Consider the following 72,089-nt stretch of genomic DNA (forward strand, 5'->3'; position numbering starts at 1 on the left):
GAATACCGTAATACCCAAGTCAATTAGCAGGCCACTTATTTTATTAAAAGAGGAATTGTTCTTGTTATTTGCATTGTAGGAGAGCTTATAATATGCAAGGTGATTTTCAAACACATAAGAAAAGAATTCCTGGCTTTGTTTAAGTGAATGGGAATTTTTCTATTAACGTCAATGGGGCCAGGTCACAGGCTGCCCAGAAGAGCACAAGGCAGGCAAATAATAAGTGACAAACAATTTACAAGCAAAATCTCAATGGTACACAACTTGGTCGTTACCTTTTCTAAAAGTGATTACCCAAATCTCCTTTAGGAGATAGTAGCTGTTCAAAGCCACAGTCCTGGAAGTGAGTCTCTGTGAGCAGTCCCCCGCACCCATGCAAGTCTCCTGGAGTCAGTGGTGAGTTATGTGGGTCTAAGGAGGGGTCCACCCATAGTGCTCTGATTGCAGGATCAAGTTCAAAGGTTAAAAATGTAGGTCTATTTTGTAGTAGCAGCTGTTTGATCAATGTGCATGATTTGGTGTTCTTTTTGTTTTGACTCCTTTAATTGTGGTGGCCTGTGGACTAGCCTCCAAACTCCCTTGCTAAAATAACACGCATAGTCCAGTATTGCAATTAGCTTTTCCTTGTTTTGTTTTGTTTTTGTTTTTAACAAGTAAAACTAATCTTAAAGTTGTTCAAAATACATTTGTCCTCTTATCAACTGTCAAGGACAAGTGGGAATGCATATAACCCCTGCAAGTACCATAAGGGGGAAAAGAAATAAATATTTAAGACTAATTGTCACAATTTAATAGCAGATATTTCACACAACTTTACTAATATACCAGCTGAGCCTTCACTGAAAAGAATGAAATTGAGGATTTTTTTTAGATGTTATTGTTTTTCACTCCCCATTTTTGCCTGTTTTAGATACTTGAAAATATATATTTTCAAAATCCCCCTTTTTTGGGGGGAGGGGTCCCTTTCTATTTGGCAAACATTTGTTTGTTTGTTTTCGCTTCCCCATGCTTTGAAAAGATCTGAAATCAACATGCTTGTTTTCCTATAGCAATTTCAATTTAGCTAGAACCTTATCCTAACAAAACACCTTTGTTTGTACAACAGCATCAATGGCCATCATAACAGTGCTAAAAAGTATTCAGATTGCCAGGTACACCAAAGCTGGCATTTTCAGGTAATATAAACACTGCAAAACATCTGTTTCTAGCACTTTACTTATAGTCTTTCAAACTAAGCCAAGGTGTGGCAGCTTTTTTTTCCGCCTGAATAAATGTAAAAAGCCTTAAAAGTAAATTTTACTTTATTTATTCAGCCTGAAAACAGTGAAATAATGTGATTGGTCATCTGAACAATCTGAGATTACTACCAATTACAGAAACATTAAGTAGGACTGTTTCTTTATACCCAAAGGCACCCATTTAGAATTAGGGGAGAATTATTATACAGTATATTAGTATGCATTTGAATGATCATAAGGCTAGGAGTGCAGTGTTCTGGGAATAATTCTCTTTTATTAATTTATCCTGCAAAACTTGCAAAGGGAACACAAAACTTTTTGTCAAAAAGAGCAGCTATTGGTTTATATCTGTCAGCAACGAACTGGACATTTTAAAATATATGCAGGGGATACATTATTTAGATATGGAGACACTTCCTCTTTAAATTCTACCCATTTAAAGTAGGTTACATTTGGGTTCTCAAAGCCTAGATACTTTCCTTTTAAATGAAAAAAAATATCAAATTTCATTCTAAAACAGGAAATATGGCTTGTATACACAAAATAGGGCTGAACATAAAAGTTTTAATAAGGAAACTCTCTAAAAGTAGCTAGCCCCTGAGTATGAACACATTGCAGAGACTTTTACCTACAAGCATTAATTTAGGTTATCCATACCACAGTTGTTTAAAGGTATACTTCTAAGGGTCCAAATCTGATATTCTTACTCAAGCAAACTCTAACTAAAGGCTATGGGAGTTCTGCATGGTCCCAGATCTTGCAGGGAAATGGAGGGGAAAGAATTCCTCGTAGGCAGGGGTGCTGGAACAATTTGTACAGGGGGGTGCTGAGCACCACTGAACCAAACTGTAAACCCTTTATAGGATGGAAAACACTTCAAGCCAGGGGGTGCAGCAACACCCCTAGTTCCAGCACCTCTGCTTCTAGGCAGTGGTATAGCAATGGAGCCTCAGGAATATAGTACTGCATAGTTTCTAACTCCTACAGAGGAAGAAAGGGCCTGGTGAATCCTTGTAGTAGTGGAACCACAGGCCTCAAACCCCCAAATGCCTCTGTATTGGAACACAGGGACCACACCTCATTCAGTCCAGATCATATTCATTACACCTTTGGCTCTCTTTACAGTTAGCACATTGTTCACAAGCCAGTTGTGATTTTTCTGAGTATATGTTTGTACAGCCATGGAAGAATGAGGCTGTATTTTTGCTAATGGTGTTTATTTCCATATAGCGATGATTATATTATAAAGTGAAAATGTACCATGTCTTTAGTAATGAGAAAGGGTACACATAAGAGGTACTTACCAGATGGAAGCGAAGATATAGTAGTGACTGCCAATTGTAAAATGGCCACTTTAGACCTGGTGCTGCTTAGCTCTCTCAAACATAAAAGGCCAATTCCAGAGAGGCATGCTGGGGGAAAAAACTTCCCTTGGAGAAAGTAAGTAAGGGCTAGGAAATCATCAGAAAGGCTGCTTTGGTGTTGTGCCAATCACACATATTGTAAAAACATGTTTAAGTCAATGTTAAGCAGAGTGTTGTGTTCCAAGGGATGTCAAGGTTCCAACCTGGAACAGGCTGGCAGGGAACTGCTCATTGTGAGTCCCGTATGGCAGGCCAGTTGCACCTCCCTAGGAAGCAAACATTGTGGGCACTTAGGCAGGAAAAAAAGGTAATGAGATGCAGGTGCTATTGAGGACTGGGTTCCTCAAAATCACTGGGATACTTTTTTTCCTTTCTGGGGTACACTGGCCATCAAAGAAGTGCAGTCCAAAGAAGGTTCAAGGCAAAGCAATCTGTAGAAGAAAGAAGAGATCTAAACAGGGATGTTAAGGAAGCATCAGGAGGAGATAATGTAAATGACTATTTTACTCTCTTTGCTCTAGTGTTCTGGTCAGTTTCTCAAGCAAGTGATTCTGTGCATCTATATTCCCTTCTGCTCAAAATCCAACATAGCTGTTTTTTGTAAGTATTTTTCTGAAGCAGTTGGATGAATAATTTTCAGACTCTGGGCTGCTCACCACCTGCTTGCTTTCATTATTTCATGTCCATGTTCTGTGAGTGGTTTCCTTAGTCACAGTTCTTTAACATATACAGCATACTCCCCTTTCCTTCACCAGATGGCCAGCTGTACTAGCTAATACAGAGGTGGGCAAACTACTGCCCGCAGGCTACATCCAGCCCGTGGGATTGTCCTGCCTGGCCCCTGAGCTCCTGGCCCGGGAGGCTAGCCCCCAGCCCTTCCCCCGCTCTTCCCCCTCCCCCGCAGCCTCCGCTCACTGTGCCGCCGGCGCCATGCTCTGGGCGGCAGGGCGGCGAGCTCCAGAGCCCGGTGCTCTGTGCTGCACGGCGCGGCTGCCTGTCCTGGTTAGGGGCAGGGAGCCCAGGGCTGGTCAGGGGACAGAGAGCAGGAGGGGTGGATGGGGTAGGGGTCCCTGGGGAGCCATCAGGGAACAGGGTGGGTCGGATGGGGCAGGAGTCCCGGCGGGGCTGTCAAGGGGCGAGAAGCAGGGGAGGTCAGATTGAGGGTGGGGGCCAGGCCATGCCTGGCTGTTTGTGGGGCACAGCCTCCCCTAACCGGCCCTCCGTACAATTTCAGAAACTCGATGCAGCCCTCAGGCTAAAAAGTTTGCCCGCCCCTGAGGTAGTATGTAGGGTGGAGGGATGAAGCTATGGTTCTGCTCAACCTCTGCCCTTAGTCTTCATTCCAATGAGTTTCGCCCAGAGGAGCAGCATGGAAGTAGCCCCTGTGGCCCTCCTAATACAGGGGCCGTGATTGTGGGCAGCCTTTACATGTCCATAAAAGGGGGAAAGCTCATTACTCCCTCCCTTGTGGGGCCACACAATCCAGCCTGAAATTATTAATCTGCAAATCAGGTTAATACTGACAACTATTGTTATAGTCCACACAATACTTCACAATTAGTGGACATTTCATATGTATCCTAATCTCTGCGTGTTAACTGCACTGCCAAAGCTCAGTTACTTAATGTCAGATAACTTGCTTGGTGGAATGGCACACTAAGAGTTGTATTTTAGGGTAACCAATAATAGCTGTAACAGAGATGCTTGCTAGTGTGAGTAAGATAGCAATTAAGTTTATGAAATGTGTAAAGTACTCAATACATTTTATCACAAAAGGCATGGAGAAAGATAACTTTTATTACTCTGCAGTTCTCTAACTGGTCCATCAATTATACTTTTTGAATATTGTTGAGGGATAAATCACCATGTACCAGGGAAAGCCTTCATGGCATTTTTATTGTGAATTTATTATCATGAATGATTAAACATGGAAAAGTATTTTGGCTTTATCTCCTGCCTGTACTTTCTCAGGTTCCGTACCACTCTGCATTCAGTGAAATGCTGGGCCAGATCCTGGCCCCATCCCTTTTCTGCTACTCTGGTAATGATGGACAGATGCCCTAACAGGGCAGCCAGGGATTCCTCTAATGTAGGGGGAATCCCCAGCTGGAATAACACCAGTGTAGTTGGCTCTATGCCTCATCTTGGATATAGCTGGGTTGGCTCTTGCGTCCCTGAAGGACTGTTCTCTGTGCCATAACTTAGAACAGCATCTACAAGCACTCCTGAGTTACATCAGTGGCTGAATCAGCCCCTAGTCTGGCCAACGATGAGAAGAGTGGAAAGTTGGTTTAGAGCCACACCAGGTTTTTTGCCAAGCACAGCTCAGTTGAATCAAGGGAGCTGGTCCACTGTGTATAGACTGGTTGTGAGGGAACAGTGTACTCCATAATAAACTGAAGTACTACTGAACGGGGAAGTGCATGCATATAAGATGCAGTTATTTACCTTTCTTCCTCTACTTTGTGTAGAGGGGATATGTGTTACTCTGCTGGCAACCAACAGTGAATTTATCAAAAAGGTAATGCAACTCATGTGGGCTCTTAACAGAGTTTCGCCATAAAATACCAGGTCAAACTTCAGGACTAGACCCTCATTTTCCAAACTGTACAAGGGACAGGCCCAAATTACTTGAGGTACGATTGTCCTCTTTTCGATCATGAGCTCCAATGACTGAAAGCATAGAATTGTCACCCTGAAGGATAAGATTTTTAAGTGTAAGAGACAGAGCTTTGTAGTGACTGGTCCATCAGTCTGGAACTCACCCCAGGAAGAGCTCAACCCTTCCCCCTACCCCCTTAATTCCTTTGGATTGAACGGAGTTTCTGAAGTTGTGAACCAATCCAGACCAGACCACTAAGTAGTTTCAGGTTCTGATCAGGCTATAGGCTAATATTGGGACCAGTGCTTCCTTATCTTCCCCAATCAATTCACTCCTCCCTAACTGTAACCTCAACTGTTGTTTCGGTTCAGGTCCTATGTATGTGTAAAATTACCTGTCACTCACATGTATACAATGTATTCATCCTCAGAAGCACCTGTGCTGTTATGCCAAAGAAATGAGCTATCGAATGTGTCCTATAGACTAAGTGTGGGAAAGGCTCTGCCCAGCCCTTGCACAAGTGTGCAAGGAGGAGGCGCTGCCTGGCAGTTAGTCACAAAAGGCATTCTCTGTGTTTCTCTAAGCAACATCTGAACTCCCGTTTAGTGCTGAAGTGCTGTATCTTCACCATCACGCTATCCGGGCAAGTAGTGAGGCATGCATGCAGCACCTAGTGCATGCATAGCACTCTGGGAGCAGAGCGTGTGTAATTCATGGACATACAATGCCTCTTGCATCTCCATTACAGCAGTTCTCAGCCCTCTGCACCGCTCAGCTCTACCTCCTACTGCTGCCTCCTTTTGTATTGACACAATTTAATCCTATACAAACTAAACCTGTCCAGTGATGTCTTATTTTTCTTGTATATTTTAATTTAACTGTGAGTAAAATTATGTATTTTATTTATTTAGAGGCTGATCGCAGTTACACAGCCATAAAGCTGGAGTTCTCCACAAGGGGTAAGTTGATTTCCCACCAAGATCAGAATATGGCTCACTTTTAAAAAGTCATTGTCAATCCAATACCGTAGGACTCCCAATTATCTGCACAGTACTGGGGACATGAATTTTACTTGAATAAACCGGAGCTTAGGTAATCAAGAGGGCAGCAGTCATTCAGCAGCCGGGTGGCCTGCCCCATGGCCAGGGGCTTCTCCTCCTCTCTGCAGTCCTGGCTAGGCATCTCTGCTGTGCTCCACTCACTCACTCCGTTGACAGTGAGGCTGCTTCTTGTGCTGCTGCAGGAGCCACACAGTAGCAGGGTGTCTTCTCCTCTGCCTGGGGCTTGTCCTTCTCCTCACAGCCCGGCTGAGATCTCTGCTAGACTATCCAAACCGCCACATTATCTGAATCCCTTACACGTCCTCTGCACCTTATAGCTCACACTGGGGGACAAGGCAGGGATTTGGCTAGCCCGGCAGTACGGATAGGAGAGTATCAGATAAATGGAAGTATATTCCACACCAAAATAAAAATACAAATAATGTTTAGCTGGTAGGTGAGCAGAGAATGGGACAAATGTTAATTGTATACATAGGTCCCAGTTTAGGTTTTCTTCTAACATGTGGGTTTTGACAGTCTTGCTAAGGGCAATAGCCTGCTTTTATTAAACGGGTTTGACAGTTGTCAAAACAGGATTTGAGATATCAGTGCTTCATGATGACTAAACCATGTGAAATGCAGAGCGACTTTGTCAGGTACAAAAGCAAATTGCTCTTTTTGAACTTCTTTATTACTATGAACTTCAGAAGACAGTGACAAGAATTTGTAATTAATACCATGTCAGCCTATGCACCCTTTGGAAAGGGAGGAGTGTGAGCAACTAACACCCACCGATTCTGAACCAAAGATGTTTCTGGAAAAGAGAGGCTTTGCTGAAAAACACGATTCACAGTGACATGGCAACACATGGTACTCATACTGAGTACCCCAATTAAGGACTAAATTGCAATATTCATCCACAGTTGTGAAGGGGGGGAGGGGCTCGGTATTAACACTTCTGACAAAGCTAGGTGCCTCAGAAGTGATGATGAGCCATAGCACCCCTCCTGGCTGCTGGCAGAACTATTTGCTATTGTAATTAAAGAGGTGTTGGAGAGGGAATCTCCCCTTCACTTGCCCGCACCGTGGAGATATTATGCATTTTAAAGGGTTAGAGCTCCAGCGGTGCAAGTCTTTCCCCTCCTCAGGAAGGCTTAGTGGTAGGAGAGGTATAATTGAGCCCTCACCATATTGCAAGCAAAATTTCATCTGGAATCTAATCCAAAGCCCACTGCAGTCAATAGAAAGAATCCCACTGATTTCAATGACACTTTAATCAGGGCGTCAGTGTCTTGAAAATTCTGCTGAAAAAACACTGAAAACCTTGTTTCTTTGCAATAAAAGAGTGGAAGAAGAGATAAATTGTAGGCAGAGATGTTTGGGGGGTCACAGTGTTGGCCCAGTTGTAATACCACCCGTGGCTGGTTTCCTAGTATCTCGGACAGCATGAGTAACAAGCCCTTGGAACTGAGGGACTCAACACACCAGGGAGTGGGGGCGGGGTGGAGGGAGCATATCTCAGTCATGTAGCAATAATTTCTCAGATTGATTAGAAAGCAGTTGAGTGACTTAAAACATAGAGACGGATGGAGCATTCATTTGTCAGAGCTTGGCAAAGGAAGAAGAGGATCTCACGTAAGGCAGGGAGGAAAAAAGAGAAGGTGGAATATTAGTAGACATGCATACATGAGCTTCAGTAAGAGGTAAATCAGTGTAATTTGAGATGAAATTGGTAAGGAGGAAGTAGTCTGGAGAATAATTTAATTCAGACCAAGAAAGAAAGGGTAGTCTCTGGCTGCATTGTAATTCTTTGGTCTAAGTTTGGTTGTGGGTTTAGTGTGTGGGTATTGGATGGTATTGGCATCCTGTGACATACAGGAGGGCGGACTAGGTGATCGGATGGTCCCTTCTGGCCTTAAACTCTAGACCGAAAGAAAAATATTACAGAAACAAAAAAGGAAGGTGTGCCTGATAGGGTAAAGAGAATCATAGAATCATAGAATATCAGGGTTGGAAGGGACCCCAGAAGGTCATCTAGTCCAACCCCCTGCTCGAAGCAGGACCAATTCCCAGTTAAATCATCCCAGCCAGGGCTTTGTCAAGCCTGACCTTAAAAACCTCTAAGGAAGGAGATTCTACCACCTCCCTAGGTAACGCATTCCAGTGTTTCACCACCCTCTTAGTGAAAAAGTTTTTCCTAATATCCAATCTAAACCTTCCCCACTGCAACTTGAGACTATTACTCCTCGTTCTGTCATCTGCTACCATTGAGAACAGTCTAGAGCCATCCTCTTTGGAACCCCCTTTCAGGTAGTTGAAAGCAGCTATCAAATCCCCCCTCATTCTTCTCTTCTGCAGGCTAAACAATCCCAGCTCCCTCAGCCTCTCCTCACAACTCATGTGTTCCAGACCCCTAATCATTGTTGTTGCCCTTCGCTGGACTCTCTCCAATTTATCCACATCCTTCTTGAAGTGTGGGGCCCAAAACTGGACACAGTACTCCAGATGAGGCCTCACCAATGTCGAATAGAGCGGAACGATCACGTCCCCTCACGAAGAGGATTGGGAATTGCATTTACAGTCAACATACAGTGATGAAAAACCACACCATTGTGATCTCATCAGTCTGCCCTTCCTAACAGGAAGGTCACTGAATGTTAAACCATCCGTTGTTTCTGGGTGGCATTCCAGGTGAACCGAAAGTGGAATGCATTGCAGTTGTCTAGTATGAAGTAGCATGCACGGTTCACTGTTGCTAGGTCTACATCCCATAGATATAGGTAACTAAGGATGAAAGCTGACATGTCTGTCTACTGCTGCATCCTGGGCATCCATCAAAAAGGCTCCATTTCTTTCAATACCCCTTGCTCTCCTCTTTTCCATAGCTTTAATGACATATTGATAAGTTCTAATGCATCTTTCTGGACCAGGATTCCTCCATCTACCAATTCTTGCCTACTCTAGTATAAACATATAGCATTATTCCATGCTCTAGATGATATGCCGGTGTGTCAGATTAAAGCCCAAGGCCATATATGATATTTCCTGTGGAAGCACTAGAGTTGTCATAGGCTAAAAAGCTGGGGATCTAAAAGAAGAAATTAACACAAGGAGCCAGGCACCAGCCCATAAGTCAGGAATGGATGACAAGAATCATCTGAGAAACACAGGTTTACACTGAAAACAACATGACTGGAGTTTACTTTCCAAAGTCAGTCATATTCCCCTTTTTAAAAACCCTCTGGTTTGTATGTAAATCATATATCACAGGTCATATTACAAGTGCAAAAACTGTACTTGTGTAGTTTGGATGTTACCCCAGAAAAGTCTTTTCCCCTCATAGACCAGAAATAGAGTAATATGGAAGCATGGAGTTCCTATTTATGGAGGTTTGATAGCATCTCTGTTACCAGAGCATCCCATATTTTACCGAACCATGAAATAACAGTGGGGTGGAAAGGGGGGGCTTTCTTCCTCTAAATTTCAACCAGAAAGCATCTGGAGGACACCAAAATATAGGATACTAAAGTTGTGTATATCCCCGCAAAATACATTCCTCTCTAGCAGCCTCAGGAAAAGAAATAATGGGACTATTGTCAGTTTAGCTCCTGTAATCTCAAATCTGTTTCTTACATTAATCTGCATTTAACTTCTGGTTCCAGTTCATCACTTCTTTATCTGGTCCTGAGATTAAACCACTGTAAACTCTGGGGTTTTTTATAATTAACTGTTTCTACGCCTTCGAGTACCCTTTGGAAACCTTTCTTTATTCTTCCTCTGATGCATCACATGGAAGCAGGCAAATGACTCTTTATTTTTAAAATTCCCTTAGCTTTTGTTTACAAAGGAATTTTAAAGAAAAATTCTCAATCCTTCAACAATGGTACTATTGTCATTAGGGCTCCATAGGCCCAACCCTTCAGGAAGCTAAAGTTCATCCTAGAAGAAATAACCTGTGGAAGAGTGTGGTTTGGTACAGGACTTAAAATCCCAGAGGGTGGAGGGCAGGGGAAGAGGGAGTGTGAAACATTAAAACGATAAACCTCAAATCAGTGCATGTGATGTACTAAAATGAGAGGAATACCTACCTCTCCACAGCCACGCTATAATGCTCCAAAATGCCTCCACTTTTTTTTTTTTTAAAAGAAACCCCTCAAGAGAGACAGTGCAGGATTCTTTTTGCTGTACCCCCTGTGCTTTATTGTAGATACTATAGAATTTTCCTAACGGTCCATATTACAAAAAAACAAAAAAAATCACCATCACGACTACTAATTGGTGCCCTTGATGGCAGCATGAGCAGAGAAACTAAGGTTTAGGCATAGATCAGCGTTCATGTCGCACTTCCTGTCAGTACCTGGGAAGCTAATGATCCAACCAGGGTACCAAATTTAGTGATGAATCCTGGTCACATGCCACCTGAGGCACATTGCGCACACACTCAGAAGAAGATGAGCACAGAGGCCAATCCTCATCCATAGGGAAACTCTTCAAGTCTGGGTTGATGCATATTTATTGATCAGCATGGAGCAGTTTGCACTGCTAATGTTGTACTCCATGTAGGTTTCTCTCTCTTTTATGATCATTAGAGTCTGTCTGTACTGCTTCCTGAAAATAAAATCATGCCCCTGTTCACCTAAACAGTGCAGCTAAGAAGGGGTGTGGGAAACTTTCAGAAAAGTAAACATCTCGTCCCTATTTATACACATTATGAAGTCACCAGCAACTTTGCCACAAAGCAGATGGATTTTCTGTCTCTGCACAAGAAGGGCCACAGACTGGAGCATTAGTGAGAAGTCAGAGAGCAAGATTTGGCAGATCATGTGAAAAACTTTGCCCACCACCTGTGTGTACTAGGAGTCAGTGAAGTTTGTGATTTGAAAGAATTAAAAAGGTAAGAAGACCATGGTTTGTTATCTTAACTTTTGCAAGGTGGGATCAGAGCTGCAAGTTGAACATAGTGGGACCAATTTATCCAGGTTTGTGCAACCTGCACTCTACATTACATAGTGAAATGGCAGGCAGAAGTCTCTCTGTGGTCACACAGTAAGTGTCAAACAGCTGCTTTGAAGTCTAAGTGGGAGAATCTTTGCAAGCTTCTTCCTAAATTCCTCCAGTGTCATGTAGGGTGAATAGCCTTACTACCTGAGCTAGGAGAAATAAGCACCCTATTCTGCAAATCCTTAAGAAAAATGTTTTATTTTAAATAGACTATATTTACTTATCTTAAAGGGAATTAATAGCATAAACTTTACTAAGCCATAGTGCAAGCAGGTGCTGTTCAAACTTCCCAGGTATAATTTGCCACTACCAAATTCATCTCTCTCCTGGTTGGTAACAGGTCCCATCCTGAGCTTCTGCTGAGCATCCATAGGACTAACCAGCTGAGGAGGGTTTTTACCTTAGAGTAGATTAGTGAGATACTACAAATTCCCATCACACTGTAGCCACATTTCAACATTTCTATATCCTCAAGGTACATCTCCAATTACAAGGCCAATCATAATTTCTATGCTAACCATAATATAATTAATAAAATATTTCTCACTGTATAAAGCAAATGTTTTAATAAGCCTATTTTGCAACTCATTATCCAAAAATATTTAATGATTGCATCCCAATTATCTTCTGTATGAAATGGAGTCTGCAAGGATTTTAAATAATGGCTTGTTCAATTGTCCTTCCACTCCCCCAACCCCTCACATTAGAGTTGCTTTAAGCATAATTTTTATTATTAAGATATGTGTTGGAAAGTGCAAACAATTTTCTTGATTAGGCAGCTTTCAACTACATTAAGCTTCAATAGTTTAACATAACTTTTAATAACAAAGATGCTGCAACTCTAAATGGTTTGTTCTCTTAGCCTTCTCAGCCTTTAGCACAGGACTTTAAAAAACAATACAATACTAAACAACACTTGCTCCACCTAGTGGTACTTTGCTCAAGAAAAAAACAGCACTATATTAGTATTTTTGCATATGCTTCAGTGCATATGAAAAGAGGTCCTATATTATCATGAAAAACAGGAGTGCTTTCATTATGAGTATCTGCCCCATTTCTTCCTCGTCTCCCTCAACACATACGTATTTCAAAATAAAAGTGAGATAACATAAGCCCCCCACAAAACAAAACCCACCTGTTTGCTTTGTATTGAGTATCATTGTGCTTATAAGCCAAACCCTTCACTTTTTAATTGTACAACATTTATTTTAATCACCTTTAACGTGCAGGTTAATGTCCTAACATAACTTGTTCCCTCAGTAAGATTCTTTACCTTTCTGATCCATCCAGCTCTAGTGGGACAGTGGTGTCTGTTTAGCTGGGCCTATCACCTGACAATAACCTTGCTTTTGGGAACACAGGAGAGAGGTTGTTCTTAAATTGGCTACAAGAGTTCAGGCTCTTCCAGCCCAGCTTTGTCTCCTGATACAGTATCTCAGTAAGCTGCTGCCAGCAGATGTGTAAATTATTTTTTGATGACACTAACAGAAGTGGTATTGATGGGTGATTAGGGTTTTATTAACCATAATAAAAAAAATTTAAAAGAATTTTAATACTAACTATAAAATACACTATTCCTCAACCTCCAACTGCTCTGATTGTTTATAACATAGCCCTGTGTGTATATGTAAAATACTGGGTCATTGTAGGTACAACCATAAGCTCTAAATACTTTTTGAATGTTTTGTGTATCAACATCATCTAAAGAGATACAAGATCTGTATTAGCATATCAGTATTGCTCTCAGTTCATCCTCTCTTGCATTTCCCATCTTTGAAAGTCCTGATACACGTAGTCTAAGCACAGAGCTTGAAGGCTGGCACTCCCAAATTTTCATCTCTATTCAGATAGCAGGGCTAGTCACTTAAACTGCCTGCCTCTGTTTCCCCATCTGTAATACACAGATAATGCTTATTAACCATTGTGAGATTTAGTGTTTGTAAAGCACCTTGAAGATGAAAAGCACAAAGTGCTTCAATTTCGAGAACCTTATACTTAAAGTCAGACCAGCATGTTGGTATATGTCCGTTTTTCTGAACCAAAAGCTTTTCTTTTTTTTAAAAAAAGGTGAAGAAAAGCAAGCTAATCCCATTCATTAACAGAAACAGTGTCTAACACTCTCGAGATCCCTCACTATGACATTAAGAAGTATTGTTCTGTTCTACTTGTTCATAAGCCACCTACGCCAAGAGGAAAAATTGCTTAGCTAAACAAACCAGATGTTCAGTATCGGTGGACATAGTAAGGCATAGTGATACACACTTTTACCGACTTTACAGGTCAGTCTTCATATCTATGACCTTGCCTTTGTTTGCACAAAATATATTATATACAGAACTTTGTACAAATTGCAATGTACAGTAGATCAAGGAGAGAATAAAAATTGCAAGGATGTGTTTCATTATATGCTTCAACAGCCAGCTCAGTTCAGATAGCAGAAGTGCCATTTAAAAAAAAAAAATCCAATTAAAAATAAATCCTTCAATATTGCCTTCCAATGTGCCCCTTCTAACAACTCTGGATAAGATATTCTGCTGCATCTAGTACTATGACATTTGTTAAAGTAAATGATTTTTAAGTGTAACCATCTTAAGTAACTGAACCTAGGTTAAGAAGGAAGCTCACAGAGCCTGACAATTTTACAGTTGGTTACCAAGGAGATGTCAGAATACATTCATGGATTCCTAGGAATTCCCGAGCCCTGTATCCACTACCAGCTCAAAAGTACCAACAATGAACCCAATCCTGATGTAAGCAGAGTCAGGATGAGCTCCACCCTGACATCTGGTGGTGAGGTATGGCAAGTTGTGGAAAAGAACTTCAGGGGCCGATCTCATTTGCATAGGCATACCCACCCCGCCTAGAATGAGGCCATAGCTGCCCAAATGGTCACTTTGGCTGCTGTGGGATCCCCAGTGTCTCTGTTATTGGGGCAGGAAGAATAAATTATTACCCTGATTATGGGAATCAAGGACAGTGGAACTGTACTGGGCCTTTTGTTATGATGGAGGGACTCGCTGTCAACTAAGTAGCACTTGCTAGGCAAGGGTCATGGGTTCCAAAACTCTGTGAATTGAGAGAGGTTGGGGACAGGTATTAATACTTGGTGGCATGGGCCCCCTGGTGAGGGCCTTACATGCTAATTGCACTTCCTCCTCTCTCCACTGTGGAATATCAGAGCTAATTTTGATTCCATTAGGAGTCTAGTTACAGGCTGCTGAGCTGAATTCACTTTGGGCTAATGGTGCACCAGCACTGAGGCTCCCCTACTACAAGCTGAAATCACAAAAGAGCTAAACTTACCAAGAGCTGAAATCACTGAGTGTTGTGTTAAGTAGTGGGAGCCTGAAGATATATGGTGGAGCAGTTTGCAGGACAGCGAGCAGAGCGGCTTGTGGAGCGGAGCAGAGCAGTTTGTCGGATGCCTAGAGCAGCTCATGGGGCGGCTGGCAAAGCGGAGCCCCATGGAGAGGTGGGGCCATCAGCTTTGGACCATGTAAGGTGCTCCTTAATACCGCCCCCCCCCATCTCCACCCAGGTTGGGAGGTAAAACTCTGCAGATAAACTTTCGAACTCTGGGGTTGCCCTGACCAGGGACAGAGACTTTTGGGTTTGGGGACTTTGGGTGATTTTGGGTTGCTGGACTCAAGAACCAAAGGGAAAGGACACGCCCCAAGTTGCTTCGGGTGGATTTTTTGCTCATGGGTTGTGTTATGAATCCTGTTGGTGGTGTTTCCCCAACATAATGCCACATTGTTTCTCTCTGTTATTAAAAGGCTTTTTGCTACACTCAGACTATGTGCTTGCGAGACGGAAAGTATTGTCTCTTGGAAGCACCCAGCGGGGGTGGTATATATTTGTCCCAGGTCACTGGGTGGGGGCTTGAGCCGGTTTTCCATTGTGTTATTGGAATGGAACCCCTAGATACTGAACCCGGCCCTTACTGCTGCCAACTCTGACAAGCAGAAGGGTTACACTTAGTTTAATTTTTAACTTCTATATCCAGTACAAGCTTATTTTTGAACTCACACCCTATTTATTTAGCAACTGAATTGCATAAAAAGCGTAGTACTACAGAAAGAGGAAGCAGCACAGACAGAAACTTATGACCCAATTTTAGGAGCCTGCATTTAGGTTGCTGAACCAATTTTGAAGCACCTAAACAAATGGCCTGATTTTCTTAAGTGCTGAACACTCACAACTGAGCTTAACTGGCGCAGCAAATGCTCAGCACCTTTGAGCAAGGATTAGGTAACTAAATTTACTTACCCAGCTTACTGGCCTAAATTAGAAATTTTAGCCTATATGACGCCAGTTTCCATTTTTAAAGACCAAAAAGCTATGGATTTGCGAAAGAAAAATCCAAAAATAAAGGAAGTTGAATGATTGCCTTAAATATAGAGCTGTCGATTAAGCGCAGTTAACGCACGTGATTAACTCAAAAAAATTAATTGCAATTAAAAAAATTAATTGCAAGTAATCACAATTTATTCACACTGTTAAATAATAGAATACCAATTGAAATGTATTAAATATTTTGGATGTTTTTCTACATTTGCATATATATTGTATTCTGTGTTGTAATTGAAATCAAAGTGTATATTTTTCATTACAAATATCTGCACTGTAAAAATTATGAAGAAATAGTATTTTTCAATTCACCTCAGACAAGTACTGTAGTGCAATCTTTTTGTCGTGAAAGTGCAACTTAAAAATCTAGAATTTGTTACATAACTGCACTCAAAAACAAAAAAAAATCAAGCTTCAGAGCCTACAAGTCCACTGAGTCCTACTTCTTGTTCAGCCAATCGCTAAGACAAACAAGTTTGTTTACATTTACACGAGATAATGCTGCCCTCTTCCTATTTACAATGTCACCAGAAACTGGGAACAAGTATTTGCATGGCACTTTTGTAGCCGGCATTGCAAGGTATTTATGTGCCAGATATGCTAAACATTTGTATGCTCCTTCATGCTTTGGCCACCATTCCAGAGGTCATGTATCCATGCTGATGATGATCATTAAAAAAAAAAAAAGTGTTAATTAAATTTGTGACTGAACTCCTTGGGGGAGAATTATATGTCCCCTGCTCTGTTCTACTCGCATTCTGCCATATGTGTCATGTTATAGCAGTCTTGGATGATGACCCAGTACATGTTGTTCATTTTAAGAACGCTTTCACCGCAGATATGACAAAATGCAAAGAAGATACCAATGTGAGATTTCTAAAGATACCTACAGCACTTGACCCAAAGTTTAAGAATCTGAAGTGCCTTCAAAAGTCTGAGATGGATGAGGTGTTGTGAATGTTTTCAGAAGTCTTAAAAGAGCAACACTCCAATGCATAAACTAAAGAACCCAAACCATTAAAAAAGAAAATCCACCTTCTGCTGGTGGCATCTGACTCAGATAATGAAAATGAACATGAGTCCGTCTGCACTTCTTTGGATTGTTATAGAGCAGAACCTATCATCAGCATGGACATATGTCCCCTGAAATGGTGGTTGAAACATGAAGGGACATATGAATCTTTAGTGTATCGGGCACGTAATTTTTTTTTAAAATCACATGATTAATCACCATTAATTTTTAATCACTTGACAGCCCTACTTAAATGCCATATGATAAACAGCACAGCTACTTTATAGGAGAGAGAGAGAGATCTATATAATCAAGATACTGAAAAGTTTAAACAACCATATTGCCTTATACTTTTTTTAGTTTAAAATGTACTCCTCTTAGTTGTTCTACTTCAGTGAAACAACTGAGGAAAAATAACTACTTCTCATCCACAGTAAATTAAAGCTATGCATACTTGATTGTTTTAACAAGTAATGGGTTGTAGATTTATGATGTATGTTTAAACATAGTCTTTTCCCAAGCCAAATGGAGACAAGGATACTACATTTCCTCATTCACAATTACAGATTTCCTAATCTATAACTATTGTTTTCCCTATGTGCTTATACACACACACACACACACATCCTAGACACATCTACTAGAATTCTTTGAGGGGGTCAATAAGCATGTGGACAAGGGGGATCCAGAGGATATAAGTGTACTTAGATTTTCAGAAAATCTTTGACAAGGTCCCTCACCAAAGGCTCTTAAGCATGGGATAAGAGGGATCCTCTCATTGTATCAGTAAGTGGGTGTGGGTAAAAGAAAGGAAACAAAGTGTAGAAATAAATGGTCAGCTTTCAGAATGGAGAGAGGTAAATAGTGGTGTCCCCCAGGTATCTGTACTGGGACCAGTACTGTTCAACATATTCACAAATGACTTGGAAAAGGAGGTAAACAGTGAGGTGGCAAAATGTGCAGATGATACAAAACTACTCAAGATAGTTAAGTCCCAGGCAAACTGTGAAGAGCTACAAAAGGATCTCATAAAACTGGGTGATTGGGCAACAAAATGGCAGATGAAATTCAGTGTTGATAAATGCAAAGTAATGCACATTGGAAAACAATCTCAACTGTACATATATAATAATGGGGTCTAAATTAGCCGTTACCACTCAAGAAAGATCTTGGAGTCATTGTGGATAGTTCTCTGAAAACATCAACTCAATGTGCACCAAGAGTCAAAAAAGCTAATAATGTTGGGAATCATTAGGAAAGGGATAGATAAGATATTTTCTATCACATTGCTTCTATAAATTCTATTGTTAGGCCATATCTTGAATACTGTGTGCAGATCTGGTTGCCCCATCTGAAAAAAAAATTGGAATTGGGGGAAAAAATATATTGAAATACAGAAAAGGGCAACAAAAATGATTAGGAGCATGGAACAACTTCCATATGAGGAGAAATTAACACTACTGGGACTTTTCAGCTTGGAAAGGAGATGACTAAGGGGGGATATGATAGACGTCTATAAAATCATGACTGGTATAGAGAAAGTAAATAAGGAAATGTTATTTACTCCTCATAACACAAGAACTAGGGGGTCACCAAGTGAAATTAATAGGCAGCAGGTTTAAAAAAACAAACAAAAGTAAGTATTTCTTCACACAAATGCACAGTCAACCTGTAAAACTCTTTGCTAGAGGATGTTGTGGAGGGCAAGACTATAATAAGGTTAAAAAAAAACCTAGATAAATTCATGTAGGATAGGTCCATCAATAGCTACTAGCCAGGATGGGCAGGGATGCAAAACCATGTTGTTTGCCAGAAGCTGGGAATGGGCAAAAGGGGATGGATCACTTGATGATTACCTGTTCTGTTCATGCCCTCTGATGCACCAGGCGTTGGCTATGTCAGAAGACCAGATACTGGGGGTCACCCTCAGCTGAAAGGACCTCGTTAAGTCAGGGGCTCCAATGCCAGACCCCCTGTGAAAGTAAGTGGAGTGGGGATCCTGCTCACAGTTTTATGATCATGAATCCTGCTTGTGGCATTTTCCTTAATTAATTAATGTTGGGAGACTTCCCACCCTTCATTAAAAGTTTCTTTTCTACACTCAGACTCTGTGCTTGCGGGTGGCGAAAACCAGGAGTGGTGTGTAATTTTCCCAGGTTACTGGGTGGGGGCTTGAGCCAGTTCTGTGTTGTATTGTTGAAAAGGAACCCCTAGATATTGAACCCCGCCCTAGCTGCTGCTGGTTCCACCAGGTCCTGTGTTGTTTAACAAATAAACTGAGCTGGAAAGGGGGATGAACAGTTAGGTAAAAAAAACTTAAAAAAAAAAAAAAAAAAAAAAAAGAGGACACAGTTATTTAAGGTCTGCCAGACTGTGGACACAGAAGAGGACACAAAAGAGGACACAGAGCGGACTGTGAGGAACTTCAGAAAGAGATACTAGATGATCTCCTGAGGTCCCTTCCAACCCTGATCTTCTATGAGTGTCTATTTAAACAAGCTAGAGGGACAGGCATCATAACAGCAAACTATGCACATTTGCACAACACACGAATAATGCAACTGAAGGGAGGAAAAAAATCTGGTCCGATCCAGTACGAAAAATCCTAAATTTCCTATGCTGATTCTAGACTACCTTCAGTTTCCAACTGCTTTAAAGGCATAGGCCAATGTACAATGCATTACAGAACTACAACCTACAAGCAACTAAGCTTTCCATGGTTAAGATGTCTAAATGATATTCACATCAAATATGGCCAGTATACAAGGTGGGGGGGAAGATGGTTTTCTGGCAGCAAATAAGGGATTTTTCTGAAGAGACACCAAGCCAAATTCTGTCCTCATTTACTATGCCCATCCCCTCGCCTTCATATTTTGCTCTTAGCTATGACTGTGTCACCCACCCCACTTTTATCAAGTGGGGTGGCAGTGTGCAGAGAGCAAAAATTTTGCCGGTTAGTATTGATTTGGAAAATAGCCTCTGTTTGCTTTTAAGAAGAACAAAGTTAGGCAATTACAATCCAAAGAGTTCAAATATTTTATTCACAACATAATTCAAAACAAATATAAAATGTAACATTTTTATGCACACTTTTGACATGCTGCCAGACAGACAACACAATGAAACACAAGTTAGGCATCAAGTGACAGGTGAGGCACATTCCAAACCCTCAGTCAGTTCCTTGAGACATGCAAAATCCTCTCATATAAAATAACCCACAGAAGAAGAGATCAAGCAAAAAATACTGCAATTATGAATACCCCCCCAATTTTTCTGGATCCAAACATGAGATGCATTTGCAAGTTCCAGAAATGAAAGTATGGCATAGCATGGATAGTAATTAGGGTTAACAGAAACTAGTTCTACCCGCTGCTGCTCCCCACAACCCCATATATGGTCTACATGAAAAGTAAGTTTAGAAAAAGGTTAATGTTTATAATACTGACAAGAAAATAAAACTGCAGAGTTCCAGGTATTACATTTTAACATTGTTTTGAAGGTTACAGTAGAGCATCAATTTAGAGCAGATCTGTCTCACTTTAATAATCCAATGACCAATTTCATGTTTCCCAAAAAGTAGGCTATTGAATCAAAAGGAAAAAATTATCACAGATCAAAGCTATTGGAGTATCAACTGCAAACTATGCTTTCTCTTGAGACTGCAAATATTTATTCACAACAGATCAAGTTAGAACTGTCTGAAAATGGGAGGAGATACTGCAGTGATATCTGGATCATTTCTTAGAAATCAGGACAAGGACTCTACATGTTATAGAAGAAAAAGAAAAAAAAATAAGTGTGTGGGGGAAGGAGGGAAAATGACTTGTAGATATGTTGGAACATAGATGGGCAAATCCTTATCAGATGAAAGGCAGATCCTTTCACGGACATCTTGAATCTCTCACAAAATGGGTTGGTTGTATTGAGTTTCATATAAAATACAGATCTTGTAACATTTTGCCAATAGACCCCAGTTTTTAAACATTTTGAAAAAGGTGGATCCAATATGTTTGATTTAAAATGGTCTGGAGAACAAACGGTCAAATAAAGAACTGATATAAGTAAATGGAGTTGCACCCTCAGAGTCTATACCCACCCTAATCTATCAAAACTAACTATTTTTAGAATGGTACAGTACACAAATTTTCAGCATCTAGAATTCATTGAATCCGTTGTCTGTTACTAGAAATCTCTAAGTTTTGACAGTAAATGTTAGACACAAATATCTATTAAAAATAGAAATATTAGATAACTGTTGGACCCCAGTTATAAAATACATAATAAAATAGGCACTTTAACTTTGTAGTCTTTCCATAGATAACATAAAATGGATGTTTCAAAGTTTAAGAGTTTTTGTGCAAAAATTCTTAAATAGAATGCAGTTTTTAAATAAATAAATAAATAAATAAATCCACAACAAAAACCCAGGCTTGCAGAAATAATTTCCCCCACAGAGAGAACAGTTATCAACAAAGGTCATCTTTAGTACGTCACAGAATAAATATTGCACACACATTGGAGTAGTCCTGCTGTAATTTGCCATTTTAAAAAAAAAGTTGTTCTTAGAAATTCACAATTTGAGGATTATGAAAAGCACTTCAAAGCACAAGGGAAAAAGACTGGTACATCCTGTAGTAATAAGGTGTGAACATACACACAGCTCTAAGCACCAAAAGCACATGAAACAAATGCTTTCAGTCAGCTTGCACAGCTTTGTGTCTTTGAAGAGTCAATCAGCTATTGCTTTATATTAAACAAAATAAATCAAAAACATTATCTCATTTTAAAGACACAGATCTAGAAATGAAATCATTAGGTTTTTTAATAGCTGGCTTTACCTCCAGATCCTATTTTGGCAGTTTTAATGAGCACAGACTTTACAGAAAAAAATTACCAAGTCCAGACGGACTATAAAGTCAAATGTATGACAGTGTTGCTCAAGCACCTCTTTTTTCTTTTACATTAGACATGCTAAATCAGATGTATATATTTGATGCTGCTTCCATTAACATGTGCACGCCTTTCTGTTTGCAACCCACTAAATAAAATTGGAACTTATGATGCAGGAAGTCTAGTCTGTTGCCCTGGGAAGTAAGCAGATATCACAGGTGGATTTCCTTGCTTGGGTAACATAGCTCTTGATAACACTGAAAAAAAATTTTAAAAAATTCAACCAGGTGTTGCACTCTTTGTAAGGTGGTTAAATGTATATACAAACAATTATTCATATTAAAATTGTTTTGAAAAGGTAGTTAAGTTCAGCATATAGTAAGCTTCCTCCCCTGCTATCCTCCCCCTCCCCTCAAAAAAAATCATTTGGTCTCTGATTCAACCACATACACAAGCAGATAATCAACTTTAAGTATGTGAGTAATCCCACTGAAGTCAACAGGGCTATTCACGTGCTTAAAAAGTTAGGTGCCTGCTTAAGTATTTTGCTGAATCAGGACCTCGTACTACAAACTTTCAGATTTGGCCAATAATATACTTTAAACTGTTCTATTCTAATAACATAAATTTGCCGAAGAGTAGAAATGGGCCTGAACCAAAACTCCAAAATGCTGTTTCTATTCCTCTAGACTGAGGAAGTTCAGATCAGAACTTAGCAGTTCAGGTCCATCTCTAGAAGTAACTCCACCAGACATTCGTATTGTCTCCATTAAAATACTACTGTGTGTCAAACAGCGAAACCTGACCTACCTCAGTATTCCCCTACACATCGAACAGGAAACAACTGAGGTATCTTAAGATATCATGCTACATCAAATAGCGACTATATAAATGGTGACCACTGAAACATAGGGTATTACTACTAAACATTTACATTATGGTAGCACCCAACAGCCCTGAACTGCTGGCTAATTGGGTCAAACAAACAAGTCATCTTTCAAACAGTTGCACTCAATCAGATCATTTACCTGTGTTTGCTACAGACAAAGGTTTTAGTCCTCTCAAAGGCAAGTTGCCATCTTTCTTCAAATATTTCATGTCTAAACCAAGTGGCTCACTGAAATATCAAAATGTGTTCAGGGGAAAAAGTTATTCAAAAGGGAGCAAGCTGCCTGTAATTAATATCCTTTTTAAATTATATGCTCTCTAATGCCACCCCTCCTCCTCCCCAGTTTTCTAGTTATTAGCCTTTATTCTTAAAATGTGCAGAAGTAATACACTACAATGTATTCCTGATAGCTGTATTTTTATTTATTTGGTTAGGAGAAGAGGCACAAAGTAAATGCATAGTTCAACCAACTTCAGTTGCAAAACAGTGGACTGTAAACAATAGGAGTTATACAGTTCATTACTTTCATTCTGCAGCTACTAAACATTGCATCTATTTGGATTCTGACTAGGAATCCTAAAAAGAATGATTTCTTAACCTAAAACAAACAGAGAGCTAACAGCACCCATCACCATTTACAGGCTATGGCTAGTAACACAAGGCTCACAGTCAGGATACCTTTGAAAATGACAAAATTCTGTTACTATGTACAAAGAGGTCATTGGCATTAATAATAAAATCAAATTATCTATCAATTTTAGATAAACAGTAAAGTTACTAAACAAAATTTATAAAAGAAGTAAATTGCTTGGGGATGGGGGGAAGCCGATTAAAAATCCAGAGCAGTTTTACCAAATACCTAACACACATTTAAATTTATTTCCATTGTCATAAGCTTGGATCATTCAGAATTTTTCCCTCACCCTCTAAAATACCATCTAACCACTCTTACCACACAAAAAACCACAACATATTTTTTCTGACAATTAAGACTTACGTTAGGGTGTGGTGGTAAAATGCACACCATCTTGATAGTCACAAAATGGGGAAATATTTGGAATTTACAGTACAGGTGGAAGTACTTTTTGCAGCAGAAAGGAGATAAATTTCCTGTGTCTGACTCTATGTCCAACAATCCTCATAGTGGAATATTATACGCAATGAACTGAACTAATGAGCTAAAAATAAATGTAACGGATTCATGTAAAACTTGAGACATTTGTAACTGAGAAGGGGAAAAAATAAAAACTGAGGCACCCACACCATCCAGCACTTCACCACAAGATGAATCACTTGAAGCATTCAAAACCAGCCAACCAACACTGACGTAACCCTTCTGCCATTGAACTCAGTGGTAAAACTCCCACTGAGTTCAATGGGAACAGAATTAGAACAATGTCAAGTGCTTTTGAAAAATCCCACCCTGAATCTCTATTTTTGTAGAGCCTTGAAAATGTGCACACAGAGGATCAAGTTGGCTGCCTTATATGGCATGTACTCTTTCTGCAAAAGGTATCAGTGTTCCTCTATTTTAATGAGCTGTGATATGGTGCTGGAGTGAAAAGTGTTGCCATAAAAGCTTCTATTATGCAAATTCTGATGAAGCAAGAAATTAATTTAAATATTTTCCCCCCTTTATACTGCAGGATAAGAGGAACAAAGAAAAAAATTACTTGGAAAAATTAGTGTAAAAGCTCTTCTCGCATCCTCAAAGCGTCTCTCTCTCTCTTTGAAGCTTGGGTTTAGGTCAGAATAATGGCTATAATCTTTTGAAACCAAATGAAAAAAATCATTTACTGTGGAGATGAATATCAGCTCTATTCTTGCCTCACAAAAAGTACAATACTGGAGTTCAATAAATAATATACACTGCTAAAATATTCTGGCTGATGTTGCAGCCATTAGGTTCTTGCTTCCATTTTCTCTTCTCTTTCCAGAAAGCATTTTTGTTTCGTTTTTCTTGGTAGAGTCTTCTATTTAGCTCCAAGGTCTTGCCACCATTAGAGGAGGTGGTGGAAACAGTGGACACTGACTGAAGATGGCTCAGCAGTTAGGTTCCACAGCCCACATCTCAGACCAGCAGCACAGTCCCCTATATCCTCCTCCTGTGGCTTAGCTGGGGATTTGCTTGGGCAACAGCAAGTGTGCTGGACTCTACCTTCACAGAACTATAAGGAGGCTTCACTTTACTTTGGAAATAGTGTGCTATCTGCCTCCAAGCCAGACAATTCACTTTCTTGAAAAGCGTTTCTAGAGGCAAAATACTTTCTAACCTTATCTTTACTTTCTTTGCTCTTGACAGTTATATTTCCATTCATGAAGTTGTGGTGGTGTGTGAATGGGAATCCTGACTCCAAGGACAACAAACAAGCTCAGGTCAGATTAGAACTGCCCACATACCAAATCATTCTGAAGAGAATTAGAAGTTATTTGGAGAAGTGCCCAAGTAAAATCTAATTAGCAGGCAACCTTTTGAATTTAAAAAAGGCACACAGTTCCATGAGGGGTTCTCAGTGGGAGTTCCTAAATGCCAGTGTGCTTGGCCTCCTAGTAGATATTAGAGAGAAAATCCACTGCCAGGATTGTTGGACCTGAAGAGGGGGGTTAAACAAAAACAAACAAAAAAGATGAGAGACTTCTCTGTGGAGTTTAATTCTTTTCCCAGATCTTCCCTGGCACTTTTGAACATTCTCCTGGCAAACAAATGGGATGTCTCATGGATTCCTTGAAGGAAAGAATCAAACCGCAGCCGTATAGCGCTGCCTGAAATTTCAGACTGATGTTACTTATAACACAGGAACAATTTGACATTGGCCAAATGTGTGATTTTTTCATAAAAGCCTTTTTCCTCACACACAAAGTTAAAAGTGAAAAAGGACTTGTGTAATCTCTCTGTCTTTAGAAGTTACCATAAAATGATGTAGTTTGTTATATCACTCAGCAAAAAAACAAAAGGAAAAAAAGAAAACAAAACAAAAAACCCACAACTTACACATGGCCTGAGTTTGGGGGCACTAAAGGAGTGGAGGTTGGTGGACAAGGTCTTGTCTCATGTAATGGAGTGCTGGTGGAATTTTCTGATAAATTGATGCAAACCTATACAATTTAGAGAGTGAAAAACAAAAACATTGGACAAGACTTGAGTGTTTAATACGGCTCCCATCACCATAGACAGCACACATTTTTCCTCTCCCAAATATAACACAATCATCATTGTACCATTAAACCATATGCTGTGATTTTTTAAGTCCCTTATTTTTTAAAAGGTCACTTGGGTAACTGCTCAGGGACATCAGACCTAGATCTCTGCTGTACTACACTTGTTTTATGCTTGCATGACTCCATTGTCTTCCATGAAAGTACATGCCTCAAACTGATGTAGTGCAGTGAAAAGTCATGTCCACTGGCTTCTGGAGTCAGATTCTGCTTCTACTGAAGCCAATGACAAAACACTCATTGAATCCAACAGGAGCACGAGAAGGCCCCTAGTTTGTGTTCTTCAAAGGAAACTGCATCGGTGAGGGAATGCCTGAGGTACCCATTTTGGAAGAGTATAATATCTGTATTATTGAATTTATTGCTGTAAATGCAACTAGAGGCTTAGGCAATGGGCTAATTTTAATACCTCTAAAAATAAATACATTATATGAATAATTAATCTCAAGGTAACCTAAGAGTTGGGGAGATAAAGCTTTACTACGACAAGTTGGAGATCACTGCATTTTTTGAATGTTGCCTCACAATTGTCAATAGATGCTTCAAATTAAACACACATTTACATATTTTTCTTATGCTACTTTTTTTTAAAAACAGTTAAAGCTAAATTTATTGTTTTCATACTCTCCACCTATAAAGCTAATTTTTTTAAAAAAAAATTCTGTTTTTCATATCCTCCAACTATGTACTAAAAGAATTTTGGCTTCAAGTCTAACTCTCCAAATGGGAGGTAGATCAAATGATACATTTTACAACTTAAAAAATAGACTACTACATGTCAAATGTTGCACTTGTAAGGCCCAATATACTGCAGCTGGCTGAGGCCAGGAACAGATTCTTTATACTATTACAAGATCTGAGATCCCAGTTCTTCTGTGGGCTATAGACATTTCTAGCTCTGATGAATTGTAAGCTACCAGACACAAGAATGGATTTTGTCAGGCTTGAGCCACAGACTAGTGATAGTTTTGCTTGGGGAGGGATAGGGAGAACATTTCTTGTACCAGATTCCTTTTGTTAATTAAAAAAAAAGGCTGACTGCTTAAAAGCTGCCTAGAGATTTGGAATATAAGTAATAGTCCCTAGCAGAAATGGATTAGTGGGTAGAGTGTAGGGAGGCAGTGAAAGTTACAAGATAAAAGCCATTTATTGTACAGTTTTAGAAAAATGAAAATAATTCTTTTTCAGATATATAAATTGGGCTCATAGTTAATTTTTCCAGAGGAACAAATAAGCAAAAATAGTTAAGAAAAATGCTTCTTTTCCGTTTCCTCCAAAACAGTTTACCCAACTCTTCTCATGTAGTCTGTGGCCATAATCTGTCAAAAATGGTTAGTAATGTTTTCCTAACACATTTGTCGTTGTGTTGTATTTATGACATAAGTCAAAACTATTGGGCAGAGGGGAATACTTAGATAAAAATATTGGCCATTTCTAAGTGTTCTATTTTTCAATATTTACATTAAGCACAGCTTCAGCTCTCTAATGCAGTTAGTGTCAAAACATTCCATGTTAACATTAGTGTTCTGCTGTGCTTTATCCAGAGGCAAATCACAATGGAGAATTAAGGTGTTAAAAGCTAGGACACTTCAGCAGAATACGTTATAGTGCAAAGGAGGTGAAAAATAAAAGTATATATGCCTGCCTGTGGATTATATCTTGCAGCACTGGTGACCGCACATGGGATATTCATTCGCAGAGGAACAGAGCCTTCACAGTTATTAGAAAGGGAAGCAGTGCTAATTGGTGGAGGCATCACAGGGACAGAGAAAGGACTGTTATAAAGTAGAAGCTGAGGCTGTAAGGGAAACAAACAAAAATAAGTGGAAGAAAAGACTGTTTAAAAGTAAAATATGACAAAAGGAAACAAGCCTCCCAAATACGCGTAAGTTGTCTTGATATTTTTGTGATAGAACTCCTTCAAAAATCTGAAGTATAGTAGGGCAGAAAGGTCAGTTTTACCCCAAACAAAAAAGAACAAACCCAAACCCTTCATCCACATACTTTTTTTAATGTTTAAGTATGTGCTAGGCAAGAAACATATTATAGGTCCACAGTACACGCTTTGTTGCCAAGCTAAATAGAAAAAGGAACACTAAGCAAATAGAAAAAAAAAAAAAGTGTGACAAATGCCCATCTTTTCCCCTTACCTAAAAAAAAAAAGGTGCCCACCCTTTATTAAGGTTTTCAAGGTGGAAAAGCCCCTTCTACTGTGCATTTTTTCCCCAATGGAGAGAACCAAAAGTTTTAGAAAAAAAGAGTCCCCTTCATAGTAAAATGAAAGCATGGGCCTCTCCAGATATAATGTTACAAGAGGTCAACTGAGCTTGAAAGTAGTTCCAGGACAGGGTATTTTTGAGGCCAGATAAAGGAAATGTCAGTGACCTCTCTTTTTTTAATAAAGACAATCTTGTCATTTGTAAGTTTAGTCCCAGCCTTTCACCATAACACTTTTTTCCAAGTGCTCGTTAGGTCATACTTTCACTTCTTTCAGAAGATAAAGGTGTTCAGATAGCTTTCTCTTTTGTGGTTGGTTTTCAATTAAAAATGTTTGTTAGTTAAGGAGCTTGTGTCAATCTACAGAACTTCATATTTGCTTTTATGAAATCTGGCACGCCCCTTTCCATAACTGTGTTAAGAGATTCCCATCCTACTTTTATCCCGTCTCCCAAAAGTAAGGGCTTTGTCTGTGTCAGAATTAAAAAGCTTTTGAAATTGATTTAGTTTCATTAGTGCAACTTTTCACTAAGAGAAGCTGCTCTGTTCAGACTTTACACCTTTGGCGCTTACATAATTTATAGGGAAGGCAACGTATCTCCTCCAACCCAAGATAGCTACAGGGCCCTTATACAGCAGAGACCCCCAATCATGCAGTACTTTGGCTGATCAGGGAATGAGCAGAAAGAAGCCCCAATTGCGGATGGAGAACACTGAATTTATTGGGTGAAAAATGGGGTGGGGAGGAGAAGAGAGAAGGTGTCAGTAATTTAAGCAACAATGTTAGCTGGACTGAGAATGAAGGAAGAAAATTTGAAATGGGAATAAGGGGACAAAAGAATACAGATCTCTCATTCAAAAAACTTTACATTTAGTGAAAGGTTTTGCATCACCCTCCCAATAAAGAAAAGCATCTTCTAGTTGGGGGGAGAGGGACAAACACAATGAGCCTTAATCAGAACCAAATGGATTAAAAATCAACTTCCTGAGTTTTAGTAGGAGAACTTTCCATCATCAGTACCACATAGGATTGTGGTAGGTTTGTTTCAGTAGTGCCAAGCTTACTACTTTGCCTAACTATATTGCATAACCCTAGCTATGCATGGAATTTTAAAGCTTACTGTTCTCTGCTGTCCTTCTTTCATGCTGCCACTTTTGCAGGTTTGGGCTCTATTCCCTCAGCTGAGAAAACGTAACTAAACACTTTCCTTCAGTTGCTCTAATGATGAATTAATAGATTGTTTCATAATTCATATTTTCCACAATAGCTCAAAATTACAATATATAAAATTCACAACAGCTCTGATGTCATGGAGCCAGACAGTAGTTTTTCCTACTTTTTTCAGAACACTACTTGGGATGAATAAATAGGGTAAGCAGGTGATTCTACATTGCTATTGTGGATTATTAAACATGGTTATCAATGAATTTCCTCTTTCTGGTCTTATTTGCTAGTATTCAGATTATCCATCCAAAACATTTAAAACACAGGCATGCCATCTCTCCATTTTCTCATATCATACCATCAAATGCACAAGCATCATGTAATCTTCTAACTCTACTGCCTAAATCAGCATGGCATTAACACAGCACAGCTTCAGCTCTACTGCAAGTGGTTTTTCCACTGTCTCCATGGTGTTTGCCCACTACATATGATCAACCACCTCTGAAAAAATTAGAGGCAATTTGTCAATCTCCAAAGCTCTTTATCCAATCAGTCTTGCAGTGCAACGGGAATTTTTGAGTAGTACGTAACATGGGATTTTTATAGGAGGTTCACCTCAAGATTAGTACCCTCCCAGGAAACTTCCATTAAATATATATCTTTGTATTCTATCATTACATCTTGTAACTTAGCAGGTGGTAAATGCCACCGGAACTTGGAAGTGTTTTGTCCATCTTTAAAAACACAAAACAAAACACACACACACAATCTGACCAATTTAAGATCAGGCATGTTCGGAGACCAAGCACTGATTGTAAATCTGAGTGCATGTTTTAGTTATTTGCATTTTCCCTGTACTTATATGTTATACTGAAAAAAAAACAAACGTCTATTGGCTTATCTCAAATATGAAACAATATCTGGATGAAAGGTATGAAGAGTAAGAGCTTCAATTGTTCACAGATGCTTTTCGGGTATTACATGGTGAGGCATTTTCCGGTCTCCTTTTATATATGGGCCAAAAATCTTCAAGTTTGGGTGAGGCACACATATCTATATACAGGACACCTAAATATCATGATTTTCAGAGGTGCTGAACAGTGGGAGTTTCCAGCGGACTTCAACTGAGAGTTCTGGATGCTCAGCAACTCTGAAAATTCAAGCCACTGACAAATGTCCATATGTGAATTTAGGGATCCAAGTTTGAAAATGTTAGTCATAAATTTTAACTGGACTTCAGCCTTTTCTTGTGTTCTAATACTGTCTAATCTTTATTCAGCTTCCTGATTTACCAGCTTTTCACAACTTTTAGTGAATCAGTCACAAACATTATCCTTTCCCAAATCACTCTGTTCATATTAGTAATTTCTCTGCCCTTAGCCAAGAACTTTAACTCTATCTCAGATTACTCTATGGATTCAGCTGGAACCTGTGTTTAGTTTTAAAAATGTAGGGAATATTATACTAACAATGGGTTAGCTTTTACAAAGTTTCAAAACCTATTGTAATATGCCCTTAGCTTTCTTTTCTCTTCAGCAGATACATCTATCCAAGTATTATAAACATCTCTACCTCCTCTTCTTCCCCAAAGAATTAGATAATAGCATTTTTGCTCCTCAGCTTTGAATTTTAGGAGACCCTTGAGAAGAAGCTCCACTGGCTGTTTAAATTTTTTCCTCTCCCTAAGAATATTCATACTTTTCCAGTTTAGTCTAGTCAGCCTTACCTCACCGGTTTTGTTTGTTTTGTTTTAGTTTGTTTGTTTGTTTTTTTTAAGGATGCACTGTTCTTACAGGTTTTCTGAAACTATGAAGTTAGACAACTTGAGTAAAATTTTGAAAAAAAAGAGCTTACGCTGTGTTAGGAGCCAAAATTCCATTTTCAAAAGTGGGGTTTTGCTCTTAATTTCCTTAAGCGCTCTTGAAAATTCTACCTTGTTTAAGGAACTGGTTTGCTTTCATGACATAGGTAAGAGCTGATGCCTACAGACTAACAAGTTATTTCTGTACAAGATTTAGGAAGCAAATCAAATCAGGTTTTTATAACAAACTAAAACTCCACACACTGAACAGTGTGATCCCCTGCCCCCCCCCCCCCCCCCCCAGACCCAAAAAGTCCTACACAGTCAAACATGACTTGTTAGACTATCATAGCATCATCTGGTGTCTTCCAACACCATCATGGAAATCTTTTGGAATTTTACTCGTCGCTAGGTTATTTTTATAGATAACTGCCAATTAAGAAAATATTTATATCACTTATTTTCAGAGGCATCATAGCGCACACACATCCTGCAAAGCATCTTAACCCATTTAGCACCATGTAGCCTAATTTTCAAGAAAGTAAATTCTTCTCAGCCAAAAAATGTTAAGTGGATAAAAGATAATTGAGCCATACAGCTGTATCTATCATCAAGAGAACAGATTGAAGAGTTTTACCCAAATCATTTTCCTGCAAATATTTTGACAGTAGTGATCTAGCTAGAGAGGTACACAGATTCATAAATTACCATTTAATTTCTTCAATTCAGACCCAGGGTGATTGTAATATTGAAATCCTTAGTAAAAAGAACCCATTATGACAACTCCTGCATAGGTTGTTCAACAAAAAATTAGCTCGCTTGGCTCCTGGCCAATGAAAACCCCAGACATTTTCTTGGGTTCTGCAGCAGTGCAGTCAGTTCACTATTCCTAAAGGGATAACATAATCCCACTCTGACAGCTGTAAAATACCAAATTAAGTATGGATCTCTGTATATGGCAATCTAGGGACTCAGTAAATTCAGAGAATCCCTAGAGTTGGGTCCCTTCACCTCCCATCTGACTGTCAGCAAGCTGCGGATGGAGAAGAATTTTAAAATGTCAGCAGAGCAAAAGAATCTGTCTCTCACTACTCTGGAAATGGAGGGGTCATGCAGATTTTAAATCCCCACTTCCTCAGAACAAATCAACAAATGAAAAAGCCAAAAAGCACTGAGGAAAATGGGGGCAACGCCTTCAAGACAGATGACCGTTGGGGCAGCTCCTAAAGGGTTTTGTTATAAATTAGAGTGATAATATTTGAGGAAGTCTCCCCAGCCACAGATTTGATTTTATTTATTTATTTTTAAACAGACTCAAAAACCCTAAACCAACCAATCAACCAAACTGTCCCTTTACTAGAACTGTAAGGTGAAAACACTCTTCTGAACAGTCTGACATTAGCTAGTGGTGGGCAAAGGATATGCAGGAGAAGTTTCAGACTCGCTTGGGTGTTTGAGAAACAGACAGAGTTGGAAATTAAAATAACTCGCTCTTAGTAAAAAAAAAAAAAAAAAAAAAGTGGTTGCACACAGCTGGACCACAGCTGGACACAATTTCTTTCTACAATCTGGCTCTACTGTATTGCATTTATAACAGCCACAATATTACCTTTGCCATTTAAAAGAAAATTTTATTCTTCACGAATTTATGTTCATGCTGAACTCTAGAGGCAACGGTTTTTAAATGTACACATTATTTCTGAGGCAATTTAAAAGTTGGAGCCAAACTTATGTCAGCCATCTAACAAAGCACAGTGCCTCTACTATTTCAGCTGTGTACTACTCACTCATTAATGGATTTGTCAGTTGGCTGCAGAGACTGAGTAAGGGTAACCAGCCCTTAGAATTAACAAGCATATTGATTTTCTTTTTTACATTTGTAAGAAGCCATCTCCCAGATGGTCCTGAAAGAAGTGAAATGCTTGTTAACGTCCTCCTGGTCTAATTTTCCATAGTACACCACTCTATTTCATCACTGAGCCACTGGGATGCATTTTCACCTCTGTACCACCTGTCAATATCATTTTAAGATTTTTTTTCTTCTGCTTTGAATATCATCCACAGCTTCAGTTTAGTACCATCTGTTATACACCTCAAAATTCCTGAACAGCAGCTCTTTTCTTCAGACAAGTATCATTTGGATATATACACGAACACAGTAGGGGGATTTGTACTTTGGAAAGCACTACACAACCTCAGACTTCATTTAACGTTTCTCCATTGACTATTTTACTTACAATTTTTAATCCTTTCTTGTTTGCATTATGAGCCAAAATGTACTGGATAGAGGCTACATATCTTTTCCTGCTGATTCTGAAGTGATAAAACATCACAAAGAAACTGCATGAAGATAACACGCTAAATTTTCTGCACTGCTGACAATTCCATTGTCCAGATGTATACCAGTAATGGACACCTTTCTGGAAAACTCCTCCTACGTCCAGCAGTATCTAAAGTTCAGCAGTCTCACAGACAGGATAATGTCTGTTTCTAATATGGCAGTACATCTGCTGAATGAAAAGGAGGCCAGCCACTTTATTATTTCCTCCTGTGTCTATTGAAGTGATATAAAAGTGTAACCATTGTATAGTTTTGATCACTTTGATAGGGGGTAACTGGTTCAGCCATATCCCTCAGGTTAAGTGTAGGAACTCGCTCTCACTCTACTAGAATCCTTCAAAATGGAAGAAATTTCACATGCGACCACTGCACATTTGGTTTTTCCTTCCCAGTCAGATCTCAACCATCACCCATGCTCACCTGAACCCCAAGGGATAGATACTGAGCACAGCTGACAAAGGTAGGTATGTGGAAAGATAGGGAGCAGAGTGGGCATAAAGCTAATACAATGGGGGGGGGGGAGAGGGAAAAAAAAGAAGAGGCCAAGAAACAGCCCTCAGCATAGGTTAGCGTAGTTTAAAAGCTGCTTTAAATTGCTGAAAATCAAAAGGAGCTCTATATACTCCACTCAACCCCAACAACTCCTCTTTGTGACTCAGAAGAAATCCTCAGCTGCTCCTCAGCCAGTTTACACTGGCTTTGTGCTGCTGAGACAATGCAAAACAAACAGCTACAGGCAAGGCCAAGAATCTTGCCCCAGGAGCGAGAGATGGGCATGTTTAGAACTGTGTGGCTTTGTTCAGTTTTCATTCAGATCTGACACTTACTGTAGTTTTGTGCGTATAAATAATCAAAAAGATTTCCCAACCACAGTTCAGTGTAGTACAGCACAAATACTTACCAGGCCATTCTGCAAGGCTGCTGAATTGGCGGCACTTCCAGCACATGGCATATCACTGGGACCTGATGCCCCATGCATAGATGCAATTTTATTCTCATTCAGTTGTTTATTTAGCCAGGAAATTACTACAAGGAAAAAAATGCATGAAATGAACATTCAGCTCTACATAAAATGTAACAGATTTCTGATTTGTCTCATACTCTAATATACTTGCCTGTATTTTTGTAACTGAGTACTAAAGATAGGACAATGAATTAATGCCTTAACTTTTAGGATGATGCAAGCAAAGCCAATTGAGCTAATTTCAATATACTGTAAATGGAATTGCACTACTTATACAGCATATGTATTTTCAGAAAGCCAACAGTAATCAAAATACATTGGTCACAACATCTATCATATTGTATATTAAACATGCACACAAGTTATTTACAATATTAAGTGCTGAAGTCAGGTTGACTGAAAGAAGTTGTCAGGGTTCCCTCCGCACTCTGAACTCTGGGGTACAGATGTGGGGACCCACATGAAAGACCCTCTAAGCTTATTAACTAAGCTTATTTCTACCAGCTTAGTTAAAAACTTCCCCAAGGCACAAATCCTTCTTTGTCCTTGGATGGGTACTGCTGCCACCACCAAGTGAGTTAGACAGAGATTCAGGAGAAGGACCACTTGGAGTTCCTGTTTCCCTAAAATATCCCCCCAAATCCCTTCACCCCCTTTCCTGGGGAGGCTTGAGAATAATATACCAACCAAATATGTAAACCAGAAAAAAAACAGAACTTTATAATAAAGAAAAAAAAAAGTAAAAGAAGCACCTCTATAAAATCAGGATGGAAGGTAATTTTACAGGGTAATCAGATTTAACACACAGAGGATTAGGCAAAACTTTTTTTTTTTTTGTAACTTTAAAAACACAGGGATAAATCTCCCTCTTAGCACAGGCAAAATTCACAAGCTAAAAACAAAAGATAATCTAACGTGCCTTGCCTTGTTTATTTACTCTTCTTGCAATACTGAGACTCATTTTAGGAGAAAGAGTTTTCTGACCTGACGCTTCTCTGCTTCCCCAGAGAACACACAGACAAAGAGCACACACAAAGTCTTCCCTCCCGCCGCCCCCACCCCCCCCCATTCCAGATTTGAAAGTATCTTCTTTCCCCATTGGAAAAGTGCCAACCAGGTTATTTGAGCTTCGTAACCCCTTACAGGTAAGGAGGAATTCTAGGCTACCCTTTGCTGTATGATTATGACAGAAGTCAATTAGATGAAGTTCTAGGGATTATCACCACATATAATGGGGACGCAACTGAACCCAGTCCTGCAGTGCTGAGCACTGAGTGTGAGGTGGCAAGCACCTTCAACTCCCATTGAAGTCAATGTTCTTTGTTTCCTGATACGTAGGTCTTGGACGGGGTTGGAGTGGCAGAGTTGTTATTCAGCTATCATTAATGTGACTTTGACATATCTATATGATTTTTAATTGTAATACTCTTGGTTTCCCCTCCCACACAGTTATATACTGTACTACAGTATAGTCTTACAATAAAGATTTTGTACCAGATTCTGATCTCCGTTACTCTCCTGACTTCAGTGGGGTTAATCCATTTTTATAGTACTTTAACAAATTAGAATTTGACTCATGCCTCAATATGCACACAGAGAAATTACATACCCACCTTTTCCAATTCAAAGATCAAACTTTGCCCTTGAAATTGGTTTCAGCTCATAACAGACTGGAGAAGTAGCAAAACTAAAATGCCCATGGAATATAAAATGTTTTGAATGAAAACCTGTGCCTTATTAGATAGATTACATGATCATTCTAAAGGGTGCTTTTACTCTCCTTACCATTCTCATTAGTTTTCAGCAGCTGTTTGCTTTCTTCCAATTTCTGAACAGTGATGTCCAGCTGCTCTTGCAACTTCAAGACCTGGGAAGAGAATGAATTTATAGTAAATAATTCATTAATCTGAGCAATCTAGTCTTCAAAAGAAACATAAGAGAAAAAACTGTTGCCAAATGAAGAAGAATTAGACCAACACCAATAACAACGTTTCTATTCCTATATTTTCTCCCATAACAATCATGATGATACTAAGAACACACACTGACATTTACGGGATGGGGGCGGGAAGTTAGGTTATCACTTTTTTTTTTTTTTTTAAATTTGCTTTCTGCCTTCCAGGTGATTGTGGTAAAGCTTGCATACTGTACGTAAACATTAAATATTGGCATTGCTCTGTACTTTTCCATGCAACATATATACACAGACATGGTATGATCTTTACCTCTTCCTCTTTTTGTTGAAGAACCCATTTCACATTATTAAGCTCCAATCTCTCCTTTTGAAGGGTTTGCTCTTTTTCTCCTAATATTTTTTCCTGTTGCAGTGTCACTGCATTTTTTAACTTCATCTTCTCCATTAGTTTCTTCATCTCTCCCTGGAGCTTTTTGATAATTTCATTAGCCTACCCACACCCAAAAAAAAAAAAAAAAAGTTTGGGTGAACAACAAACTTGCCCCATAGATTAAATTTAGCAAATGCTCCTAAGTGTCTTACTTTCAGAAGTTCCTCAGAAATAGACTTCACAGTGGTTTCAAATTTTCCAATTTGAAGCTGTTTCATCTCCAGAGATTCTTCCAACTTTTTCTGAAAGATAGTTTTGTATTCATGACAGGACAACATCAACACAGCCAAATGCTGAGATGTTGTTTAGTGGGGTTGGTGACTGCAAGACTCCAGGGATTAGTAATGGGAGAGAGTGTGCATTTTATTTCTAGGTCACCAATTGACATTAGTCCTGTTCAGTGGCAACCTTTGACAGCCTACGAAGGAGATCTGGTTAACATAGGTAACACTTCTGTGGGTGGTACAGGGCTGGAGCACCAACGGAAAAAAATAGTGGATGCTTAGCACCCACCGGCAGGTGCCACGGATCAGCTCCTCCCCAACCCGTCCAGCACCTCCCACCCACTGAGGATCAGCTGTTCAGCGGCGGGCAGGAGGTGCGAGGGGGAAAGAGAGGGGCAGGGGCAGGAAGTGGTGTGGGGGTGGGGCCTTGGAGGAAGGGTTGGAGTGGGGGGCGGGGCCTGGAGTGGAGGGCAGGGTCGAGCACCACCCAGAAAAATCAAAAAGTCGGTGCCTCTGCTGGTTAAAAAGTAAAAAAAGTCAGCTGAAGACTGTCCTGATGGATAATTCTCCACTAGTCTTCTCTCAGAAAGCACCATCTCAATCGTCATCCTTGCTGGCAGACACAGAAAGAGACCAGAGGCTGCACTTGCAAGGAAGACCTGGTGAAGAAGGCTCACTTTAGAGTAGATCTTCCATCTCAATGTTAAATGTACGCGAGCAGGGCAGCATGGGGAAACGTACACTGCTGCTGCCCAGTCTGTAAATAGGACTTCAGTTTCCAAGGCTATCAATTATTTCATGAGCACTGAATTCATTAATGTATTTTCGTTTTAAAAAATAAAATTAGACAAACAAATTTGACTGTAGCCATATTGCATTGTTTCAAATTTAAAGGAAACTCTGTTTAAAAAGAAATTAATTGGTGGGAGCCGGGGGGGGGGGGAGAGTATTATATCTCTCTCTCTATATGTACACACATACACAGTGGCCTGGTCTACACTAGAGCATTAGGTCAACATAAGGCAGCTTACATTGACCTATTTATGTCTGTGTACACACGACAGCCTTGCTCCCACTGATGTAAATGCCCTACTACATCAACATAACAATTCCACCTCCAGAGAGGTATAGGATTTATGCTGGTGTAGTTAGGGTGATGAAGTGTCCCTGTAGACACTGCGTTACTTACATCTATTGGCTATCATTCTTGTCAATTTCATGGCTCCCGCCTGGGGAACACACCATCCACTCTGGGCATCCTGGCCCATGCCTCCCCACAGGGAGCACAGCTTCACTCAATGGGGCGCTCCATGCCCAGAGTCTGGGTCGGTGAGAGCCCGGCTGCCCCCACGTCCCTGGCTCCCCACTCTGGGAGCACACAGCCATGAAGCCTGACGCAGCTGCCCCACTCCCAATGGGGAGCCAAGAAGCCCAGTGGGAAGCAGGAGCCAAGTAGAGAGGGGAGCAGGGAGCCAGGCTACCGGTGGGGATCTGCATCCAGAGCAGAGAGCCCTGGCTCTTAGCCCCCACATTCACCGACTTAAGAGGGGCAAAGCGTTCCTACTGAGGATGTGTACCACTGACAGAAGAAGGGCGGTGTGGACCTGAACCACTTCAGTAATTACTGCGGTCGCTGTAAGTTGACCTAACATAGGTCAGCTTACGTTTATAGTGTAGACGTGCCAACATACACACCCTGACAAAATAAGACTTTTTTGGTTTTAAGCCATAATCCTCACATTAACACTACGTCATTTCAAAACTGGTTTACTTTCCAAAGGAATATTTAAACAAATCTTCAAGATATGGATGTTTTACACCTCTAGGGAACATCTTTCAAGCAATGAGTTTCTATTGCCAACCTTGTGTTCTTGTGCACTTTCACAGACATCTGTGCTTCTTATTACTACTTTCTCTTTATCCTTCACTTCTTGTTCCAGGACTGCAATGCGTGTTCTTAGCTGGTTTAGTAGTTTCTCATTTTCATGGCACTCTGTGTCAAGAGTTGAATTTTCTCTTGCAAGGGACAGAACTTCTTGTTTTGCCCTCTGATACTCCTATCAAATGAAGGTTCAGAGGAAAAATAGAAGAAAAACAGTAAGTCTTTACATTAAAGTGTTATGGAAAAATTTTAGGATGAGCAGCCAAGCAGTTCTCTGTGAGGACTGGAGAGCTGTAGACGAAAAACTAATGAAAAATTATAATGAGTTTGGTCAGCTCTATCCAAGGGATTAGCCTTTAGACAGACGCATCTTCATTATATTTCTATTCTTCTCTAGCCAAAATTTTCCTCATAGGCTATTAGCTTCTCTGCAAATCACTCTGGTCCAGTGGGGAACCTCATAAAAACCTCCTTACACTTTTATGATAACTTATAATCCAAGTGTAAATGTTTCTGAGGCGAGGACAGTGTTTTCTTGTATGTTTGTACAGCACTTGGCATGCTTTGGTGCTAGCCAATTAATACCAATAATTAAAAAAGTTATGCAGATGCATTAAGAATAAAGATGTAAGAATAATTTAACAATCCTCACCTAACTATATGATTTTGTCTTTGAAACTGAACACCTGAGTATCAGTGCTTGAAGCAAATTACAGTTACTATAGTACAGTTATTATATTTGTCAGTGGAATTTGTGATCATATTTTTCACAATAATAGAACTCAAAATGTCTCTAGTAGATTCTTAAGCAAACCTTTACAAAAGCCCCATTTGGCCTTGCCTCAAAAGCAATACTACCTAGCCCTTGCAACACCTCTGTGTGAACAAGTGACAAATAACTGTAGAATTCTATTCACAAGACAAGGAAAGAAACAAAATATCACACCGGCAACATACCAATGTTGCTACTGTGCTAATGGAGACCATAGGCATAGAGTAGAGGTCAGAGAAAATTGCACACAGTTGACAGCAGGAAAACACAAACAAAACTGCACTGTGACTACACTTTATTCTCAAAAAGCCCAATCATTTTTCCATTATTCTTCTTTTATTATGGAGTAACCTGTTCATTTTATTCAGTTATGCAAATAGGGCGGGGGGAAGTTTGTCTGTACTGATTTCAGAATAATTCTCATCTATCTTGTCATATGCCTTTGGTTAGGCAACCTCCTTCTACATGCAAATGTTTGTGAAAAGAAAAAAAAATCAAATCCTCTTACTAACTGCAAACAAGTGTGTGCATGTCTCCCTTTCTGGTCAATTAAATTTTAATTGAGGTGGAATAATTGTACATATGGCATGTATAATAACTAAAGAGACAACATCTTGTTCAATTCACTGTAATGGAAGCCTACCACCACTGCTAATGGTATATAACTATAGTACTACATTAAAAGAATTAGATTAAATAGCAGGTAAAAATGGGGTGCCTCAAACAGTGTCATGGAGCGTGAAAGTTGGCAGGTCGGAGGGTGAGGCTGAATATCTTTGTCAATGAAGGAGGAGGATTTCAGCAGAGAGGAAGGAGAATTGTTATGTTCTTTGAATTAATGGGGCCCCATCATCTTCTCCATAGTGATCCCTCTTATCTTAAAGGGTTCCAGAGCTTAACAACAGTGATGGGTTTCTGATTGTGCATATCTTTACCTCCAATACAGCATGGAGCACTCCAAAGCTTGGATCATGCAAGACTAAATCAGGTCTTATGAGGTTGTTTTTTTTTAAACCACCACCACGGTCAAAAAATGCAAATTTTTTGCAGGAAAGGGTCAGAGTGAAAACCAGAGAAACCCACCTCAGCCAATAGCCCAGGCTTGGGAAGTAAGGGGCAGGAAAAGAGACAGATAGACCAACCTTCCTCAGAATAGCCAATGGCCTTGTGGGGAGGGCACTCATTTGGGATGTGGGACACCCAGGTTGAAGTCCTTGCTCTGGCTGGCTCAGAATACAGTTTTTCATCCCATGTCACTTCAAAATCAGACAGAGCAGGGACTTGAACCCAGGTCTCCCACCCTAACCACTAGGCTACTGGCTATTCTAAAGTAGGTCTCTATATCTCTCACTTTTTCCCCCCCTTCTCTGCTTCCCCCCCACCCCAAAAAAGGGGGGAAGGTCCCAGCTTTGTCCTGATGTGCAAAAGGAAAAAATTTTGAAGTTGTGAAAATTTTCACAAAACAGGAAACATTTCCTGCTCAACTCTACTCATGAGCTCTAGGGACTGGAGGGCCACAGCCTCTCCAGCGACACACTATTCTATTTTGTGCTGCTGTTCAGCAACAACGCAGCTGGTCTCCAAGTTCTACTCTCACGGCTGAGTGTAGAGTGGAAGGGGCAACACCTATGCCATTGAAACAACATCATAACCTTAGAGTACCATTGATTACCCAGATATCTTGGGCACACATTATCAGAACTGTAATGACTTTTCATTATAATTAGAAGATGATGGCATGATCCAAAACTCTGTTATTGTAATAAAGAATAGCAGATTTAGACAATCGAGGTTGTACCATGTATGGTTTAGTGATCGAGCATGTTTTAATAAAGATTTGCAATTTAGACTTGAATAGACCATAATTATTGCTGAATAGAGTCAAAAATATTGGCCAGGCCTTAAAACAGAATCCCAATGGTAGCTATTGAGAAGGTGGTCACACAAGCAGGTTTCTCTCTATTTCTTCCCCATCCATTTCAAATAGAAGTTTCTAGAAACAATGCCAGAGAAATGGGGAAATAAAAATAATAAAGATAAAACCCAATTTTCCTGCTCCTGCCTATAACTCAAGACACAGTGTCAATCTGAGTATCTTGCCTCTCAATATGGCTGACCAGGACACTGCCACATTAGAGGTAGCATTGCATGCACACACTGGATTCAGTATTGTTTCAGAAATTTGCTAGGCACTTCACAGAACAAATCCAGTGACTGATCCCTGCACAAGAGCTTATAATCTAATTTTAAATAGTAGCGGTATAGATTCTATTTAGATTTTTTAAATGTTTTTGCCAAGGACTATGAGGCATGAAAGAAGTTGATTAGTTTCCCCCACCCCCTCATGTCTTGTTTTTTTTGCGGGGCACCCAAATAATTTGCCAGGTTATATCTGAAAGTTTTGTTGAGAAGAACTAAAATTAAACTTTACGTCAGCTGGAGACCATCTCTTTTTACATCAGGGTACCAGAGATCATGCTCAGGGAAATTCCCATTTGCAAAGTTAGCAGTGACTCTATCAGGGTCTGCAAAGTCCACAAAACATTAATGCCTGTTCATTCCCTTCCACCAAAAAACATTAACTAACTCTTATCTGCCATGCTCACATCTTACTGTACATCAATATGAATGAACTACACAATTTCAGTTTATCAACAACGTAACCATATGTCACTGAAACAGGATTGTCCTACTTTCAGGACCTTTCCCAATGTTCTTGTCCTGTGTTACAAGAACACCATGTTTTCTCTAGCTTTTTTGTAAATGTCAGCAAAACAGCCAGCTGACAGGCCATTGACCAGCTCAGCTGGTGATAGAAAGCAGGTTGGGGTGCGCTTCAGGAACGATCTCCTCTCTCACATGACACTGATGCAGCCCTGCTCTACATGAAGCCTTTCAAGAACTAACCCTCAAACCAACCCTCACCTCATGCAAACTCAGATCCACAGAGTCCGAAGCCATGGGCATTACTTTATTAGGTGAGCCTACAAGCTCATTTCTGTAGGGTAGAAATCCTTACCCCTCTCTCAACAAAAGATTTTTGTCTTCCCTTTGGTACCCCACCGAGGGGTTTTTGTCACTGAAGTATATGCTCTGGCCCACGGTTATTACCAAGTTAACAGGCAACATCTTCAGATTTATTACTATTATTATTATTATTATTATTGTTGAATGAGCACCTCATTCTCACTACCTTTCTTGCTGGCTAGTGAATGCCTCTGAACTATCTATTTATATACACACATGGCAAGCATGACTCCTACAGCATAAGACCCTATCTCTCCCCCATGCCTCAATAAAGGTGTTAGAGAAATAGCTTATATGGCAATGCAGAAATCTTTGAACATTTTTATTTCTTAAATGGATTTTATCATGCTAAAGTAATTATTTTCTAAAATCTATCAAGATGAAGATTACAAAAGACAAGCTGATTGATTTATAACCCAGTTCCAAAAGAGAAAGATTACTGTACTGTCTGATTTGCAAGAATGATACAAGTCATAAATTGTTCAAGCTTAAATTTTCATCCTGCTGATCGATAGATTAATGTTGAGGAACCAACTGTTGGGAAAGAGCCCCAGCAATCAGCTGTTTTTATAGGATGTGTGTGTCAAGTTTTCCATAAACTGGTGACATCCCTAGACTTTCCCCTGGATAAGACTGTCAGCTTCCTCAAGGTGGTCTCATGTATCTGGCTTTCTGATATTTTTCAGGGGTCAGACAAGCAGTCTCTAAACCACTGAATTTTTTTTAAATTGCTAATGTAAATGGGACTTTTCACAAAACTGATGCTAAACTAAGGATGATGTGTTGTAGCAGAATCAGTCCCAGGATATATGAGACACAAGATGAGCAAGGTAGTATTTTTTCTGGGACCAGCTTCTGTTGGTAAGAGAGATAAGCTTTCCAGTTTACACAGAGCTCTTTTTCAGGTCACCTGAAGAAGGGAGGAAAGGGTTAGCCAGTACATAACTGAATTTTAAGAAGAAAGTTTTAAAACTGGCACTGATGTTGTGTTTCAAACATTAGATAATAATTTGTTTTCTGTATTAAGACATTTAACCAACTCCAAATTACAGATTTGATTTACTTTAATAAAATTCTTCTACGTTGGATTATTAACAGACAGCCACCTTCCTAGGGTCCTCTTTAGAATTTATAAGAGCTGATTATTTTGGTATTAAATTTGATGATCGAACCCAAATTTAATAGTACTACTAAAGGTTTTGATTTGACCTATTTTTAGTTGAATATTAGTAAGAATATATTAAATCAAATCAAGAGAACATATCACCAAAGTTAAGTATTTTAATATATAAAAAAAACAGTCACATTTCTTTCAATAAGCATTGTGGGTCCAGAACCTAAAAGCCTGAATCCTCTCTCCCTAATTAGCCTTTGGTTCCCACAAATACTTTATCTCCCTCCCTCCTTAATTAAGAGTGATCTCTTCCTTAAATTAAGTTGTATTTAATGTGTGGGGTTAGATGGAAGCAATAGCACAGAAAGAGGAGTAAATGTTTAGGCAAATGGGTTTGATATAGGTATAGGGATGGGGCATTCTGAGGGCAATAGCCAGTTACCATGGAGGGGGTTTGGATAGTTGCTATATGGTTATTCAGAAACAGCTATACAATGCTTATGCAAATAGATTTTCCTGAGCCAGAGTGCAAGGATTTGCATAATAGAAATAAACATACAATTATGGTCAATAATTATGTAGCAGCTACATGTTTGGGTTGGAGGAAACATTTCAGTACAGACTTTATTTAGAGTCAGAACTACTTCTGTAGCAATTTTACATGCTTTATTTATTCTCTCCACCTACTTTGGAGCAGGCTGAAACAATATATTAAGGTTTGGATATTCAAAGGGTCTAAAATCCCAGTCTAAGTGTATCAAAATAAGGAGCCAGATCCTTAGCTGATGTGAACTGACTAAAGCTGATCTATGCTGATTTACATCTGACACAAAAAGACTTTTAAGTTTACTGGAATTCATTAAGTGAATCAATTTTTAAAGGCAAAAATGTTACCAGTAACACAATTTTAATTCCCCAGTAAGTATACCATTTATTATACTAGTTTTACTATACCTCTTCAAGTCCTGCAAGTTTGGATTTCAGCTCCCTTATTGAAGATTCAGACCTGTATTTTCTCTCTGTGAGATCCTTATTAACAGTTTCCAATTCAGATACCCTGGTTTCTAAGTGATGTACTTTTCTGTTGCAAGTTGCTTCCATCTCTTTCTTTTGCTGTTCATGCTGAAGGTGGTACTGTGCTTGAATCTTAAGCAGGAAGAGAAGGATATTAGTGAAGTCATGTATATCTACAGCATACAGACAAACATCTAATTTTACATACAGATATGTTAATTTAAAATTCAATTAAATACAGTTAAAAAAAACGTACACCAGGCTCACAAGAGATACAGACAATATTAAAACTCAACATTTACACATTTCCCCTTCACTGTAGAGTTCAGGGAGTCTCTTTTTTAGAAGAAGCTATTAGATGAGGGCCTATTTACTTCAACAGATTGCCAAAAAGTACTTTTGCATATCTATGCTATAGATATGCAGTATTCTGGTGCTACTCTACCTGAGACAAATGGCTATATTTCTACTTACCTGCAGCACTTTCTCCTTTTCTGCTGTGATTTCTTGGGAGTACCTATCAGTCAGTGAAGTGGTCTGTGATGCCCATTCATTTTGCAGTTTATCCAGTTCCTTACTTTTTTCTGCCAAAGCCTGAAAATATCACATGCTGATTTCTGTTTGTATAGCAGGTATATTTTTTTAAAAAAAGTCAATTTGGTATAGATTTAGCACCACACTTTCAGGGTTTGGTTTGCTTTGCTTTATTAAAAATAAAGGCTGCTTCCTACCTGCTCTGTTACGGTTAGCCTTTTCGAAAGCCTCTCTTCTGATCTGTGTAGCTTATCTTCCAAGATACTGTTTTCCATCTATTAAAAAACACCGAACCCCCACAAAACTATAATATAATCATTAAGCAGCCCACACTAAAATTACAGATTTTTACTTTATAATAAGAACCTTTACCAATATGTAAAATGACCATATTATTACTATCAGTGGTGACAGTATACAGTAAATTAGGAAGTCTCCTTCCAAACCACTAGCAAAATTATATATATATATATATATATATATATATATATATTACAATAAAAGTGTAATGAAAAATATATACGTTATAGGATTGGGGAAGACAGGAATGGAGGAAAGAAATTTGCTCACAATAGCGTAATAGATTTGATTTAAAAAGGAAGATCTCTAAAGCACTTAAATATTTTTTTATTTTCCATGCAAATTTGCTGGTCTTATGTATTTATTTCTCTGTTTCTTCTAGAAAGAAAAGAATTATGCCTAACTTCAAACCCACTTGTTCATCATAGTTTGAAAGTCAGACTTAGCTGTTATTGGAGTCACACTCCATTTAAGAGATTTTAAAATAGCAGATGGGTGGGGGAAAACATCCTTATGAAGCAAAGAGCATATATACCACCTGTAAGGGACCTACTTGCACCAACCTAGATTTGAAGAGGAGGGAATTCTTTCCCATAGCACAAACTTCCCTTTTGCTACAAAGTATCCTCATAGGGAGTTGAGGGAGATTCATTAGTTTAAGATCCAGAAAGAAATCTGGAACTAATTAGAGGTTTAACACATTCAGCATCTCTAGTTTTTCCCTCTCGTAGTATAGTTTTCAAACTAATGCAGTCTAATTATACTAGGCAGGCCTATTGAATGGAAACTTTCTAATGTTACTGCTTATTAATTTTCAAGCATAAATATACAAGAAGATAAAAACTTGCATCTATATACATCTAAGACATTGGGCCCAATTTTCCATCTAATTTAAACTGGTAAAAAAAACAAAGACAACTCTCTTGAAGTCACCTGAGTTACACCTAATAAGATGAGAATCAGGCTAACTGTTTATACATATGGTATATGCACAGCACCAGCTTAGCAATAAGAGCTAGCCATGTACTGATCATACGCTTTAAATATCCTTCTAATTTGGCGCTTGACCTTGGAATTGGATTTGCATGTGTGGACCATTACCCCCACTGGGAAACCCATTCAGGTCAATGGGGCTCTACATGGAAGGATGGACCTTCATGGATCATACCAAGGTTCAAGACTTATCTTGTTCTATCTGATCTACAAGGGCTTTAATTGATAGTACTTGTGTTAATTCTTAATAAAAGAAAGACTTAAAGCTAACCTTTAAATTTTTAATGCAGATGGCAAGATATTTCTTGATGTCACTGTCACTTCCTGCCAAAAGCTTTAGAGACAAGTGAGTGAGATGTTTGAATGGATTGGTTTCCACTACATTTAAACATGCAGGCATGCAGTCCAATGCTGGAGAAGATGTTACAAGTTGAATTAAAAACCTATAAACACACCAAGAAAAGGCAAGTATTAAAACCAACAGTCTCTTGAATCAAGAAGGTTACAGCCATTTAAACCTCACCGACTCCCTGGGCTTCTCCCACCATTATTTTATAGATACACTGAGACATCTGCGAATTCAATCAAGAGCCACCTCTTGACCAGCTCTCAACAGGGTGGCCACCAGAGTGGACAATCCACATCAATTCAGAAAATTGTTTGAACAACAAGGTTGACTGTCTAGAGACAGGCAGCTAAATTATGTTCAAATCTGGTCTTGAGAAAGCCATTTTTAAACTATGTTTTCAAATGAGTTTTAGACCCAGCTTTCTCCATTACAGACAGGCCCTAGATGTGCTGCACTAGTCAAGGAGCAAGAAGTACAAAATTGTTCTATCTGCATGAGAAACAGACTAAAGGAAAAAAGTGTTTGGTTTTTTTCTAAATTGAGTTAGCTAACATGATTTGATGCAACACTTAACATCTAGCATACACAGTTTAACACAATAATAGTGCTGGGTGCCATGTTGTAGCCCCTCAGGATTTGTCTTCACTAGGAAAAAAGGTCTGTTGCATGGTTACTAACACATGGTAACAAGGTAAAATTATAGTAAAAACAAGACAATTGTAGTTTTTACATATGCTAGCAGGTCAAGGTGAACCCTAGGTTCTCCCTTTGAGTTTACCTCAACCTGCTAACACACATGAAGACTAAAAACCTTTACGCCTCATCTACACCACACGGTTAACTCGAGGAAGCTAATGTATTTGAAAAGGCTAGGATAGATACTCCCCAAACATCTTTTCCAAGATACAATGCACAAGGGTACCATGAAAGATGGCACTCAGGATATGTCTGCACTGCAACTGGGAAATGTGATTATAGCATTAAAGTTAGCTCAAGTACAAAAGCAGCAGCAGCCCAGGCAGTGGCTACTTGAGTACTCACCTATGGACATGGGCAGGCAGGACTCGCTAATGCGCCTGCCTGTGCTGCCACACCTTCACTGCTATTGTTGTTGAACTAGCTTTGATGCTACAATCACACCTCCTGATTGCAGTGGAGACATACCCACAGATGCTTATGCATGAAGCCGAGAACAGGTGATCAAGGATGGCAGGTAACACAAATTGAGACAAGCTCAGATAATAAGTAAGAGAGGGCAGAGTTATGTAGAACTTTGAAGATGGTAACAAGATGCTTTAATCTGATGCAGTAGTGAATGGGGAAAAAGTGGAAGGGTTGAAAGTGGGCAGTAACGTGATCAAAACAAGAGGCAATGAAAATGGCCTTTGCTGCAATATCTTGCAGGGAGCAGAAAGAGAAAATGTGGATTTCAGGGATACCAGAGAGGAAGTTGTTGCAGTAGGCAAAGTGACATACAGTGAGGGCCTGAATGGGAGATTTGTTTGACAGGATGGAAAGAGAAATCTTGGAAAAGCTGAGGAAGAAGTGGCAAGGTTTAGATATGGCCTGGATGTGTGAGGCGATGTAGGAATCAAGTCAACATCCACATTGCAGGCCTGAATGATGGGGAGAATAGTGGTGTTGACAAGGAAAGAGAATTTTAGTTTTTAAATTACCAGTAGGACTGCAAAGTGGTCTTCCTCTACCATTTTTTCTTAGCAGAGTTAAGGAACTTTGCAAATACTAAACCACATGAACAGCTCCCCTGGCTACCCCCATCTCTGGCACTTGTAAAGGCATTACTCATCATCACCACGATATCCAAGCACCCATACAACCAACTGTGAGAGTTGCACTGAAATGCTCCCTCAGGTAAGGATTTGCATTTATTGAAAGCTCCTTTCTAATCCAAATTCTATCAAAATAATGAAACTGCCCTTACCGAGGCACTTGTTTGCCTTGTTCCAAAATGCATTGTTCTAACAAATCAATGAATTTCTGGGGAAAAGCTGAAAAACCTATAAGCAGTCCTTGTTGGCTCTTTAAACTGCGAAGGAAACAAAAGGATGGCAATGGTAAAGGATAACAGTCAAGGGAAAATAATCTTTATTCTTAAACATTATCAGCCTATAAAACAAATTAGCTTTTCTAAATGGGATCTGGGTGGCAGTGCTGTATTACTCAAACATCAATGTTTTTGTCATTAGCAGTTTCCCTTAGTTGGGCAGTTTTTCCTCTGTACTCTCTTATTAGGAGGTTTCAGTTTCTTCCCTCCTATTAAAGTAGGATCTGGGTAGTAAATGAGACAGCCATATCTTTGAGAACACACACAAAGATAGTTACTACAAAACAGTTTAAGAGAAAAGAATCTTATTTCTTTTTTAATACCAACTCCCACCTATGTAAAAAAGCCACCAGACACGGACTTTAGTAAAGACAGCAATACTATATGCACCATAACTTCAGACACTATATGAACACAACCCAAAAGTTCACAAAATTAATTTTCAACAGCATAAACTAGAACTTTCAAAGAACCGAATTCATTCTGTTAGGCAGCATAACTAACATGGACAACTTTTTACTATGTTAACAGAAGTTTTACATTATTTATTAATACAATACTTTAAAGAAGGATCATCATCTCATTTCCTATACTTATACTCCTCTATGATACAAAGAAATCTTTCAGAACAGAATCTGCTTCCGAACTCAAGTGCTGACACCTACACCAGTAATTAAATTATATTAAAATGACAACACAATGCAGGGGGTATGTAAACTTCAAAGGTTTTGTAGTAACAGTAAATGAAATAAGAAACACAGAACACTGTACATATTTGTTCTTAAAACAACATTCACAGTTAATGATAGCAAGTTCCATTGTTTCTCAGAGAAAAGCAGCAAGATAGCAATTACCTCTGAAAATCTTCCTCTCCTATAGCAAGAGAATACAAGAATAATGGATCTGCATCATCTGTAATACGTACTGTAAGTTCCTGTCAAAGTTGGGGTAGAATTGTATTAACATTATTTGTTGAACATTAACAATGTGCCTCTTGGCACCATAAAGTATACAGGAGACATGACACGTAAAAAGTTTACATTTACAAAAAAGACAAATGAACTACAATTAAGATACAAAGTACAAGGTGACTAAAGTGGTGTTTTTAATCACACCTTTGGTTCAGACTTTTTTTATTTTGGTAAATAATAGCAGATCATTAGTGGTGACTCACATTGACAAGTGTAGTCAAGTTTATCTACAATGTGTATTTTAAATCATCAGAATAATATTTTGTATGATCCCTAAACTCATCACAGTACGCTTAAACAAGATTATATGGTTATACAGAGATTTACAAAAAAGCAACTCATAGAATCTCATAGCAACTCATAGAAACGTAAGCAATGCAAAAAGCCTGTGTCACTGCATCAAGGCAGTTTACATTCTATTTTAGCACACAAAAGATAGCAGACATACAAGAAAATCTTTTGATTCAGAGCATACCTTCTTACGGATAGGACTGGATGATGTACAAGTTTCAACAGTTAGCCTTAGATCAGCCCTCCTACAATATAAACAAAGAATCTCACACTCAACAAGAGACATTTCATGAAAAGGTCTACATTAACATCTGAACTCATGCTTTCTACAAATGTATTGTAACATGGTGTTAAAAAAACAAAACAAAAAGAAAAACGGTACTACAGTTCCATTCCTGCTAGGAATAAAATTATGTATGGCTGGACAATTTGATTAACGTTTGACTGAAGTTGCAAATGCCTAACCAGTCAATAGGTTCAGTAATCAAAACACCTACTCAATATTTAATGAAGACTGACGTCTCTCAGTGCACAAAGTTAAGCACATGCAATGAGTCTTCTCAGAATTGTTGCCCTATTTTCTACCATTGTTACCAGCACAACTTAATCCTCTGTTTTGTTTCTACCTACAGACACTCTTTCAGATCTAATACTTTTAGATTTCAGCATATTAGATTTCCGCAATATTAACTAACTGTTTCTTGTTTTCATTTTGAGTGTTTTAATACTGGCTAGTGTTGTAGTCGTGACTCCATGGACTGAAGAGATTCTTCAACCATTACAACTTTTTCCTTAAGTTCAGAAATAAATGGAACAAAGTTTCAACTTTTTATCAATACTTTCTTCTAATGACTTAGTAGCCTATAAAACTACTTGGCATGAACTCTCAGAAGTTACATTTTTTATTTTTTTTTTTTTAAATCTTCCTTAGCAATGGAGTATTCACACTCTCAGAGGAATGGGGAGCCTCTACAGGAAAGGGTCTGCGCATTATCCAGCCACCAGAAACAGCAGTGGCAGATCTCTAGCAGACAAGACCTTAAATTCCCCAGGCCTTTCCATACTGTGGTTAGTTCACCTTGAGAGACACGATGAACACTAAACCATGAATAAAAACTACAGTACTAGCTACATCCTCTATTTTCAATGCTGAGAACCAAATTTTCAGAAGAGCTCAGGACCTACTCAGGGGTCAGCTCCCATTTATGTACCTAAATACGTGCTAGAGTTTCAAAACAACTCAGCGTCAAATGTGGTGATAATTTCTGAAAATCTGGCCAGTTATTTTGATTCCTAAATGGGAGCTGAGCTCTTCTGAAAAATGCAATTTTAGCAATCAGTCTGCCCTAAATTAAAGCTAATTAAAAGCTAAAATAAATATTTTCCCTGTCTCAACTGTGTTATATCACTCCCATAAAATGTTATCAAGAATGCAATAGCATACTGGCAATTAGGAGCCAGGAGTACAAGATTTGAAAGGCTCCAGACTGGCGACATCAATGGGGCCACCATGACAGATCATATTAATCCAAGTCAGACAGCGCTACAGGAGCGAATACAGTGAGTATAAAGGGATGCAGGCAAGATTGAACAGTTTCTTAATTATTTTTAATAAAGTTTAAAAAAAATGGTACTGTTGTGACAGGAAATTTTATATAATTGGAGAATAAACGTTTAATTATATCCTACACGAAATTATAGTATGGTAATTAGCATCTTGTGGTCCCCTGCCTTGCTACAACCGCACCATAAATTCCTCAAAGTGGCATATACTGATGGTTAAATTTCAGAACTAACAGTCTCAGCTTTGGACTTAAGAAGTCAGAATGTTCCAGTTCTCCTGTGGAAGCAAAGCCTCAAGAATTCCTCCATTTCTTTAGACAAGGTGGTTCTACCGTTAGACAATATCATAGATTTCTCAGAAAGTTTTGTACGCATGCTAAGTTGTATAAACATGTTGTATTTTACAGAATGTTTTGTACTCATGCCACACTTTATTGTGGAAACTTATTAGCAAGTAAACTGTACGTAATCTGTTTGTGTATGCAGAATCTGTCAGAAGTATTGTCAAAAATAAGCAGTGTGCTAGAAGCAGCTTGTTATCTTCTAGGGATAATTGTTACAGAGGTCTGTGTGAACTTCAAAATATGTAGAAAACTAGATAAGAAAAGGGATGAAAGGTTTGTGGTAATACAGTAAAATCACTCTCTGTTGTAAACAAGTGAGGCAGAACTATGAGCAAAATTGAGCTAATAGTTTTCGAACAGTGAAGATATAAGCTGCATGCCTGTTCTCCAGATTGGGTAAAGTATTAACCCTTTCTGTATAGTGCTGATCTATCTATCTGATTGAGAGTCATCAGAATTGAACCCATCAACACTGCTAAGGATCCTGTGGAATTTAGAATCGCTGAAGGACCAAATACATGAAGCCTAGACATGCAAGAGGAAATGGGAGGTGATGCATTTACAAGGTGGTGTTTTGCACTTGTGATGGAGAAATTTCACCTTTGTCTCAGGGAATATGGCAGATCACTAATTCCCCTGAAGTCTACATGAGGCCTAAAGGGTATGTTTATGCTTAAAACATGGCAATGGAGTGGCTCCCATCAGTGTAGATAATCCACCTCCTCGAGAGGCAATAGCTAGGTTGACGGAAGAAATCTTCCATCGACCTAGCACCGTCTATGCCAGGGGTTAGGTTGGTATAGCTGTGTATTCCAGGGCTGTAGATTTTTTCACCCCCTTGAGAATCGTACCTATACCAATGTAAATTCCTAGTGTAGATCTGGTCTCAGAGACATGAGGAGTCCACAACACATTTAGAATACTTGTAGCTCCTTGTGAGCACAAAAGGAGTCATATACCAGTAAGTATAAGTGTATTAAACCAAGTTACGAGAAGAGGAGAGGATAGTCATGCTGGAGGGAAGGTACAGTACTTGAGCAACAGAGTAAAAGCCCATCAGAACTTTTCAGAGGTTTTCAAAGTCCATCACATCATTTGCACACTAGATAAATACAAAATACCTGTGGGGCAATGCACATCTGATTTTCTCAAACTCCCTTATCTCAGAAATTACTTCTGATTTTCCCAAATTTAGCTAAAAAAAAGTACACACATATGCCAGGTACAGATTTGAAATTGAAAGACCATTTCATAGAGGGGGACCTATTTTAGACATAAACAGAAGGCGGTCTACAATCTTAAATGTGAATAGTCTCTTCCAATTAGTCCCTATAATGCCATGGTATATACATTGGAGCTCCCCCTACTGCCCTTGTCCATGAGTATTCTGTGTTAGGCTATGCTAGAAGCACTCTTGCGATCAGTCATATGCTCCTCGCTCAGCCCAAGTCCTTGAGGCAGGGCTACAGTGATGAAATGGTGATAAGTGTCATGGAAGTGCTGCTCTCAGATAAGCAGGTTATAGGGCTACAATGGAATCCCTTTTGGCAAGAGCAATTTTCAAGTCTTGCATACATGTAAGCCACTGCTACAGTAAAATACAATGGAGCTCTCTTACCCTTAAAGATGCCTCCTGTCATAAATATAAAGGGAATGGTAAACACCTTTAAATCCCTCCTGCCAGAGGAAAAACCCTTTCACCTCTAAAGGGTTAAGAAGCTAGGATAACCTCGCTGGCACCTGACCAAAATGACCAATGAGGAGACAAGATACTTTCAAAAGCTGGAGGGAGGGAGAAACAAAGAGTCTGTCTGTGTGATGCTTTTGCCAGGGACAGAACAGGAATGGAGTCTTAGAACTTAGTAAGTAGTCTAGCTAGATATGCGTTAGATTATGATTTCTTTAAATGGCTGAGAAATTAAGCGGTGCTGAATAGAATGGATATTCCTGTCTGTGTGTCTTTTTATAACTTAAGGTTTTGCCTAGAGGAATTCTCTATGTTTTGAATCTAATTACCCTGTAAGGTATTTACCATCCTGATTTTACAGAGATGATTCTTTTTTACCGTTTCTTCTACTAAAATTCTTCTTGTAAGAACTGAATGCTTTTTTCATTGTTCTTAAGATCCAAGGGTTTGGGTCTGTGGTCACCTATGCAAATTGGTGAGGATTTTTATGAAACCTTCCCCAGGAAGCGGGGTGCAAGGGTTGGGAGGATTTTGGGGGGAAAAAGATGTTTCCAAACGGGCTCTTTCCTAATAAAATAAACCCGCTCAGACGTTTGGTGGTGGCAGTGGAAGTCCAAGGGCAAAAGGTAAAATAGTTTGTACCTTGGGGAAGTTTTGACCTAAGCTGGTAAAAGTAAGCTTTGGAGGTTTTCATGCAGGTTCCCACATCTGTACCCTAGAGTTCAGAGTGGGAAAGGAACCTTGACACCTCCCACCCCTGTTTCAGGGTTGAGACATGTTGGTAGGGCAGTATGGGAAAGTTTGTATTGCTGCTGCCCAGTATTTGTTTTGTTAATTAAATAAAAGAATTTAGTGTCCAAAATTTAGTTAATTTCGAACTAAATCCACTAAAATTAAAGAAAAAATGGTATCCCATGACAAAAACATTTGAAGTGACAATTAGCACAGCTGACTTGGGGGAATTTGAATATGTGCTTCTTTACTTATACAGTATTTAGAAATCAAAAGTTATAATTACTGTGTCCTATAGTGTTTGAGGGGTCATCATTCAGATGGTTCGTACATCTCGAGTTAGCAGATGCTGGGTTTGTTAACCTACAGCTTGAGCATCGACACATATCTGTAACCCCAGATTAAGAACTGTTGAACCCTGAGTCCCAACCTGGGATTCTAGAGTCTACACTACATTATGTGAGACTGAGTCCAACCACCCCTATCCCAAACTTCCTATTGCCCTCCCAAAATGTGGCCACTCTAGTCCTTCGTTCGTGGTGCAGCGTGGGAAAATGTTACTGTCCACAAACTAGAGTGTCCTGAGAACAGTCAGCCCATGGGATCATGGAATACTTCTGGTGCACTCCCAGAGCAAAAGCCCAGTGCAGATGAATCTACACTGCAAAGCAATAGAGCTGTGTATGATATTTTCTTACAGTGCTAGCCGACTGAAAGCTATAACATCCAAGGATATGTCTACACTGCAATAAAACACCCACGGCTGGTTCATGTCAGCTGACTCAGGATTGCAGGGCTCCAGCTATGGGGCTATGAAATTGCAGTGTAGATGGGGGCTATGAAATTGCAGTGTACCCCAAGGGAACTCAAACATGTACACTGCAATTTTATAGCCTCCCCCAGCCTGAACCCCGTTACCTTGTGTCAGCTACACAGGCCAGCCATGGTTTTATTGCAGTGTAGACATACCCAAGTGTACCACCTTCCCTAGTAATCTTTCTAGGCTCTTACTGCCCTGCTAGCACTCCTCATGAGACTGTTTCTCTCATGTATAGGGCTCCAAACATTTATCATACACCTTCTGAGTCCAGGATGATAGCAAAGATGATGTTTCAGTGGGGTCCTGAACTTCCCACCAGAGCATTTTTCCTGAATTCATGGGAGGGGAGCAGAGACTGTGCTAAACTTGCCATCCAAGTGCTTGATCTGAGTCATGCACTGCAGGCAAGAGCAGTGCAAACTTTCTCACCCAGCAATAGTATGATGCACTTCAATCCAGTCCTGAAACATTCCTACAAGATGCATCATGACACAGCTACAGCAACAATCTGGTTGCAGCATTACCTTACCACATCATTCTGTCTAAATCAGTGATATTATTAAAGAAATCCTGAAGTTTGTAAGACAATACTGCAGTTGGTTAATACAAAACAACGTAGGATAGTCAGGAAAACAACTATCAGAGGAGACAAGAGGAATGTCATGCCTAGAGTAAGATTTTTACATTTCTCATTTTCTCCTTCCAACTCTTCTAGGCTGCTCTTTGGCAGTCTGCAAGTCATGCTGATTTATGTGGTGGGTTTGTAATACGTGCAAATGGAGACTAGGAAGAATCTAAGATAATTGACACTTGTGCCTTAAGATGTGTTTTCAGTCCAGGTCCACCCCACCATGTAGGAACATTTACTCAGTTCTCCCATGCTAGGTCAGCACATGGAATAACTAAATCCTGAGAGACCCAGAGTTGGTAACTCAGAAGGTGACACTCCTCCATCTGACTTAATACTGAACCAGCACCCAACATGGTCCTAGGGGGCATTGGGTCCTGCAGACGCCATCCTTTAGATGAAATTTAATAGAACTTGGCCATATGTGGAAAATAAGGTTCCATAACATCTTTGAGGGGATCTTGCAAAGAAACCTTCAAGAGCTCAGTATAGAAAGCAAAAAGCTCCATTGCTATCTAGTTTGCAGCAAGAAGCACATTTGATGGGAAAATATCTGAAACAGAACAATATATACTGGGCTTAAGGCAATACTGATGGTCCCAGTGCAGAAGAAATTGAGGAGCAAAGTGTAAATGATGGAAGTCCTATTATTAAGTCATTAGCAGATTTACCTGATAATAAGGAATGGAAATGTGGGGAAAGCGATGGAGAATCATGCAGTTTTCCTAGCAGCATAAAGGAGACTCAAGATAAAGAAGAATGTGGCTCACATGAAAAGGAGAGCAGAGACAAAGAAAAATCTGGTTTACATGACGAAAACCAACAGAGAAGAATCAGCCTTGCACGATGTCAAAAACAGTGAAAAAAAATTCCATGCCACAAATCAATACATCAGATCCTGCTTTATGGCTGGTGATCCTAAGCTCTGCTGATATTGTTTGCACAATTTTGAACTAACTTCAAATTTCTGACCTCAACTGTGCTTTGGCACCATAGGCGCCAATTTCTGCTGGCGCCAGTGGGTGCTTGACCCCCTCTGCCCCGGCCCAACTCCACCCCTGCCCTGTCTGCCCCCATTCCAACTCCTTCCCCAAATCTCCGCCCTGGCCCTGCCTCCTCCCCTGAGCACACCGCATTCCCGCTCCTTCCCCCTCCCTCCCGAAGCTTGTTACGCCACAAAACAGCTATTTTGCGGCGGCAAGCACTGGGAGGAGAAGCGGGGACACGGCGCGTTCAGGGGAGGAGGCGGAGGTAAGCTGAGGCACAGGGGCAGGGAGGGGAGCTTGGCTCTGCACCCACGGATTTTTCCCCGTGGTTGCTCCAGCCCTGGAGCACCCACAGAGTCTGTGCCTATGTTTGGCACGATACCCTGTTCCAAGTAAATGTTGTAACCAAGGCATTACAAACTCAGTCGATGGACATCGTGACTGCTACTGCTTTTGATGAGATGCTGCCTTGATTTCATTGTGGCTTGTAGAGACAACAGATCTGAAGATCCATCGCTGCTGCCAAAGAAATGGCGGAAAACTTAGAAGTTGAGCCTGTCTTCAAGGAAACTCATATTCACTGGAAGAGGAGATAGTTTGTTTACAAGGGCAGGGATGAAGTGATGGGAAGCTTGGAAGACAAATTAAAGACGGAGATTTTTTGCCTGCTCATTGACCCTGCTTGAGTGTCCATTGAAGAAAGGTTCAGACAAAGGGAGGGGGAGAAGTTTGTGTTTCCTAAAGCCCCCCCAGTCAGTGGTTAGATGAAAATGTTAACTTTTATTTAAAAAAAAGAAAAGTTTCTAGTCCTCCTGGTTGTGGGGAAGACTTGAAAATGGGACTCCCCCACAGGCTCAAAAACCACAAAAAGCAAGATAAAAAGAATGCAAAAGTTACCATTTAAGAACAAAATCATTTTTAACCCAAACTCATGAGTCCTGAATGTCTACAGTTGACAGCTCTGAACTATTCCATGTGTTTGTTACAAGGCTTTAAGGCGTCAATATCTTGTGCAAATATATTTATAAAGCTAGGGGGTTATTAGAAGAGGAAGGCAGGAGAGTTTTTTAATACTGCAAATAAAGCGTTCTGAGTTTGTCAGCTTGGGTGAGGCTGGGGCTAGTGACCCCAATTAGCAATATAGCCTGTCCCAATATTTCTGAGGACAAAATGCGAGAGGCTTGGGGCAGGTTTCCAACGAAGGTCCATGAGCCTGTACTCCTAAACCCCTTGGGTGCTTTGGAAAGCCTTCTCTGGGCTGTGACTCTGAGCGCACACAAATCCCTTTGCCAGCGCTCACACCCTGCTCTGCGCACCACAAAGCGGGAAAACAACTTCGGGGGGGGGGGGGGGCCGAGCGAGGCGGGCCCAGGCTGCCGCTGCGGCCCCCTGCACGGAGACAGCACGGGCGAGCGTGGGCAGCTCATTGCCCCGGCTCGCCCGGGAGCCGCCCGTTCCCGCACTTCCTCCACACCCCTTCTTCGCACCTGGCTTCCCTTTGCAGGCTCTGCCGAGCCCCCCTCGAGCCCAGGCGGCGGCAAATAACGACCCTAGGGCCCCGCTCTGACAGGGGGGCAGCCGGGCTCGCCCCCGGAGCGGCACTCACCTCTCCTCGCAGCCCGCGCAGCTGATCACCGCGGACACCCCCTTACAGAAGAGCCGCTCTGCCATGCTGCCGGGAGCCCGCGCGTCCCCGCGCCCCTACCTAGCCCTAGCGCCGGGCGCATTAGCGGCCTGCCCGCACCTGCGGCAGCGCGGGGATTTCCCCCAGCCGCCGCGCCCTGCTGTGCTCGCTTCCCCCGCCCGCCGGGCGCCTCCCCGGGGCTTTGGCGCCGGCTTCCCGCCGCTGGGGAGAGCGCGCCGGGCGGAGCCACGGAAAGGGGGGACGCGCCCCCGCTGCTCAACCCCTGGGCGCTGGGGCTGCCTAAGGCCGTGCCCGGTGCGTTGTTAATCCCTGTATCCGCCTGAGCCGCAAGCGGAGCTCGGGAAGAAACACGCAGCCACAGAGCCGCTCCAGCATTGCCAACGGGGCTGGGGTCCTCCCAGCTCATGAGTCAGCCCCCGCAACATCATGGGCTTGGCTTAAACGCTGTGAGAAAATAACGGGGGGAGGGGGTGGCTCTTTGTCTTTTGCTTCTTGAACCTGCAGGATAACCTAGGGCGAGAACGTCCAGCCGGTCTCTGCAGGCGGGAGGGTTAGGAACGATCGAAGATGAAAAGTGAGGGTCTCACCGAATTTGGGGGGAGTCACTTCCTAGCAGTGGCCATATTAACAACATTTGCTTAATAGCAACATGCCCGGAAATGATCCCCGCCCATTGACTGGAATGTGAATGGGATTCGGATAGTAGCAACAGGCGAGCTGCTCAGGAACAACTTTTTTGAAAGAACGGCTCCGGCTGCAGGCAGGTTGGCAGGGGTGGAGGGAAGGAGGTGCTGGGATATGCCGCGCCCAAACGTCAGGGCAGGGAGACCACAGGGAGAAGTACCATCCACCTCCACAGGCCTCCAGCTCCCCTTGGAAACCCCTGCATCAGGCCCTCAGCCCGCTGTTGTCCTGGTTGCATGCTCCCTTCCCAGCCCACAGCACCGGGACTCTGGCAGAGGCTCCCCCATTGGGTGGTGATGTGGGTGCTCTAGTCACATGACACTTGTGGGGCACATGCGTCCCTGGCCACAGGCAGGTTTGTAGTCCCCAGTCGCTAAAGGCACATCCCAGCACTTTCTTCCCTGACTGAAGCCCCACAAACCTGCCTTTCACTTATTTTATGTTCTGTTGTTGTAGCTGTGTTGGTCCAAGGATATAAAACGCTTGTCTCTCTTTCACCAACAGAAACAGGTCACTACTACCTCATCCTACTACTACTTTGTCTTTCACTTACTGGCAACTCTTGGATAAGAGCAACGTTTTTCTGGGAGCCAAGAGGTTGTTAATAAGCAGAATCCTCTGTACTTGACTCCAAGAGCTGGGACTTTAAGGAAAAATGCCAAGTAGTATGAGTAAGGCCCTGGGGCCAGCTGCTGCAACTGCGGAAGTCATGGAGGGCCCGGAAAGTCACAGAACCCGTGACTTCTGTGAAAGACTTACAGGCTTAATTATGAGCTAGCAACAGTGAATGCTGCCCTCAATTACACTGGGATAAATCTAGAGTAACTCCAAGGTAAAAACAGAATCCTGTCTAATTTTGGCCCCAATTGCGCCACGAGTATAGAGAATGACTGACTGAATCTCCAGACCCTTATGCATCTCCGAGCATGAGCACTGCACCAAATACATAAAGAACAAGTGTAGTCACTTTGCTTGCACCAAAAAATCCAGACCCTTTTTTAAACTGAAAAAAGAAAAGGAGTACTTGTGGCGCCTTAGAGACTAACCAATTTATTTGAGCATGAGCTTTCGTGAGCTACAGCTCACTTCATCGGATGCATACTGTGGAAACTGCAGAAGACATTATATACACACAGACCATGAAACAATACCTCCTCCCACCCCACTCTCCTGCTGGTAATAGCTTATCTAAAGTGATCATCAAGTTGGGCCATTTCCAGCAGAAATCCAGGTTTTCTCACCCTCCCCCCCCCCCCCGCACACACACACACACAAACTCACTCTCCTGCTGGTAATAGCCCATCCAAAGTGACCACTCTCTTTAAAATGCGTATGATAATCAAGGTGGGCCATTTCCAGGGGGTGAGAAAACCTGGATTTGTGCTGGAAATGGCCCACCTTGATTATCATACGCATTTTAAAGAGAGTGGTCACTTTGGATGAGCTATTGCCAGCAGGAGAGTGAGTTTGTGTGTGTATGGGGGTGGGGGGTGAGAAAACCTGGATTTCTGCTGGAAATGGCCCACCTTGATTTTCATACACATTGTGAGGAGAGTGGTCGCTTTGGATAAGCTGTTACCAGCAGGAGAGTGAGTTTGCGTGTGTGGTTTTTGGAGGGGGGTGGGGGGTGAGAAAACCTGGATTTCTGCTGGAAATGGCCCAACTTGATGATCACTTTAGATAAGCTATTACCAGCAGGAGAGTGGGGTGGGAGGAGGTATTGTTTCATGGTCTCTGTGTATATAATAAAAAGAAAAGGAGTACTTGTGGCACCTTAGAGACTAACCAATTTATTTGAGCATGAGCTTTCGTGAGCTACAGCTCACTTCATCGGATGCATCTGCAGTTTCCACAGTATGCATCCAATGAAGTGAGCTGTAGCTCACGAAAGCTCATGCTCAAATAAATTGGTTAGTCTCTAAGGTGCCACAAGTACTCCTTTTCTTTTTGCAAATACAGACTAACACGGCTGTTACTCTGAAACCTTTTTTAAACTGGAATAGCAGCAGCACAAAAGTGTATATTTGACAAGTAGGTCAGCTCTGAAGAATGTAAAAGATATACTCTTGATACTACAAGCAACCATGGGAGTCTCAGCTGCCAAGAATTGGGAGAGTTTAACTTTATTATTGCTACTTGGGAAAGCTGTAAACAGTAGCGGAGGCAGGCACAGGAGTTATTCACTAGCTTGGAGGAGGACTCAAAATATTAGAAGGTCCAGGGGGGAGTAGAATAGCAATACTTCTCTCACCTCTCACAGCAGTCAGGAAGCTCTGGGTGAGGCGAAAAAGACAGCCCCTAGCAGCTAGAAGGGGCGGAACTTCACATTTACAAAACACTTGCTATCCACTGCTGATGTGAAAGATACAGGACCCAAGTAGGGACCAAAATCCCACTCTTTTTCCCATTACCAATAGCTGATAGCCAGGGAATGGTGCACCTGACTTGTGTGTTACCAGTCGATCTGGCCCAAGTCTAATAGGGTTAGTCCTCAATCCAGATGGTGTGTGGTAAATTTTTTAAGTCTTCATAAAACACATAAATATATAAAACCTCTAAGGCCCTGTTACCTAGCATTTGTTAGAAGATCAGCAAGATGATCCCAGTTTTAAAAGTAATCCCATACATGATTTTATTTACTGTACTTTATAACAACATGTAAGAGAATAATTGTATCACCTAAGTCTTTAAACCTGAAAATAAATTGATTTAAAATACTCTGTTTAGCAAAAGCCATAATAAGGGTACAAGCAACAAAAATATGTATTTGCTGAAAACTGGCATTCCACAATTGCTGTTTACACAAAATCAGTAACCAAAGGAGAGAAATTCAAATAATATTGATGTATTCTATGACTTTCCATGCCATAAAGTATTAATTAAATACAGTCTGCCTTTTGTCCCTTTCTAATGTCATGCAGTAACTTTCGTATCCCTTATATCATTTTAGTGGTATGATCTATGTACTCATGTGTGATGCAAATGAGTAGTCATACGGTTATATAGTTAATGTTGAGCATGTTGGTAAGTGTTTACAGGATCAGGGCCTTAGAATTTAATAAGTTGTATTATTTTCACACCATATGATTGATCTGAGGTATTTTACATAATATTTGGGGGCCAATGAATCTTACCTTATCTTTACCAGTGTAACAAATGTAGAAAAATAATTTAATATTGTAAAATCATATTTTCAAAATGGTTCTTATACATGCACTAAAAATATTTTAATGACCTCTGTAAGTAATATTTCTGATACTCTTGTTTGCTCACCATGAAGTGTTGGTGAACTTTAACCAGAAACTTGTCTTTACCTCTCTGGCTATAGCAGAGCTATCACTCTTCTGTAATATGTCATCCTCATGATGTTACTACTCTTTATTACATGTTTCTCCCCCATTCAGAGTTACACAGTTTAGGATGATTTTAATTAAATGGCTTCAAGTTTCAATTAGTATTTTTAGATTAAAAGTTGATTTAATACCTGAAAAATATTCATATCCAAAACTAAATCATTCTACAGTATGTACACTTACGGAATTATGTATAACAGATTACAAAACAAGCAAAACAAATATCATAACCAGCAAAATCGTCCTACTTATAGAACTAAGGCATTAGCATTACAAAAAAAAAGTCATTGTTATACCAACAAAAATACTGTAATTCAGAACTATCAATATTAGTCGAAGTGCTTGGTTTTTAAATATTTTCATGATGTTTTAGTCATTCAAACTTCTTCCCAGAGATTATTTTTCTTTTAAAGTCCTATTAAGCCATTGCCAAACTATTATTTAAAAATTGCTTACCGCAAAAATTCCAGTCACCTGTGTACTAATATTTGTGATAATTTAAATGCTTGTAATATAATTGAAAAAAGCAACATTATTTTCACAGACTCCATACTGAGTGTCTACTTGCTGGAATTTATTTAAACTGAGAAACCGGAGAAGGACCTTTCTGAACAGCAGAAAGTAAACACATCACCCGTAAACAACGTATTTAAACCTACCATTAAGAACTATTGCAAACAATTGAATTAATCATTTGGTCTTTAAAATATAATAGATCACATGCATTTTCTAAAGCATTAACACTTCCACTGTTTGCACAGGAACAAATCTTTTTTCAGCTGAACCGCAACAGAATGTAAACCAGATATTGTTTAAGGCCCCTTTCCTGCAAACATATACCTGCTTAACTTTACTACTGTAACCCCATTGATTTCAATAGTACTATTCACAGTTGTGAAGTACAGCACATGTATAAGTGTTTGCATGATGAGGGCCTTAGCGGTGTATAATTTAGTGCTTGTTGCTGTTGACTTGGAAATAAATGTTAATTTAAAATGTGAAATTCCATCCGATGAAAACTATTTAGTCCTTGAAATTTTGTCTGTAGCTGTTGAAAACAAGTCTGGTAACAAATAAGAAATTCTGTGATCATTATTTAAGAGCTGCTTATGACTCTCCATGATATCAATATTTTCCATTCACATAGACAAAAATAGAGTTTTTCTAGTATCTTTCAGTGTCTTAGAGATTTCTGATCTTCAGAGCTGGAGAGTAAATGATACCTTTGTAGTATAGCAAGGCATAGATTCTGTAAAAGGAGAAAAAGTATACTATTTAAAATTTCAGCTATATGTTCATCAAGTAAACAGTTATATTTAAACCTTGCCCAGAAATAGCTCGATGTCTTCATTTTATTTCAAAGGTGAACTATAACAGCAAATTATTTGTGTACTAGTTTTCATAGATTCTGTTGGTCTGTGTTATGCAGAATGTCAACCTAAATGATCATAATTGGCCTTAAAGTTCTTGCCTTAAAATTGAAACTCCATCTACAAGGGTGAATGTATTTTGTGCCTGTCTGACTTCACAGGATTAGCACTTGTAGAAACAATTTTAAAATATATATTTATTGATTTGCAGTTCACTTTTACCAAAAAAAAACCAACAAAACACCATAGTGTTTTTATTAATAATAATAATAATAAATTTATATTTGCACCAAAATAAATGAGTATATATCCAATGCCCTGGGCTCCCAGGACAATTTTTAAAGATATATTCATTTAAAAAAAATCTGTCAATTATCCCAGATCGAACCAAATAACCCAGGAACACCACAAATGAATGGACTTCCTCACATAGGACATCCCCACTAGTCATGCACTACACCCTTGTTTTGTACACATCTCCCAGGCCTTTAAGGCCAAATTCTGATCTGATATTTTCTGTTTTTTTCCCCCTCAGTAGTGGTGCTGCTAAGGGAGCGGAGGGGGTGACCCAGCTCTAGAGTATAATTCCACGTTCAGTGTGGGCCTGTTCTCTACTCAGGGCATCTTGGCATAATAACCACCATAATTAGGGCCCTACCAAATTCATGGCCATGAAAAATGCATCGCGGGCCGTGAAATCTGATCTTTCCCCATGAAATCTGGTCTTTTGTGTGCTTTTACCCTATACTACACAGATTTCACAGGGGAAACCAGCATTTCTCTAATTGGGGGTCCTGACCCAAAAGGGAGTTGCAGGGGAGATCACAAGGTTATTTTAGGGGGGTTATGGTATTGCCACCCTTACGTCTCTCTGCTTTCAGATCACGGTGGCTGGAGAACAGCAGCTGTTAGCTGGGCACCAGCTCTGAAGGCAGTGCAATACCATACCATGCCACCCTTACTTCTGCACTGCTATCTTCAGAGCTGGGCAGCCAGAGAGTGGCGGCCGCTGATTGAGGGCCCATCTCTACAGGCAGCAGCGCAGAAGGAAGGGTGGCAATACCATACCAGGCCATCCCTACTTCTGTGCTGCTGCTGCCGGTGGCTCTGCCTTCAGAGCTGGGCTCCCGGCCAGCAGCCACCGCTCTCCAGATGCCCAGCTCTGAAGGCAGCGCCCCCGTCGGCAGCAGCACAGAAGTAAGTCTAGCAGTACCACAACCCCCACCCTAAAAATAACCTTGCGACCCCCACACAACTCCTTTATGAGTCAAGATCCCTAAAATTACAACACTGAAATTTCAAATTTAAATAGCTGAAATCATGAAACTTATGATTTTTAAACTATCACCAAAATGTACCATGACTTTGGTAGGGCCCTAACCATAAGGAATTTTGACCCCTCCACAGAGTTTGTATATGTTTGTTCAGATCCAGAGCTCTGATTCCGGCATCTCTCATCAAAACAGATCTGAAAGCTCATCTTCTTTTGAAAAAAAGACACAAAAGAATTTTCACCCTTGTCCAATAGCATATAGAACTTCTACAGCTTTTAAAATTGCATATTTCATGTGCTCTTACATACAATTGTGCTCTTACACTTGTCTTCACTTTTTATAAAGATTCAGGATATTGTTGATCTCTGTATAAAGCCAAGCATATTATTTTGATGTGGCCAGAAAATCTTTATGAAATCTACATTTATATCAGAAATAATGGGAGATTTACTAAAAATTTAGTGCATATACCTCTTTCTTTTATATCTGCAATGTAAGCTTTCATAAATTCTTTCTCAAATTGCTCCTGATCACGTTCACTTTCTATGATGTCTTCGGTATTGTGATACAAGATTGTTTCAAGAGGATTATCCTTAAGGCTTATAAATCTGTAGAAAAAGAAATATTAACATGAAAGGATAACTTCTTAACATGAGCAGCCGAATGTAGTTTGCTATATGTCAACTATGGATTATGTTACACATTTTTCCCCCCTTCTGAAATTACAAACAGTTTGAATTGATTAGCTCTAGAAATTATATTTACTAACTTGTCTTGTTTGGGTGGATCTCACATACAGTCCATGCATGTGACCAACAGGCCAGTCAGTTTTATTAGCCAGTTAACCTTATTTAAAAGTAGCAGCTTGCAGGCAGAGGGGGAGTTGTGAAGAACTTATGCTTAAGTAATTGAACAAAAGTGTTTTATAGTCTTTCTATTATGGAGCAAGTAAATATTTTAGGTAGCACTGTCTTTACACTCTGTTCTCCCTAATACAATTCAGTACATCCATACTGCAATATTTTTTTCTGTCAGAATAGAGTTTTAGCATTTTGGGGCGTCTGTACATATCACACTTCACAACATCTGACCAGCTGTCCCATAATTGTACAGCAACTCCTGATCAGAACAAGAAACTTCAACATAGATCCCATCCTATCCATGTTTCACAGCATTCCAGGATTTAGTCAGAATTCCTTAGTTGATGATGCATACCCTTGGGAGTTAGAGTTACTTCTCAACATCCATTACAACACAGAAGTTCAGTCTGCATGCTTTTTTGTCATGTTTGTAAATATACTAAACCAATACTTTGAAAATGAAAATCACATGGTTGCACAAACTGCTCAGTAATTCCATGCACAAAGTATGTGTACATAATTCTGAAAATCTGAGCCATCTCTTTAAAGCAACAAAAATTAATTAATCAGTGAAATTTCCACTGTCGTCAAAAGAAAAAATATCATTCCAATTAATCATATGGCATAGTAACACTACCAGGAACTGCTCTTTCATATTCAGATGACTTCAGGTCCTAAATCCTGAGTGTCAAATCAAGACATAGGATTATCATAGTTACAAATGGGAAGGACTTACGAATCCATCGATCTGCAATTATAGGATACAGTCTCTAAACCAAGAATATACACATTATTAAACCGACACAAGCACTGAATATTTATGAGGCAATAAAGTCTCAGTACAAGTACAAAAAGAAAAGGAGTACTTGTGGCACCTTAGAGACTAACCAATTTATTTGAGCATGAGCTTTCGTGAGCTACAGCTCACTTCATCGGATGCATACCGTGGAAACTGCAGAAGTACAAGTACAAAAACACACCTTGGTAGTAGGTGAAATATCAGAACCCTGAGGTAAACTTGTACAATTCCTCACTGGACTTCGGTGATTTCCTTGCCCTTAAAGAGTGGTTCTCATATAAATGAGGTCAGAATTTTGCCCCAGGTTTGGTGAAAGTTGCACAGGTAACAACATACCCAGCCCAGCAAGCATGAATGCAGAATCCAATAAAAGGAAAGGAAAAGAGAATTGTAAAACTGTTTTGAGGACCATTACTGCACTGGGTCACATACCTTTCTACTTTTGAGTATATTCATTTCTCCCTAACTATTACTTACTTTAAACCTGTGGGTGATTCACAAACGTCTGTGGGTATCTCGACCAGATCATCCCCACTAACCACCAGCAAACTGAGCTTTGGCATGTTGAGCAAAGCTCGTGGAAGATAAGTCAACTTGTTTTTCTGCAGGAGAAATGTCTGCAGTTCATCGAGCCTAAGGAAGCATAACAGAGAAACATGTCTTAAAAATACAATATATTTTAAAGATCTTTTATTATATATGTGTATTTATTCAAACACCAACTGTTAATTGCTTCCTCTGGGAAAGAAGTATGCAAATATTCACATGAACCATATGCTTTTCCTTATGCTGTTTTGTATTTTTCACAGAACACTCCATTGACTTCAATGGGAAGTTTCATGCATGGTTTGACAAGATAGATGTTAATAATACACCTGTGAGAAGAACTAAAAGTTGTGCCCAAATCAGAAGCTAGAGTAGCAGTGTGCACTTTCGTGGTGCAGTGAAGGTTTGTGCACACGATGCCATGCCACACAATGTGATGCAAAGTTCTCATTATCTCATTCTGTCAGAAAGTCATGAAAATATAGGTGGGAACAAAAATCTATATGGAAACTACTTATAAGAGACATGTGACCAGGATTTGGCCTTTATTTTGTTTCCCCAAATATACAAGTACAACTGAAATCAATGTAAAGGACCTAATGTTGTGGTTTAGGAAGTAGGCTCCTTTCATTTGTGTTAAAAAAAAAAGGAGGACTTGTGGCACCTTAGAGACTAACAAATTTATTTGAGCATGAGCTTTCATGAGCTACAGCTCACTTATCGGATGCATTCAGTGGAAAATAGAGTGGGGAGATTTATATACACAGAGGCCATGAAACAACGGGTGTTACCATACACACTGTAACGAGAGTGATCACTTAAGGTGAGCTTTTACCAGCAGGAGAGCCCGAGGGGTGGGGGGACCTTTTGTAGTGATAATCAAGGTGGGCCATTTCCAGCAGTTGACAAGAACATCTGTGGAACAGTGTGTGGGGGGGGAATAAACATGGGGAAATAGTTTTACTTTGTGTAATGACCCATCCACTCCCAGTCTTTATTCAAGCCTAAGTTAATTGAATCCAGTTTGCAAATTAATTCCAATTCAGCAGTCTCTCGTTGGAGTCTGTTTTTGAAGGTTTTTTGTTGAAGAATTGCCACTTTTAGGTCTGTAATCGAGTGACCAAACAGATTGAAGTGCTCTCCGACTGGTTTTTGAATGTCATAATTCTTGACATCTGATTTGTGTCCATTTATTCTTTTATGTAGAGACTATCCATTTTGGCGAATGTACACGGCAGAGGGGTATTGGTGGCACATGATGGCATATATCACATTGGTAGATGTGCAGGTGAACGAGCCTCTGATAGTGTGGCTGTTGTGATTAGGCCCTATGATGGTGCCCCCTGAATAGATATGTGGACACAGTTGGCAGCGGGCTTTGTTGCAAGGATAGGTTCCTGGGTTAGTGGTTCTGTTATGTGGTGTGTGGTTGCTGGTGAGTATTTGCTTCAGGTTGGGGGGCTGTCTGTAAGCAAGGACTGGCCTGTCTCCTGAGATCTGTGAGAGTGATGGGTCATCCTTCAGGGTAGGTTGTAGATCCTTGATGATGTGTTGGAGAGGTTTTAGTTGGGGGCTGAAGGTGATGGCTAGTGGCGTTCTGTTGTTTTCTTTGTTGTAAAATAATTTTTCTTTGTAAAAATGTTGGCATACTGTGGGGCCATGTGTTGGATCATATTAAAGAAGTTCTGTATTAAAATCACAAATGAGTTTGATTCCCCAGAGTTTAAATTCCAGGGTATTACTAATTAAGAGGTCTCTTGGTTTTTGGTACTGTTTCTCTCCCTCTATGTGTGAAACTTGCAAGCTGCTAATTGTGTTAGTACATTCTAAGACAGAGTCTGTTCTCAAAGCAATTATTTGTAACAACAACTACTCACACAGAGAGAGACTCAAAGCAATACTCTGTAACAACAGAAACATCACCCAGAGACTCCCTGCCCTTTTGTTGTATTCATCTCGCTTTGTTAACAATTGTGATTAAAATAGAGATAGAGGATGTATGTGGATGGATGCTTGGTGTGGATAATAACTGAATGATCGGGGAGGTGTCAGCCTAAGAATCCAGTGTCCATCGGCTGAAGAAGGCGTCAAGTGGAAATAACCAGAGGACCCCCAGAGGACAGACTGGAATCCACCCAACAGCCTCAAGAATGGGAGAACCAAAGAACAAGATAACATCTGGCAGCACAGAGCCATCAGGAATGTGACATCTGCTGATTGATTCAGCAACAGCATGATGAAGCAATTCCCATAGACTGGCATAGGAAGAAATTCCTATAAAAATGGACTCTAGAAAGTGAGAATTTTGGGGTCTGATTCTGCAAACTAACTTCCAGGAGCATCAGATGAGCATCTGACAAGGCCCTGCTCCCTCCTCATGTCCAGGCCACCTGGCCAGTGGCTTGGAATGAGCAACTCTAAGGCTGGTAACTATGATAACCTTGCAGAACCTGTGTGTGTGTGTGTTTGTATGAATGAATGTGTGAATAAATATGAAATTGAATGGAATGTTATAGTTATAACTAACTGCTTACTATGATTCTTTCTGTATTCACAATAAATGTGGCATTTTGCCTTTTCCCCTTTAATAAGATCCTGCTGGTTTTTATTTTATTGGTATAACACATGCGGGTTACACCATAGCAGTGCCGCTGATTTGAAGGTATACATTGTCCCCAAATATGAAATAGTTATGGGTGAGGACAAAGTCACAAAGTTCAGCCACCAGGTTTGCCGTGACTTTATCGGGGATACTGTTCCTGATGGCTTGTAGTCCATCTTTGTGTGGAATGTTAGTGGAGAGGCTTCTACATCCATAGTGGCTAGGATGTTGTTTTCAGGAAGATCACCTATGGATTGTAGTTTCCTCAGGAAGTCAGTGGTGTCTCCAAGATAGCTGAGAGTGCTGGTAGCGTAGGGCCTGAGGAGGGAGCCAGACAATCCTGCTGTCAGGGTGCCAGTGCCTGAGATGATGGGGCGCCCAGGATTTCCAGGTTTATGGATCTTGAGTAGTAGATAGAATATGCCAGGTCGGGGTTCCAGGGGTGTGTCTGTGCGGATTTGTTCTTGTGCTTTTTCAGGGAGTTTCTGGAGCAAATGGTGTAGTTTCTTTTGGTAACCCTCAGTGGGATCAGAGGGTAATGGCTTGTAGAAAGTGGTGTTGGAGAGCTGCTGAGCAGCCTCTTGTTCATATTCCGACCTATTCATGATGACAACAGCACCTCCTTTGTCAGCCTTTTTGATTATGATGTCAGAGTTGTTTCTGAGGCTGTGAATGGCATTACATAACTATTTTTGTTTTGCACGGCTGAGGTTATGGGGTAAGTGATGCTGCTTTTCCACAATTTCAGCCCGTGCACGTCGGCAGAAGCACTCTTTGTAGAAGTCCAGTCTGTTGTTTCAACCTTCAGGAGGAGTCCACCCAGAATCCTTCTTTTTGTAGTCTTGGTAGGAAGCTCTCTGTGGGTTAGTATGTTGTTCAGAGGTGTGTTGGAAATATTCCTTGAGTCGGAGTCATCGAAAATAGGATTCTAGGTCACCACAGAACTGTATCATGTTTGTGGGGATGGAGGGGCTGAAGGAGAGGCCCCGAGACAGGACAGATTCTTCTGCTGGGCTAAGAGTACAGTTGGATAGATTAACAATATTGCTGGGTGGGTTAAGGGAATGACTGTTGTGGCCCCTTGTGGCATGTAGTAGTTTAGAAAGTTTAGTGTCCTTTTTCTTTTGTAGAGAAGCAAAGTGTGTGTTGTAAATGGCTTGTCTAGTTTTTGTAAAGACCAGCCATGAGGAAGTTTGTGTGGAAGGTTGTTTTTTATGAGAGTATCCAGTTTTGAGAGCTCATTCTTAATCTTTCCCTATTTGCTGTGGAGGATTATTGATAAGGTGGTTCTGCAGTTTTTTTGAGAGTGTGTGGCACAAGCTGTCAGCATAGTCTGTGTGGTATGTAGATTATGTAATGTATTTTTGCCTTCAGTCCATGTTTATTCCCCCTCCCCACACCCCATTCCTCAGACGTTCTTGTCAACTGCTGGAAATGGCCCACCTTGATTATCACTAAAAAGATTCCCCCCCCCCCCCCCCCCTCCTGCTGGTAATAGCTCACCTTACCTGATCACTCTCGTTACAATGTGTAACACCCATTGTTTCATGTTCTCTGTGTATATAAAATCTCCCCACTGTATCTTCCACTGCATGCATCCGATGAAGTGAGCTGTAGCTCACGAAAGCTTATGCTCAAATAAATTTGTTAGTCTCTAAGATGCCACAAGTCCTCCTTTTCTTTTTGCAGATACAGACTAACATGGCTGCTACTCTGAAACCGTTCACTTGTGCCCCTTGTCCTTTCTTCACACAATAGTAATTTGCAGCTGAACATTTGCTCTTGAGAGTGAATGTGGGGGCCAGAACTATAAAACCCGAGGAACTATTGTTTTTCTCATTCACCCAGTATAGGTGCTGGTTCTACTGTGAGAATAGTGATGCAGCTGTATTGCATGAGAGACTCACACATTTCCTTTGAGTTCCAGAAGGTATGGCAGGTGATGCTTCAGCACATTAGACAGTGTTGCTAACGCTCATGATTTTTATTGTGAACCTCCTGATATTTGGTGTTTTTCTTAAAGCTCCAGTGGCTGGAATCAGCAGATTGCAGAATAATCTCAACATTATATATAGAGAGAGAAAGAGTAAAAGTTTCTAATCCTCATACTTGCAGAGAAAAGATTGAAGCAAGAGCACTCTGAAATCTCAAAAACCAGAAGGTTAATAAAAAAAACCCAAAATGTATATATATTAAAATTCATTATTTTTAATCCAATCTCTTGAT

At 40.2% G+C, this 72,089-nt stretch overlaps 2 protein-coding genes across 2 annotated transcripts in view; both read right to left on the minus strand.

Annotated features, from left to right (window-relative positions):
* Nucleotides 1–21,467: 21,467 nt before the first annotated feature.
* Nucleotides 21,468–58,481, minus strand: LOC140912083 (spindle assembly abnormal protein 6 homolog). The gene is made up of 17 exons (XM_073346234.2): nucleotides 58,337–58,481; nucleotides 50,155–50,215; nucleotides 49,563–49,642; nucleotides 48,586–48,690; nucleotides 46,566–46,737; nucleotides 45,199–45,276; nucleotides 44,942–45,061; nucleotides 44,408–44,599; nucleotides 38,521–38,715; nucleotides 36,587–36,676; nucleotides 36,315–36,494; nucleotides 35,875–35,956; nucleotides 34,027–34,151; nucleotides 27,248–27,400; nucleotides 25,379–25,482; nucleotides 22,526–22,614; nucleotides 21,468–21,754 (listed from the first exon to the last, which is right to left on the minus strand). The coding sequence occupies exons 1-17, from the start codon at nucleotides 58,399–58,401 to the stop codon at nucleotides 21,663–21,665; spliced, it is 1,983 nt and encodes a 660-aa protein (XP_073202335.1). The 5' UTR covers nucleotides 58,402–58,481; the 3' UTR covers nucleotides 21,468–21,662.
* Nucleotides 58,482–62,832: 4,351 nt separating this feature from the next.
* The window catches only part of LRRC2 (leucine rich repeat containing 2), a 123,043-nt gene continuing 113,786 nt past the window's right edge, over nucleotides 62,833–72,089 (minus strand). Inside the window, exons 8-10 of the mRNA XM_078852672.1 lie at nucleotides 67,193–67,348; nucleotides 65,528–65,664; nucleotides 62,833–63,661 (exon numbers count right to left, since the gene is read on the minus strand). Of these exons, the coding sequence (XP_078708798.1) occupies nucleotides 63,612–63,661; nucleotides 65,528–65,664; nucleotides 67,193–67,348 (343 nt within the window). The 3' untranslated portion in view covers nucleotides 62,833–63,611. The remainder of the gene's footprint in view (nucleotides 63,662–65,527; nucleotides 65,665–67,192; nucleotides 67,349–72,089) is intronic.

This window comes from Lepidochelys kempii, chromosome 5 (assembly GCF_965140285.1).
Source record: "Lepidochelys kempii isolate rLepKem1 chromosome 5, rLepKem1.hap1, whole genome shotgun sequence".
In the NCBI taxonomy this organism is placed as follows: Eukaryota; Metazoa; Chordata; order Testudines; family Cheloniidae; genus Lepidochelys; species Lepidochelys kempii.

Bases quoted from the DNA above. Each gene is read 5' to 3' on its own strand.
- LOC140912083 (XM_073346234.2), bottom strand. From the start codon at position 58,401: ATGGCAGAGCGGCTCTTCTGTAAGGGGGTGTCCGCGGTGATCAGCTGC. The intron at 27,401-34,026 runs GTAAGTATTTGT...TTTCCCTTACAG, and splicing joins CAGCCTTGCAGAATGGCCTG to CCTCAGCTTCTACTTTATAA. The intron at 22,615-25,378 runs GTAAGTTGTGGG...TTGATATTTCAG, and splicing joins CCCCCAAACTCAGGCCATGT to TGAGCCACTTGGTTTAGACA.